This window comes from Pleurodeles waltl, chromosome 10, assembly GCF_031143425.1.
Source record: "Pleurodeles waltl isolate 20211129_DDA chromosome 10, aPleWal1.hap1.20221129, whole genome shotgun sequence".
NCBI lineage: Eukaryota > Metazoa > Chordata > Amphibia > Caudata > Salamandridae > Pleurodeles > Pleurodeles waltl.
The window spans coordinates 642,299,421-642,371,509 of NC_090449.1; positions in this window are offsets into that span (position 1 = coordinate 642,299,421).

A 72,089-nucleotide genomic window follows, 5' to 3' on the forward strand; every position below is an offset into this window, starting at 1 on the left:
GTAGCCTGGCTGTGGAATTCTGGATATGTTGTAGTTTTTTCATAACAGATAGAGATGATCCATGGTAGAGGCCATTGGCATAATCCAGTTTGGATAGTAAAAGCGAGATAGTGGCTTGCACCTTGTGTGGAAATCCGAGGTGGGTAAAGATGCGTCGTAAAGTCTTAAAGGTGATGAAGCTTGTTCGTGCTAATTTGTCCACTTGGGCATTCATAGTTAACTTGGAGTCCATGGTGATTCCTAGGTTTTTAACTTCCTTGGATAATTGAGGAGGTGGTCCGAGATCGTCAGGGCAGACGCACAGAGGGTCATAATGTTTCCAGTCACCACATATGAGTATTTCTGTTTTGGAGGTATTTAGTTTGAGATGGCTCCAGGTCATCCACTGATCAACGGCTCTGATGCAACTGAAGATTTGTGAGTTTTCAATGTTTTTGGGGCATTCTAATTTAAGTAGTATTTGTGTGTCATCTGCATAGTTGTAGCATGTGAGATGGAAATCATTGATCAGTTCTGGTAAAGACATCATGTAGATGTTGAAAAGCAAAGGTGAGATGATTGACCCTTGGGGGACCCCTGCTTTTGTGAGGTAGGGTTCAGATGAGAAGGGGGGCGAGTGGATGATATTAGATCTTTTTTGAAGATAGGAAGTAATCCAGTCGAGAGCAATCCCTTGTATGCCGGCTTTGTGGAGTCTTTGAGTTAGGGTGTCATGGTCAACCGTATCAAAGGCAGCTGAGAGGTCCAAGAGAAGTAGTGCAGCAACTCCATTTTGGTCGACTGTGTTTTTAAGATCATTCCAGATTGCTATGAGTGCCGATTCAATGCTTCTTCCTGGGCGGAATCCAGTTTGGAAGTCTGACAGTATAGAATTGTCTTTAATGACTTGTGACATCTGGGCGAATGCTGCTCTTTCTATCAATTTGCCCAGGAAAGGTCCATTTGAGATTGGTCTGTAGTTGTTGGGGTCTTTCGGGTCTAGGTTTGTTTTCTTTAATAAAGGTCGTATGTATGCCTTTTTCAGGTCTACAGGAAAAGTTCCTGAAGTTAAAGAGTTGTTGATGATTCTTCTTACAGGTGTGGCAGCAGAAGTAGATAGAAGAATGTTCTTGAAGATTTGTGGTGGGCAAGGGTCAGAAGGGCAACCAGAAGGTCTGCTTGCTTTGACCAAATCCATAAATTCATCCTGGGATATTTGTTTGAAGGACTGTAGAGGTTGGGTTGGTTTATTCTTAGAGGGTATTTTAGGAAAGGGGTTGGTGCTGATGGCTTTCTTCTGTTTCAAATAGGAGTCCAATGTGTCTGCCTTGGTTGTGTAGTGAGTTGCCAATTTGTTTGTGAAATCTTGAGTCGTGGGATGACTTCCTTCCATGCATGTAGGGTTTAGAAATTCATTGAGAATTTTGTAAAATTCCTTGGTTGTAGATTGAGCATTTTGAATTCTATCTGAGTAGTATCTTTTTTTAGCTTTTTTGATTGATGATTTGTATATTCTGTTAAGTTTGTGTAGCTGCAGTTTGTCTTGACTGTTGTTTGTTTTGAGCCAGGTCTGCTGCAACTTTCTGATTTGTTGCTTTATCTTTTTAAGTTCTGTGTTTCTCCAAGGTGTTGGTTTTCTTTTCTTGTGTTTAGTTTTTCTGAGTGGTATTAGGATATCAAAAGCTTCCTGTAGCCACTCATAAAGTTTTGGCACAGAATTAATTGTATCCAAATCTGTGTTTGCTGTTAGTTGTTTCTCTAAGTGATCCAAATTGAGTTTGCTCCATGGTCGATAGGTGTATGTATGTAAGTAGTTGTGGGGTGTGTTGATTTGTGGAGTTGTATGTTGGAACGTTATCATATGGTGGTCTGACCAAGTGATTGGTGTGATGCTATGAATAGTAACTAGTTCAGGCTTAGCAAAAATGACATCTAGGATGTGACCAGTGATGTGTGTGGGATTGTGTACAATCTGATGTAGGTTCAATGCGACTAGGCCAGTGGTGATAGCTTTTGGATGGGGCATATTGGGTTTGTCAAACCAAATGTTTAGATCCCCAAGAATGCATAGGTTGGAGTATAGTGTAATAAGGTTTGAGACTGTGTCTAGAAAAGCATCTGGGAATGTGGAGTTGTTAGGTGGAGGTCTGTAAAGGAGGAGAAAGTTACAGGTGGAAGTTGGAGTAGGGTGGCATCTGGTGAGGAGGGCTTCACAACCTTGTATGGAGATGTTGTCTGTTTTACTGAGGTCCAATGCCTGTTTGAATATAATAGCTAGTCCACCTCCTCCCTTGCCTATACGGTTTTGAGTGATGGTTTGATAGCCCGCAGGAACGGCTTCGTGCAACACTGGTGCCATGTCATCTCCCAACCAGGATTCTGTTATGAATAGTAAGTCAGGTTGTGTGTCTGTGAGCAGGTCATAGATGTGGTGCTTGTTTTTTTTAGAGTGATTGAGCATTTATGAGCTGGCAGTTTAGAAAAGGTGTGTTAGTGGTAGTGATGTTTTGTTTAGGAGAAGGGTAAGTAATATAATGTGAGCTTGAAGCAGGAGTGTTGCTAGTTGTGATAACTGTTTGAGGCTCACAATAGTCTTGCTTTTCAATATAGTGTTCCTCTTCCAACAGGTTAAGGAGGCATCTTGTTGGGTCTGTGTGTGAGGGTGGTGGACTTGGTGGCTGAGAGAGCCATGAGGAGTGTACTGTTTTTTGTAGGGTAGTTTTACTATGTAATAGACAAGGGGATGCAAGGTTGCTATGAGTGGCATGTTTTTTATTTTGTTTGCCTTTGTTTAGTGTGGATGGAGTATGGGTTAGGGGTGGTGGAGGAGCATGTGGATCATGATGTAAGGCTCTAAATTGTGCAGTGGAGGAGAGGCGAGAGAATGAAAGTTGCTGGGTTGGGGTGCTTGTGGTGTGTGTTTTTTTGAAGAGTGAGAAAGTAGGGGTGGAGATTGGATGGAATTTGTATTCTTTGTGTAGTGTCCTGAGGGCGGGAGTGGGTATGACGATAAGTGTAATGTAAGTTTGTGTTGCTTTGATGTGCTGATGTTTGTGGTCGGTATTGTTTTTGTGGAATAGTGAGAGGGGATATTGATGTAGTTGTTTTTGGTGAGCGATTTGTATGTGAGTTAGTGCTGGTGAGTGGAATTTGAGTGTTAGATGGGGTGTTGATGTGTTTTGGAGATGAATGTACGAGGTGTGTAAGAGGTGATGGGTGTTTGTCAGGGGAGTTAGTATTAGTTGAGATGACTGGAAGAGGTAATATGTGTGGTGGAGTGAAATGTGGGGATTGTATGGTTGGGTGTAATTGGTGAAGAGAGGGGAAGAGTGTTTGTAGATGGTGTGTTTGAAGGCAGGGTTTGGGCATTGTTATGATGACAGGTGGTCTGTGTGGAGCAAACAGCGGATAGTATGAGCAGTGAGTGTGTATCTGGAAGGCTGGGACTGAGAGACATGTATACTGTAGTTTTGTATTGTGTGGGTGATGGCAGGTTGTGTTAGTGGGAGTGGACAGAGTAGTGTTTGCTGTGAGAAGGCAGGTGTTTGACTGTTGTAGTTGTGGGGGATATGTGTATATGTGTTTTACATAGGGTATTGTGTTGGGTGATGGGGCAATGCAATCTGTCTGTGGTCAGTTTGTGAAGCATGAGTTGGATGCCTTTGTAGAATATGTGTTTGCATGTTGAGGGATGTGTAGGGGCTGAAACCATTCCTGGTCCACAGAGAATTGGGCAGCATTTCTGGCCCTAGTCCCTACCTGTTCCACACAGGCCCAAACAGGCAGCTGCCCTTCTCCTCTCTGCCCTTTGCCTCGACGCCCGGGCTGAGACACCCTTAGTCCTATGCTTAAATAGCCCTACTGGCCAATAAGAAGCTGGTCCTAACCATAGCCAATCCAATTTCAAGGCCTGATTAAACCAACTAATGGGAGACCCAGCCCTAATCACCAAACATAGCCCTATTCCTGACCACCAATCATAGCCCCAGCCCTAAAACCAGCAACCAATCAGAATCCCAGCCCTATCCACCAATCACAGCCCTAGAACAAACAGCCAATCAGAATCCCAGCCCTATCCACCAATCACAGCCCTAGAACCAACAGCCAATCAGAATCTCAGCCCTAGAACCAACAGCCAATCAGATTCCAGCCCTATCCACCAATCATAACCGCAGCCCTGGAGCCAACAACCAATGAAAGACCATCTCCCAACAACCTATCACAACAACATATGCAACAACCAATAGGAACTGATATAAGGAGCAAGTTGACTGAAGTCCAATCCCTGTGGTCAGGGGGAAAGGCAACTGCTGCTCTATTCAGAATCTCCTTGGATACAGACAGGCTGAATCCACACTTCCAAGCTAGCAGAGTCTACTTTCCAGGTAAGGGAGAGATTGTTTAAGAAACATACACTGCAATAGTGCTGGGCGCGCACTCTAAAATCAGGCTTTTCTAAAGGCAAAAATACAGGGGGGCAGACAGTGTTTAAGCACAATTTAAATCACAGAAACAGATTAAAAAGTCCCCTAAAAACACACACTGCAAGATGTATGTAGCTTTTTTACTTAGAAGAGAAAAAAAAGGAGGGGGGGTGCCACAAACTAGCAAGACAATTCACACAGTCGCGAAAAACCCCCCCAAAAAAAACACCACTTTAAAAGAGGCCAGGCTGCCTGAAACACAGAGAGTCCACAGTAAAACAGACACAGGTAGCTGAAACAAACACTTTTTAACAAATAATACTATTTACCCAGAAAAATCTCAGGGCTCCTTACCTAGGTCTTTTTGCAATCCTTGAACACTGGGCTGTATCAGGACACAGGGGAGATGCACAGAGGCTCACAAAATGGAGGTGGCTGTCTTGGGCTTCCCTCCACAAACTTAAGGGGCCAGAGCAGGTGGGGGGCGGGTCTCGGGTGCAGCAGGGACTCAGGGAGCCAATCAGCTAAGTCCAGTCCCTGTGGTCAGGGGGAAAGGCAACTGCTGCTCTATTCAGAATCTCCTTGGATACAAACAGGCTGAATCCACACTTCCAAGCTAGCAGAGTCTACTTTCCAGGTAAGGGAGAGATTGTTTAAGAAACATACACTGCAATAGTGCTGGGCGCGCACTCTAAAATCAGGCTTTTTCAAAGACAAAAATACAGGGGGGCAGACAGTTTTTAAGCACAATTTAAATCACAGAAACAGATTAAAACAGTCTCCTAAAAACACAATCTGCAAGATGTATGTAGCCTTTTTACTTAGAAGAGAAAAAAAGGGGGAGGAGTGGGGTGTGCCACAAACTAGCAAGACAATTCACACAGTCACGGCAAAAACAAATAAAAAAAAAACACCCTTTAAAAGAGGCCAGGCTGCCTGAAACACAGAGAGTCCACAGTAAAACAGACACAGGTAGCTGAAACAAACACTTTTGAACAAATAATACTATTTACCCAGAAAAATCTCAGGGCTCCTTACCTAGGTCTTTTTGCAATCCTTGAACACTGGGCTGTATCAGGACACAGGGGAGATGCACAGAGGCTCACAAAATGGAGGTGGCTGTCTTGGGCTTCCCTCCACAAACTTAAGGGGCCAGAGCAGGTGGAACCTCTCGTTCTCCCACCTTTAAAAGGGGCGGGGAAACCATGAGTTTTGTGGGTTAGGTGAACCACCAGTTTATGGTACTTTACCTGCTTAATCAAATTTTAAATGAGGCTTATATCATACTCAGGGACGCAGACACAAGATCAACTTGTGTTACTTCTTCATCTGTGTGATATGAGCAGCATTTCAAGTTACTGTTTTGAATTGATAATAGTCGGAGGAGAACAGCATTCAATGAAAAATGCAGACCCATACCTCACACCATCCCACAATAGCAGCTTCACTCATGATCGTGCCAATCCTGCCTCTCAAAAGAAACTATCTCTCAACCAATTGGAAATGCCTACAAAATCTAATTTATACATGAACAGGTACACTTTGACGCTGAATTGATGTGAAACCTCCATCAACATATATATATATATATTTAATTTGTTTTTTTGGCATTTTAGAAATACTAACATTGATACACTAACATGGGGACGGGGAGAGAAGGGGCACAGTATGGGGGCAATGAGGGGGAGAAAACTGGGCTGATTGTAGAAGCCGTCTCACTTTTTGCCCCCATTTGTAACTAGTACTGTTTTTTTTTATCTCTGATGGTGCCCTAAACACTGCTAACCAGTACCAAACCCTGTTCTTTGACTGAAATGAAATATGCAAACTATGCATAATTAGCTGTGACAACCTACCTATGAGTCCCTAGTATGTTGTAGGACATGTAGGTTTAGGGACCCCAGTATAGTTAGTACACCCATAGGTGCACAGCTGGGGTGTCCAGTGTTATTTTACTGGCTGGCTGCTTTTAACTTAAAGTTAACCCCAAATTAAACTTTGGAATTAAAAGCACTTCCAACATCCTATAGTACCTAATTTCTACATGTAAGTTACCCCTAAGATCTGCCATAAATGCCCCAAGGGTTGGGAGCGGTTGAAGTATAAGAAGGAACTTTATAAAATATGTTTTATAAGCCCTAGTGAGGGAAAAACAGCCAAAGTAATTTCCCCATCTTAGTGCATTAGCTCCATTAGCTAACATTGGGAGACTTTATTTAAAATAATAAGGTCTCATTTCCACTAGAAAAGAGGTAGATCAGTGAAGTTTGGTATCAAATTAAAAGTTGTAATAAATCCAAGAACTTGCCAAAGTTGGATTTATTATAACTAGTACGGACAAAGGGTTTCAGAACTCTCTGAAAGTTACCAAAATCAGCCCTCTGATGCAGTCTCTGTCAGTTTGTGCAAAGCTGCCTTAAAGAGGTGTGAAGAGGCCTGGCCTGAAACAAAGGAAGCATCTGGTGGGAGGAGAACTGCTGCAGCAGATGACAGAGCAGGATGGGGGAGAGTGGCCAAACTGGTTTTCAAAGGAGGGAAAGCCACCTGGGACAGAAACTGAACCTCTAACATTTCCTATTCCCCCAGCCAGATAGGAGCTCCAATAATTAGATTGGGAGACAGTCTCAAAGGGATGTTTTAGGGAAACTTGGGCACACCAGTGGGGGGCTCAGCCAAATGTAACCCTCAAGGAGAGATCCTCCATGTTGAAGTTTTAAAGAATGTTTCTTTCCGGAATTGATTTTGACTCAGTTTACAAGAAGCGGTCACCCCAAGTGTGACATCCTGCACCCCATTGGTCAGTGGTGCCCCACTCTTTTCCAACCGAGGAGCAAGGATAAATAGGACAGAGCTGTCCAACAATTCAGATTCCTGCTGGAAGAAGGACTGCCCTGCTGAACCCCTGGTCTGCACCTGAAGAATTGCACTCACAAGGACTGCACGAGCTGCACAATTTGGGCTTTACCAAGAAAAGGACTTTGACTTCATTCTGCAACTCCAAATGTGGACTCCCTGTAAGCTACAGGTACAAAGGTGTTGACCAGAGTTCTCTGCATCAAGTCCTGCAAGAAGAGCTCAGCTGACCAGTGTCCAGTGGCCTTTTGAGGATTCTGACCAGGTGCATTCTGAAAATTGTAGTACCAACTCCCTAGGAGCAAGTCAGAGTTTCTGGAACCTTGGATCAAGTTTGAGGACCCAGAAAGGACCTGTGGAAGAAGATCCAGAATTTTGGAGGTGTTTGGAGAAAGTGTTACATTGTGGGTGGCCTGAATTCAGGACTTTGGCGGTCATTCTGACCCTGGCGGTAATGACCGCCAGGGCCGTGGTCCGCGGGAGCACCGCCAACAGGCTGGCGGTGCTCCTTTGGGCATTCTGACCACGGCGGTACAGCCGCGGCCAGAAACAGAAAGTCGGCGGTCTCCCGCCAGCTTTCCGCTGCCCAGGGGAATCCTCCATGGCGGCGCAGCTTGCTGCGCCGCCATGGGGATTCCGACCCCCATACCGCCATCCTGTTCCTGGCGGTTTCGGCCGCCAGGAACAGGATGGCGGTATGGGGTGTCGTGGGGCCCCTGGGGGCCCCTGCAGTGCCCATGCCAATGGCATGGGCACTGCAGTGCCTGCATTGGCATGCCATTGGCATGGGCACTGCAGGGGCCCCCGTAAGAGGGCCCCACTTAGAATTTCAGTGTCTGCATAGCAGACACTGAAATTCGCGACGGGTGCTACTGCACCCGTCGCACCCCTTCCACTCCGCCGGCTCCATTTGGAGCCGGCTTCCTCGTGGAAGGGTGTTTCCCGCTGGGCTGGCGGGCGGCCTTTTGGCGGTCGCCCGCCAGCCCAGTGGGAAACCAAGAATGACCGCCGCGGTCTTTTGACCGCGGTACGGTCTTCTGGCGGTGCCCGCTTGTCGGGCGGCTCCCGCCGCCCGCCAAGCTCAGAATCACCCCCTTTGTCCCTGTTCAGTGTGACCTTTTTTAACCGCTTAAGAGCTATTTGCTTCTATGCCCTAGTTTTAATTTTAATCTTTAAAAAATCATATCTCTGGTTCCTTACATTGGATTTTTAGTGTGTTAGTGTCATTCTAAAGATAAAAACATATGTCCTATGTTGAAAATTTGGTGTTGAATTTATATTGCGTGTTGTGTTTTATTTATTTGTTGATATTAAGGCCCATATTTATACTTTTTGACGCAAAACTGCGCCAACGCAGTTTTGCGTCAAAAAAATTAGCGCCGGCTAACGCCATTCTGAAGCGCCATGCGGGCGCTGTATTTATTGAATGACGTTAGCCGGCGTTAGCCGCCGGCGCCGTCTGGTGTGCGTTAAAAAAAACTACGTACACCAGGCAGCGCCGGCGTAGGGGGATATGGAGCTTGGGCGTCAAGAAATGGGGCAAGTCAGGTTGAGGCAATTTTTTCGCCTCAACCCGATTTGCGCCATTTGTTTTCACTCCCAACCCCCATAGAAATGACTCCTGTCTTAGCAAAGACAGGAGTCATGCCCCCTTGCCCAATGGCCATGCCCAGGGGACTTCTGTCCCCTGGGCATGGTCATTGGGCATAGTGGCATGTAGGGGGGCACACATCAGGCCCCCCTATGCCACATAAAAAATAAAAAATAAACACTTACCTGAACTTACCTTAATGTCCCTGGGATGGGTCCCTCCAGCCTTGGGTGTCCTCCTGGGGTGGGCATGGGTGACAGGGGGTGTCCCTGGGGGCATGGGGGGGGGCACCTCTGGGCTCCTTCAGAGCCCACAGGTCCCTTAACGCCTGCCTTTTGCAGGCGCTAGAAAACGGCGCAAAAGCAGCCGTACGTCATTTTTTTTGACCCGCCCACTCCCGGGCGTGATTTTTGCCCGGGAGTATAAATCCCACGCACATGCCTCGGAGTCGATTTTTTAGACGGGAACGCCTACCTTGCATATAATTAACGCAAAGTAGTTGTCCACGCTAAAAAATGACGCTAACTCCATGGACTTTGGCGCTAGACGTGTCTAACGCCAAAGTATAAATATGGAGTTAGTTTTGCGTCGAAATTGCGTCCAAAAAAACGACGCAATTTCGGCGCAAACGGAGTATAAATATTCCCCTAAATGCTTTACACACCTGCTACCAAGGGTTGAACACGTATTCATTTATTGAGACTTTGACTGGACATAATGGGGGATTGTGGCATATTGCTAAGTGTAGGTACCTACCTGCCCTTACCAATAACCCACTTTCCAACAAGGAGGAATAAATACATCAAAATGACCCACCAGTAAGAGAATACCTTCACTGATATAGACCACAGACTAATCAATGGGTGGTAAATGAAGGACATGATTGATTCTAGCTTGTAGACACTCCTACATCAGGGGCTTAGGGGGGCAAGTGAAGACAGGGCATCAGGGGAGATTGTTTGATTATCTAGAGGAAGGAAGGAGTCGGCACCCTGGGGGTGGCTCCCTGCAGTGGGCTGATGGGATGAGTCTGCCTTAAGTATGTTCATAATAATGGTTCCCAGATGTCTTGGGGGTGACAGCAGGGAGGCATGAGCTCCCATTATATAAAGGTTTTGATCTTGGCAGTAGGTTGTGTCTCACAGCCAATCCCCCACTGTGGGAGTTGGACATCTTCCCCATTGGATGGCCACACAGTGCTTGGCTAGAAGTAAGAGCATCACAGTAAGGTGGTGGACTCCAGGGTGAACCTCCATAGCATAGGCCAAGAGTTTAACCAGATGGACCGGGTGGAGTGGCCTGTGATGAGTCGAAGATCAGAGAAAACCCTAGACCAGTAGACAACTATGCGTGGGCATTCCCAGCTATGATGTAGAAAGGAAGGCCGAGAGGCAGTGCAACACAAACAGCGATCATCTTTCACCAAGCCCATGGGATGGAGCTGTAACTGGGTGCGGTACAGCAGCGGAGGAATTTGAAGTGGATGAGGCACAATCTGTAGTTTGGAGAGAGTGTGGATATTTGGTCACAACAATATGAACATTCGGTGTCAGTGATAGGGGGTTGGTGTCCTCTGCCCAAGCAGTCGGGCAGCCGGGCAGCAGCAGGAGCTGTATACTACATAATGGTATAGAGACAAAGTGATGGGTTGTTTAATGTGTGTTCACAGGTGTGCAGTGTAGGGTGGGAGCGGGCAGTGAGTTGTGTAGTGCACAACACATGGCTCAGAGCTGGTGGTAAAGAAAGATCTCAAGTGCCTTGGGAGGGAAGAGCTCGGAGGATGCAAATAGAGGTAATAAGTGGTCATCAGGATTTAGATCTGCGAAAGAGTTAAGGCCTCATACGCAATGGTGCAATGGTAGCAGTAGAATATTAGATGTGAGGGGAATAGAGGGCGCACATAGGCAGGGAATTTGGGCACGTTGCCTCAAGCCATTCTATGCTCATTGCACACTCTTCACTGTATTAATCTCAGTCCTTGCTGGGTTGTAAGGTCTGTATATAGTCACTGTGAGGAGGCACAGAGCCAAACGATCTGACTCAACACCAGTGTGTGGTTGGAATTGCATGGGATAGAACCAATAGTGAATGAAACAGGAAGAGGTGCAGAGACCATAAAGGGACAGGTCAGGCGCGTACAGCCACCCCTGTTGAAAGGGTAGAGTAAGCATCTCCCATGCAATCTTTGGTTGCTTGCAGGCCAAGATCAGGGATACAAGGTTAGAGCAGATGTGCCAAAGTGAATGTGCTGTGAAGGGGACCGGTATGTTCATGAAAAGTTAGAAGCCAGATAAATACCCCAGTCTGGAATCGACCAGGTGGCCAACAGGGTGCAAAAGCACCCAAAGTGAAGGCATTGGGTCCCCACAGTAGTTTATCAATGCAATAGTTCAAGGCAGCCACATGAACAAGAGGGCCATCTAGGACAGCAGGCAGGCCATCCGGAAAAGCATGCTTAGTGACAACATTGCAGGGGGGGACAAATTGCTTCAGAGAATGTTTAGGTGCATCGGTGGTGGCAGGTGAGTTTAGTCATTGTCGCTAAGCTGGTTATTGTTGTGATGTTGAAAGGATGACGTGGGTGTTGTTGCTTTTGCAGTGATGTGTGTAGCAAATTTTACGGCAGCTTTGGCATCTGTAAAGTAGTGAGGTTTCCCCTCATGGCAGGGTACCGAAGTGCGTATGGAATGGCAACTTTTTGAAGGAGACGTTTAACAGGTAGAAATCCGTGGCACACCGCGTGCACCACCGTTGTGAAATCTCGGTATGAGGAGATCTCCAACAATATTTACAGCGCAGATGTAACTGAGACACACATTGACCTGTATATGCCAGGTGAAGGAGGCTGCCTTTCACAATCCACATACATCAAGACCAGCACCTCGCATCAATTTGGAAATACCTCTAATAATCTGCTAGTAAACTCTAAAAACATATTCCATAAAAAATAATGCCACCTGTGTTGCATTGAGGACTCTTCTTACCCACCCTTATCTTCTCTATGACTGGACGTTATGATACTGAGGGACCTGAATGGTTACGAAAGTAAACCAACAACATTCAATACAGATGAAAACACATATTTCTATATTAATGTTCCAAGCACGACAGGGTTATGCCATAAACAGGAAGATGTGCCTATAAACTGAATTTCAGGAAACGTGCTTTAAATCGGGGGTTCCTAACTTGTGGTGCAGGGACCCCTGCGGGGCTGCAACACCTACTCACGTGTCCGTGACTGCTTAAAACATACAATATTAGCAGATTGATAAAGTGTATATTCATAAAGAAATAACGTGTGTATTTCTTTGATTAAATCTTCTGTTCGAAATTGTGTGTATTGTTTTGTACTTCATATCATCAACATTATTTAGGCCAGGGTCGAATAAGGATTCAATGGAGGTTCCTCTATCCCAGTAATAATTAAGTGTGATTCACAGAAGACTAAAGGTTAAGAACCACTGTCTTAGAGAAATAGGTATATGCTTCAGTATGCAGACGAACATCTATAAACTCTCATAAAACGTTTCGAGTGGTTGTCTTCAAGGAACGCACTGTTGAGTTAAAAAAAGATAATATGTAAAACATGACACATTAATCTGCTCAAGGGGAAAGAGCAACAGGCCTCCCTGTAATTAGGCCTGCTGTCTCTTTCCCCTTGTAACTGTAATCAGTAATTTATGGAAGGGAGTGGAGGAACTTCGGGGGTTAATGTGGTTGCAGTTTGTGCTCCAACAGAATAGTATCTTCTAGGTGGGACTGCACTTGATCCTCCAGTTAGTATCTTCAAAGGTGGGTTTGAAGTCTCTCAATATTTCAATGTTAAAAGAGTTAAGGTATGGTCGTCGGGGGTCATGTATTGTTCGGCCATAACAAATGTCAGTGGGGTAATGCTTAATCCAGGAGAGGGTTCAAGTAGCAGGTTTTGGGACTTAGCCCGGGTGACTTTTGAGTATGAGAAAAGATGTTTGTTTTCCACACTTCTCCTCTTGACAGTTGTTACTAGATGCTGCCTGCCTGGTTAAGTGTTTCAATTACTAAATTAATCAATTGATGAAAAATGAGGAGAAATGTACAACACACAAATGGAGGCGGGGTTTTCTGAAACATTCAAAATCACTAAAATGTCCAAATAATAAAACAACCACATTCGTGAGAAACAATGCTAGTAAATCTTTTATTCCAGAAATGTCATTTGTTATTTCAGAGTGACTCCAAAGATCATGGAAAAGAGGATGTACAATATCTACAAGACTAGCACTAGCAAAACCAAAAGGTCTAGCTGAAAATGAAAATTACTTTTCATTTTAGGTCTGATGCTAGCCTAGGCTTTTTGATTTGACTAAAATAATATGTATAATATACTTCCCTAAATGGGCTTTCAGGCACCCCTCTTCACCTGCGCGGGTGTTGTTGTGTCATTCCCATTTTGCTGCTGCCCACTACAGTATACAGCATGGGGCAGTGGGGCAGCCTACTTAAGCCTCTGGTTAATGTCACTTTAAGTGACTGCCTAGAGTTCTTTCCCAAGGTGCAGTTCCACACACAAGAAGCTCCCTTTAGTCTCAGTGTTTCCTGATGTGGTAGAAATACGTATTTGAAGTGACCAGAGGGCACATTCCACCTTTATAAGTTCATATCTAAATATAATGCTGTTATAAATTCCTTTTGAAGTGGACTTCAGCCATTTCACAGCAAAATCTAATTTATATATGAACAGGTACACTTTGTGATTCTGGACTTGGTTTCGCCGATGGTTATTTGATAAACCATGCCCAGGACAGGAATAAAATCAAACGTTATGATATTTATTTTTCAACACACTTGTAACAGTTTTATTTAAACATAGGTTTGGTGTAATCTGGGTTTTAGTAGGCAATAATTTATACAGTGAATCACGTTTCCTTCTTTCTTTCCATATTTCTTTCATTCTTTCCTTCTTTTTTTCTTAATTACCTTCTTTTTTCCTTCTTTCTTGTATCCTTCATTCCTTTTTTGTTTATTTTTTCTTTCATTCTTTCCTTGCTCTTTCTTTTTTGCCTTCACGTTGCTGTCCTTTCTTTTTGTCTATCAATCTTTCTTATTCTTATTCTTTTTTAGCATTCTTCTCTTTTTTCTTTCCTGCCTTCAGCCCTTCTTTCATTCTTTCTTCCCTTTCGTCTTTTTGGTCTACTTTTCTTTCCTTCTTTCTTCTCTTCTTTCTTTATTTTGCCTTCTTTCCTTATTTCTTTCTTTCTTTTCTTTCTTTTTTACTTTCATTCTGCTTTTATTCTTCCCTTTTCATTGTTGCACCCTGGCTTCTTTCCTTCTTTCTTTTATTCCCTTTTCTGTCCTTTTTTCTGTTTTGCTTTCATTCCTTCTACCTTTCTTTCTCATTGCATTCATTCTTTCCTACATTTACCTTCTTTCCTTCTATCTTTTTTTAATATATTTTCTGCTTTCTTTTTTTGCCTTTTTTATTCTTTCTTTCTTTTTGTTTTTGTCTTCTTACTCTCTTTCATATTCCCTTCTTTCTTTCTTTCTTTCTTGCTCATCTACTTTCTTCCTTCCCTTGTTTTTTGGAATTTTTTCTACTTTCTTTCTTTTTTGCCTTCTTTTCTTTTTCCTTCTTTTTCTTTTTACCTTTTTCTTTTTTCATTCTTTCTTTCTATTTTGACTTCTTCCTTTCATTCTTTCCTTCATAATTGGTCTTTCTGTTTTTCCCTTTTTGCTATAGCCTTTTTTCTTTCTTTCTTTCTTTTTCCCTTTTTCCCTTTTTTCTTTTCTTTTCTTCTTTCTTTCTTTATTGCCCTCTTTCCTCCTTACGTTCCTTCTTTCTTTTTTGCTGTATTTCTTTATTTCTTTTCTTCTGTTTTATGTTATTTACTTTCTTCTTTCTTTCTTCTTTCTTTTAGCCTTCTTTCCTTCTTCCTTTCTCTCCTCCTTTTGCATTCCTTCCTTTTTTGCCCTCTTTCCTTCCTATTTTGCCCATATTCTTCCCTTATTATATTTTTTCCTCTCCTCCCTTTCCTTTTTTCTCAAAGGCTAGGCTAGCAGCCAATGCCAGACCAATGGATTTTTAGGTCTGTGTTAGCCAAGCCCGTTTAATTATGCTGAAATAATGTATAACATTGTTACGTATTTAGGTTTTGGCCAGACTTCATCCATTAGTCTGTGATTGTGTAATTCATATTTTTCTTCCAACCACTCCAGCCTGAATTGAGGGGCAATGTTAGCCCACTTCAGCCATTCACTGACTTCACAATGAGTTACCGCATGCTGCCCTTTCACACGGAGCGTATCTAAACACAAGATAGTTCCCTTCAGTGGACCAGGATAATGCATACTTCTTTGAGACCAGAAAATCACTTTTGCCTTCAGCTATTGTTTCCTTTTTAGATTTAATTGGGGCCTGGCAGCTTCCCCCAAACAATAAAGTTTTGCAAAAACCATGAAAGATGAATTTCCAAAAGGCTGGCAGCCAGTGTCAGACCTATTGGCTTTACCATTGCTAGTTTGATTATTGATTTTTTTGCCTATGTGGATGTTGTATTGTGGCTGAATAAATGAGTCAACAGGTGGATAAAGTAATATTTTTGTCAATTGCACTCAATCTCTCCTTGTCCCTGCACACTACAACCCGTCCTTGCACTCATGCATGTATCAGTTCTCCCACTGATTCACTCAGTATTGTATAAACCCATTCACTTATTCACAGTACTACACACAAACACACAAATTAATGAAGCTACATTTCCCAGTTACTAGTGAGGCATTAGTCTAGGCAATGTTGTTCCAATCAAACAATAATGGTAATTCTACATTAGGACCATTTGTTCCACAATTGTGTGGTTTCAGGTTCACATTGACCCATTGTTAGGATCACGTCTTCCACCAGAGAGACCCCTTTTCACTTCAGTTAGAAGATGCATTATTGAGCATATAACAAGTGATGAATTGCTATTTCATCGAATGCAAATTTCTGCCATTTGCTTTTATTCTGTAAATCTTTAATGAATATATGTGATAAGCAAGATCAATCAAAAATCAAAATCAAAAACACTTTAAGTTTAGAAATAGCTCCAGGAATGTCATAAATGTCATGACTATTTTCCTTCCTAATTTTAATATTTTATCTATTTTAATCACTTGTTTTTAGGCTCCTTTCTTTTAGTTTTAGGTTCTTAAACATATAATGGACAGGTTCCATTTTAGCTACAATCTCAATTTTAGTTAGCTTGTCTAGCTTATTTACCTTTGGCCCAAAAGATGCATGTCATTATGACATAAAGGTTATAATGTCTGACTCCACTTTAAGTAGGTCCTGGCTTCATTTTCTGTATTTCTGCCGAATCATTAACATTTCTGCCTTTGAGGCAGATGTTCTTCATGCTAATCTTTTCAAGAACTGTGAGTATCGCACTGCCGCTTCTGGAAAGCCCTGATTTCTGCCACATCCATGTTGGCAGCTGTAAAAATGAGACAGGCAACCATGAGTGTCATCATTGTGTGATGCATGTACAGATGACAATCTAACACTCTGCCTCGATTTGCACATGCAGTCCAAATCAGAGTCCAGATAATACAATGTCCCTGATGAATGAATGGCAACGCGGCCTACTCATCATGTCTTATACACCACAGCAAAGCAGAACAAGAGTTGGACCAAATAAAGTGATCTATGTATTGATGTAGTGCAATGTGTCACGAAGCAAAGGCAGCAACTACCTCACATGGGTCAGGCCAACTAATCTTTATCTTCAGAGTCAACTTCAAAGCACACAAGACCAGTGACTTGTAGATGTAATTGGCAGGATGGTATGCAGTTGCTAATCATAAGGGGTCAGTGTTGTTTGGGACACATGCATGCTTGAATTAGATGATTGTCATCTACAATGTGACCATCACATCCACCTACATATATGTTGTTGCCCTACCCCCGTGCCTCAGAGGGGATGGGCATGCAATATAGCATCACAACTGTCGAGGACAACCACAAAGGCATGTCCACTTGTACATGGATTAAGTGAGTGGAACACATGTGAGGAGTACTGCCCCCTAGGAATAAGGTATTCATAGGTCATTCACATCTACATTCATGTATCCAATTGTGGACAACCATCAACACCTGATCTGCCAACACAATTCCAAAAATACCCACATTTATGCCAACGCACGTATGGCCTTGACCTGCATGCAAGGCTATTACATACCACATAAGTGTCATGTAAATGGAGTACAACTTATGGGGCTACATGCTGGGGACAGTTACCCATACAGTCCCACATGTACAATACAATACAGGGATGCACAATTTTGTGTGGAAAACTGATGCATCACCTTGTTGTGAGAATGAAGATATGACCCAATGCCAATATACTGACACTGGAGCACTTCATGTGGCTAGTAATCACCTTGTTCACACGCTGCTGCGTCTTGTGCAGCACAAGACTCCCAAGAGTCCACTTCCTTATTGCTACCTGGCAATGGCACCCCAAGAATGATGTATAATATTGGGACTGTCTCAGCATTTCCATGTCACCTACATGTGAGTCAGCATCACCATGCTCTGTGTCTCATGGTGTTAGACCTGCTGCAACACACATTGCACACTCCTTCCACGCTACATACTGCTTGGGAGGGTGTCAGATTGACTATGTGGCCTAATGTAATTGTAAATGGTTCATCTTCCAAGTGGTAATTCCAGGGCAGGCCATGTCATTGTGGGCTTTGACATTGGTCCCTTGTAGCTTTAGAGTGGCAGCTAATGTTTCTGGCAGCCGTCATTTGTCCAGAGATGTGTATCCCATTGTGTCAGGGTGTACAACGTAACTACCAGTGTCACACCTCAGTGTCATCCTGCCCATGTGTCAATGTAGTGGTGTATGTTTTGTGTGTTCCACAGGGTTGTTGTGCTGTGTGTATATTGCTAGGTTTATGGACTTACCGTCAAGGAGGCAATTGCCATATTGTCAGTCCTGGAAGTGCTGATTGATCGTGCTGTGGTGGAATATGAATGGATCATGGATACTCCCAGGATACTTGGCCAAGATGTTAGTGAACAATCCCTGGTGGTCAACTATGGCCTGCACATTGATGAAATGCGTGTTCTGTCTGTTCCAGAATAGGTGCTCTGTTGCTGCAGGTGGTACTATCCGAACATGGGTGCAGTCAATTGCACCGAGCACATGCGGGAAGCCATGGATTTGGTAGATGCCCTGTTTTATCTCCTGCTGCTTCTGCTCGGTGTTAGGGAAGCTGATGTGGTGGGTTGTGAGGGAGATTATGGCATCTAACACCTTGGGCAGGAAGACTGAGAATGAGGGCTGTGATACCCCAGCGACCAGGGCACCTATTGTCTGGAAGGAGCCACTTGCCAACATATGCTGGACAGCTAGCAGCTTGGTCACCGGTGGTATGTTGTGTGGTGTCTGCAGGTTAGCTGTTAGCTGTGGCTCAATATGGCGCAGCAGCCACTTGTCTGGCTTTCCAGTTCAGTTGATACCTCTGGATGATGTCTTGTTCCCTGAGGCTAGGGATGGTTGTCCTGTTCCTGAAGACCCTCTCCTGCCTTCTGCGTCGCCTTTGTGCGCCGCGTACAGATGGTGGTGGCTGCTGCTGTTGGTCCTGTGCTCGCCATCATCCTCAAAGCTGCATCAGTAGCACCTCCATGTTGTCCTGTTTGTTTGTGATGTTGCTCGCATGTGTTTTCCATAAGTAGTGGTATGATTGCCTCATTTTAATGCCTGCCCTGACCCAGGCATTACATTTTGACACAAATTGAGTTTAGTGTCATTTTTTGGGTCCGCCTTACACTCATGCGTCAATTTTTCACCATGTTGGATAAATATGGCGCTAGGGTGTTTGAGTCATTTTTTGGACAGGAACGCCTACCTTGCATCTCATTGACGCAAGGCCGTTTCACGCATCCTTAAAATGACGTTAACTCCATATTTTTTCCGCTAGGCGGGTATAACGTCAAAATATAAAAATGGAGGTTTGCGCTGGATTTGAGCAAAAAAAATGACGCAAATCCGGTGCAAACAGAGTATAAATATGGGCCCTGATGTGGCATCAGCCTGGAAAAAGGGCCCTGTTATCTCAATTTCAAGATCAAACAAAGAACAATAATCAAAATAGTGTCATCTGAATTGTCATGCTTTTACCTTTTATGTTGAAAAAAAATGTGTCTTAGACTAGCATCTTGATGCTCATTGGTTATACCACACATTCCTATGGAGACATTTAAATTCAATCCTAGATAAGATACAATATAAAAGGACTTCACTACATGTCAGGAGAGAAACTTCACCTAGGTCACAGACGTCTATCCAGATGAGCACAGCATCTCATTCCATCTTGACTGAAGAAGCCTTCCACAAGACTCTCCAAGCCTCTGTGAAGTATTCCATTCTGCCTTCATGAATTGATGACAGGATTGTGTTTTCACACAGGTGCAATTTCCTAGCTCTTTAACATGTGCCCTAAATAGCTGACAAGCTATTCCAAACAGACAACAAACCCTATAGTCCAGGTAAGCGCATCACCTCTGAAACTTGGGCTTATTACTTATTAATCTGCTAGAACTACCATAGCGCTTAGAGATAGCACAGTGAGGGTGTAAAGGCTATAAATTGTGATGTTATGATTTTTCCCTACTTTCAGTGCTATTGAAAAGCTTAGTGGATATTTATTATCTTCTCTAATGTTTCCAACATTATGTGCACTAGATACTGCCAATTTAAAATAACTCTTTTAAAATAAATATGTTGAAAAGCATATTTTGATTTTAGATAACTTCAGTGTGTAAATCATTAATGAACAATCATTTGGATTACCACTGTTCCCTGTTAGTAACCCAAAAGCATTAACACCACTTAAATTATGTATTGGGGGGGCAGTTCTGCAGGGCTACAATAACCTCTTTCACATTCCGTGCAGATGCATTGAACTTAAGTTCACTCGTACCACCAGTGAGTGTGAAAAATAACATTTAAGCAACAGACCTGCAGTACATTTATACGTTAACTTCCAAAGGGCGGTTTTGGGCAATACTGGCGCTCTCCTTATACTTATGTAATTAGAAACCTAGTTTACTCAGACGGTGCTAAAGCTAAGAAAACCCCCCATACAAACTTAGCTATGATAACCATAAATGAAGTTATCCATGCAATCAAATATACCAAGCACACATCGCAATTTTAGAGTCAATAACAAGTAGTATGATAAAATTGTACACAAGTCCTCCTATTAATCAAAGTCCCATATTTAACTTGAGTTGTCTTTTATTTCTCTTAATCAGTTCCAATCCAAAGATGCTCCAATTTAAGTCAAAATTTGCTTCAATTCCAGTCAACACTTGTTTCGTCTGGGGAATACCCCTCGACTGCCTCAGGACTTTCTGTTTTGTTCCTAACGTCAGTTTCATATTTTCTGACCGTCGTTATTATTGATTGCGCTATGGCATGTAATAGTGCCAATCTCTGTATCTGATGCTATATATTGATAGTGAACCTTCCTTTCGTCTAGGATGCCCCTATACGGTCTAATTAGAGAGTGTATCCTGCAATATTAAGTTATAACTAATAAAAATCCACATTTCTTTATGAAAATTATCATAACCTGTCTTACAAAAAGTATGCCGTACTACCACATAGCTGTCCTTTATTCCATTAGCTCCGCATGTACGCTGAGCACTAGCGAAGAGAGTCCATTCTCCCTCTCTTTGTTTAAATGTCTTACTTCATTGAACAAAGAGAGCGGACTAGCTTCACTCCATATTCAAGCGTTTCATACACAAACATCGAATCTGTTCCCTTAATAACTACTCCTTTCGTCGTAAGCAGAAAAGGAGTTATTGCCACAATATATCACTTAAAGTATATTCCACCCTTTCAATTGGGCATTTTGGGCCAGATGTATCAAAAAACGAAATTGCATTTCTTAAATAGCAAATTTTAAGAAATCGCTATTTAAGAAATGCAAAATGGTATGTATGATGTTTGCGATTCGGTAATAGCGATTTCTTAAAATTCGCAAATGCTATTACCGAATCGCAAATAGAGAATCCAACTCCATTTGCACCTGGCCCATAGGTGCAAATGGAGTTGGATTCTCTATTTGCGATTCGGTAATAGCATTTGCGAATTTTAAGAAATCGCTATTACCGAATCGCAAACATCATACATACCATTTTGCATTTCCTAAATTGCGATTTCCACTTAGGAATTAGCTATTTAGGAAATGCAAGGCCCCCTCTGCTGCACCCCAAAAATATTTTTACAGACATGTGAAGCACACACATGCCTTAGGGGTATGTGTGCGCTACATGTCAATTTTAAAAATGCATTTAAAATGCATTTTTAAAATTTGCACATGGTTACCACCAAACTTTTGTTGGTGGTAATTGCATTTCTTAAATGTCCAATTCGCATTTAGGAAACGCTTGATACATGTGCTTAAGAAATCGCAAATAAGGATTCCTTATTTGCGATTTCCTATTTAGAGAATCACAATTTGCGATTCTCTAAATGGGGGTCGCAATTTTAAGGAATCGCTATTTTAGCGATTCCTTAAAATTGCACTGCGAATGCCTTTCATACATTCTGAAAGGCATTTTTGCATTCGCAAACGGCCGATTTTTGCGATTCGCACCATTTGAAAATGCAAAATCACTTGATACATCTGGCCCTACGTATCTAAACCTCAAAACTGTTTCCTTAATTTACTTCTCCTTTTGCCATAGTCAGAAAGAGGAGTTATTCCCATTTTCATAACAATTGGAGTATACTGTCCCCGAAATATATACATTATTTTAAAACAATGATTATTCTTGCGTTTATAACTAGTTTTATGATTATCCTAATAAATTACCATATTAATCATTCTTAATCATTTAAATCCCAAAGTTCAAATGAAATCTAAAATAAAATATCTATATTGTCAGAGCCCCTGAATTCTTCATACCCTAACATAATTATCTCAAGAACAAATTATTAACTAATACCATACAATTCCCAATCCAACTCCATTTCTATCTTTCCTTCCAAAAATATTCTAATTCGTAATCTGAATTTAATCCAAATTCCATGCTCCTAAACGCATAATCCATATGGATTCCTTTCTTCTTAATGCTAATTCCCTATTGCCTCCTCGCGTTTTTTTTTCTATGTGCTCAAATCCAAAAAACTTAAAATCTTTATGAACACCCTGTGCTGAACATGACCTCATATGCAAGGCAGTAGGATAACGCTTGTCATACAGTCTTATGGCTCTCCAATATCACATTTTCAAACCAGCGTATAAATAAAAAATGTTGTATTGCAATTTATATATGTCTGAATGGTATCTCTCCTATTGTCCAATCCCTGAAAATCCTTCTTGGCTTGCCATGCCCATCTACACATTGCACAGCCATCACATTTGAAAAAACCTTTATTATGAGTATCCAACCAATTAGGTTTCGCCTTATCATTCAAATATCTTGGACTAAGAATATTATTGAGCGTTAATCCTCTTCGATATCATACCTCTGGTGTATTATTTATCTACTTTCTTAGATCTTGATCCTGTAATAAAACACCCCAATGTTTTTTCATACTTTTCAGTAATAGGGCAGAGTTATTAGTATAATCCAGAACTATTCTTAGTGTATCCACTTCTTTCTTTCTTTCTTTCTCCCCTTGTTGTTTTCTGAGGTTGCAATGGATCCCCTTCTGTGCCGCGGACGTAATGGTTACGTCCCGCGGCACAGTGCTCCTGTGCCGAGGACGTAACCATTATGTCCTCGGCACGGAGCCCGGAGGGAGCGCAAGTGCTCCCTCCAGCGGGTCACCCCCACCCCCCCCCCCCAAGGTGGGGATGGAAGGGGAAGACCTTCCCCTTCCACCCCCACCCCCCCGTAAAGACGTCAGCGCACAATCGCGCGCTTACCTCATTACCCACTGCCGGTCGCACTGGAAGCTATTTGCTTCCAGTGCGATCACAAGAGAAACAGGTAAGTTTCTCCTCCGGCGGGTGGGGCGTTTGGGCCAAAGAGGCACCAGGGGAAAGGAAAGGCTTTTCCTTTCCCCCGGTGTCTCTTTGAGCATTCCTGCTGCCTGATCGCATCGCGATCGGGCAGCAGGAATGCCCACTAGACGCCAGGGTTGTTTTTTTTAAATTGTGATTGCAATGTTTGTGTGCGGGAGCGGCCCCTTGGGCAAGGGTCGCTCCCTTTTGGGGGAAGGTTTATGTTGCCCATTTTTGCCCCCCTTGGGGGCAGACCGGCCTATTATTTTTAGGCCGATCTGCCCCCAACGGGGGCAGAATCCACTAGACGCCAGGGATTTTTTTTTTTACTATTTTGAAAATGTTTGTATTTGGGAGCGTCCCCTTGGGCAAGGGGCCTTCCCTTTTGGGGGCATGTTTATTGTGGCCATTTCTGGCCCCTTGGGGGCAGATCGGCCAAATATGTGGCAGAAGCCACTTAGACACCAGGGATAGTGTGTGTGTGTGGTTTGTTTTTTGTTTGGGGGTGGGCCCTTGGGGACACACTACTAAAGGTATTTTCTGCCCTCCTTGGGGCAGATAGGCCTATTTCTTAGTAGGCACATCTGCCCCTTTGGCAGAATCCACTTAGGCACCAATTTCTAAATGCTTGATGGTGGGATGTTTGTCAACTGACGAAGTATTTGCATTCGTGATAATTGTTTTCCTCCGTTTTGTTCTAGTTCAAAGCTTTTGATTTCTTTGCTGTGGCTCCTTGCGGTTTTGGTGGTGGTTGACCTGTGGTTTGCATAGTTGCATGTTTTAGGTAAGTAAAAACAATTTACTCCAAAGGAGTATTGTTGCCATGCATGAATGACATGTTTGTAGGTGGTGTACTAAATACAGGTTTGTGTGAAATTGTCCTTAGATTTGTTCACAATGATATTTGTGTTGTCTTATTTATAATTTGTTTTTCTTTCTTTCTTTTTAGTGGGATATCATTGGTGATTACTGTGTCTGTGCAGAGTAGTTGCTGGTGATTCAAGCTTTTTCAGGCAAGTGAGCGGTATAGTTTTTGAGTTTATAACTCTTACTAATAAAGCTACACTTTATTACTCATCTTACACAGTGCTGGTTGTTGGTGGTGCATTTGTCCAGTTAATTTTAGTAGGAAAGATCATGTCTAGCCGCAGGATGACCGCTCAGCAGGTGGTTGGTATGCTTTTTGAGTCATTGTCTGATCATGATTATGAGACGGACTCTGCATCTGAGGCAGAGGAGGAAGTGAGGGATTCTGGCAGTGAAGTTTCTGTCGGAGAGGAATCTTCTGATGAGGAAGCCACACTCAGTGCAGATGAAGGGCCTGTTTCAGAGGAGGACACTGATGTGCCATTAGTGCAGCAACCTGGGGCTGAAAGGTTTCCCGTTAGAAGACCTAAACTCTGGGTTGCCCCAAACATGGAGCAGCCAGAGTTGCCTGCCTTTACTGGTCTCCGGTGGTGTAGAGTCAATACTGAGAACTTTTTGCCTGTCAATTTCTTTGAGTTATTTGAGTTTGATGTGTTTTTGGAAGAGATTGTTGAGCAGACTAATTTGTATGCGGAGCAGTATTTGAGGGACAACGCTGCTGGACTTAGGCAGCACTCTAGAGCTGCCCAGTGGATTCCCACAAATTTGGAGGAGATGAAAAGGTTTTTAGGTTTAACTCTTTTGATGGGGTTGATAAGGAAGCCGTCACTGGCTTCTTATTGGTCTACTAGTCCCTTGATGGCAACAGCTATATTTCCTGCAACAATGAGTCGTAATCGGTATTTGCTTCTTCTTAGGATGCTGCATTTTATTGACAATGCATTAGCCTTGCCACGAGATCACCCTGATTCTGACCATCTTTTTAAGATTAGGCCTGTCCTTGATCATTTCGTAGATCGTTTTTCAGAGGTCTTTGTTCCAGGCAAAGAAATAGCTGTGGACGAGTCTTTGGTCCTCTTCAAGCGTTGTTTGCTTTTTAGGCAGTACGTTCCTAGCAAGAGGGCACGATGTGGAATTAAATTGTATATGCTGTCTGAAAGTAGTACAGGATATGTGTATAATTTCCGTGTCTACACTGGTAGGGATTCCAGTATTAACCCCCCTGGTTGTCCTCCCACTTTTGGAGTTACTGAGAAAATTGTGTGGGAACTTGGCAGACGACTGTTCAACAAAGGTCACCATTTGTATGTAGTTAACTTTTACACTGGAGTGCAGTTGTTCAAGGAATTGTTTAGAGTGGACACTGTTGCTTGTGGCACAGTTCGTTGTAACCGGAAAGGCTATCCAAGGGAGCTTGTCTGTAAAAAACTTGAGAGGGGACAGTGCAGTGCAGTGCCTTGCGGAATGATGAGCTGCTAGCTTTGATGTTTTCAGACAGGATGGATGTCTACATGCTAAGTGCCATCCATGATGATAGTACTTCCCCCGTGAATGTTTGGGGTCAGGTTGCTGAAGTGCGCAATCCTGTGTGCATTTTAGATTATAATAAGAACATGGGAGGTGTAGATAGAGTTGATCAGAGGTTGGAACCTTATACTGCTATTCGTAAGTGTTACGTTTGGTATAAGAAGTTAGCAATTCACCTCTTCCACTTAGCAACTTTTAATGCGTTTATTGTGTTTAAGGATAGGTCTCCAGAGTCAAAGATGACATTTGTGAAATTTCAGGAGTCAGTGATAGAGAGCCTTATTGTGGTGGAACAGGCCAGAGTTCCTAGAGAAGCAGTGGTGGAGGATGTGGCTAGATTGAAAGATCGCCACTTTGCTGAGCACATTCCTCCCACACCCAAAAAAGACTTTCCAGCTAAGAAATGTAGAGTGTGTTTTCGAAGAGGTATCCGGAGGGAGACTCAAATGTACTGCTCAGATTGTCCTTCAAAGCCTGGGCTGTGTGTGGGTGGTTGTTTTAAGAATTACCACACCCAGAAATATTACTGGGAACAACCATGAGTGTAAACTCATATCTGTTTTGTATTTCCATGTGTTCATTTTCATGGTTAGTATTTCTGTCATGTACTTAGAGCTTTTGTGTTTGTAGTTTTGTAATTATTTCTAATCAGTTAGGGGTTTCTTTGTTTAAAAAAAAGTGATGCCATTGTTTGTGGAGTGGGGCTTGGCTGAGGGTGTACATAGTGTACATATTGACTTGCTGTTGGCTACTGCAACACACTGCCAGACAAACACCAGTCCACACACTCCCCTCAGCTGGTGTGATTGTTGTATCAGGCATGTGGGCGTATGTAAGTGATGGGCCCTTGAGTGGCGCTGTCTGTCGATGTGAGTGTTGTAATGTGCTGGGCCCGTGGCTGGTGGTGTGAATGGTCTTGTGCATGTCATGTATGAAAGGTGTGTGAATGGACTGTAAAGCGGTTGGTGCCTTGCCGTGGCTTTACAGCTCACGAGCTGTGAGTCATTGGTTCAGTTTTTTGGCCTTTCAGTTATTAACAGTGCATTTCATTTTTATGAAATCTCTTGTTAATAACATTTGATCCACTGAACCATCACTCACCCTCGTGCCAAATCCAACCAGTATGTGTGGTAAAAATGACAAAACCTGCTCCGCTGTAATCAGGGGTCGCAGCACACCTGTGACACACTAGGTGCCTCGGGTGGGACCCCGATGATGAAGCATGCCACCAACTTGGTTGGTGGGTGAGGGGTCTTTTTCACATAACCTAAGTGCGTTTCTTTTCACAATTTTAGTGTTTGGCACATCACAGACGTATGTGGACACATCAAAATTACATATTACAAAACTACCAGTGTTTGGGGGGAGGGGGCACCTATGTTTTTGGTCGCGGGTGCGGCCTTCATCTAGGGAAACCTACCAAACCCAGACATTTTTTAAAACTTTTAAAACTAGACACCCCAAGGAGTCCAGGGAGGTGTGGCTTGCGTGGATCCCCCAACATTTTCTTACCCAGACTCCTCTGCAAACCTCAAAATTTGCTTAAAAAAAGCATATTTTCCTGACTTTCGTTTGTACGATCACCGCTCCAGCACAAAATTCCTACTCCCCAGCGTTTCCCTCAGTCTCCCAAGTAAAATGACACATCACTTGTGTGGGTCCCCAAAGCAGAGTCAGCCTAAAGATGTGTAAAAGAAGAATATGTCCTTATCAACTCGCTGTGCTATCCCCTCTATCTCTACAAGTATTTGGCCTTATTCTGTTGCAGGGACCTGGCCCACCCACACAAGTGAGGTATCATTTTTATCGGGAGACTTGGGGGAACACTGGGTGGAAGGAAATTTGTGGCTCCTCTCAGATTCCAGAACTTTCTGTCACCGAAATGTGAGGAAAATGTGTTTTTTTAGCCAAATTTTGAGGTTTGCAAAGGATTCGGGGTAACAGAACCTGGTCAGGGCCCCACAAGTCACCCCATCGTGGATTCCCCTAGGTCTCTAGTTTTAAAAAATACACAGGTTTGGTAGGTTTCCCTAGGTGCCGGATGAGCAAGAGGCCAATATCTGCAGGTAGGCATTTTGCAAAAAACACCTCTGTTTTCTGTCAAAAAATGGGATGTGTCCACGTTGTGTTGCGCTAGGCCTACCCACACAAGTGAGGTACCATTTTTATCGGGAGACTTGGGGGAACATAGAATAGCAAAACAAGTGTTATTGCCCCTTGTCTTTCTCTACATTTTTTCCTTCCAAATATAAGAGAGTGTGTAAAAAAGACGCCTATTTGAGAAATGCCCTGTAATTCACATGCTAGTATGGGCACCCCGGAAATCAGAGATGTGCAAATAACCACTGCTCCTCAACACCTTATCTGGTGCCCATTTTGGAAATACAAAGGTTTTCTTGATAGCTATTTTTTACTCTTTATATTTCAGCAAATGAATTGCTGTATGCCAGGTATAGAATGAAAACCCACTGCAGGGTGCGGCTCATTTATTGGTTCTGGGTACCTAGAGTTCTTGATGAACATACAAGTCCTATATATCCCCGCAACCTGAAGAGTCTAGCAGACGTAACAGTATATTGTTTTCAAAAATTTGACATTGCAGGAAAAAGTTACAGAGTAAAACGTAGAGAAAAATTGCAGTTTTTTTCACCTTAATTTCAATTTACTTTTTCCAGTTGTTATTTTCTGTAGGAAACCCTTGTAGGATCTACTAAAATTACCCCTTGCTGAATTCAGGATTTTGTCTACTTTTTAGAAATGTTTCGGTTTCTGGGATCCAGCATTGGTTTCATGCCCATTTCTGTCACTGACTGGAAGGAGGCTGAAAGCACAAAAAATCGTAAAAATGGGGTATGTCCCAGTAAAATGCCAAAATTGTGTTGAAAAATTGGGTTTCCTGATTCAAGTCTGCCTGTTCCTGCAAGCTGGGAAGCTGGTGATTTTAGCACCGCAAACCCTTTGTTGATGCCATTTTCAGGGAAAAAAACACAAGCCTTCTTCTGCAGCCCCTTTTTCCCATTTTTTTTAAAACAAATGACATTTTCACTGTATTTTGGCTAATTTCTTGGTCTCCTTCTGGGGAACCCACAAAGTCTGGGTACCTCTAGAATCCCTAGGATGTTGGAAAAACAGGACACAAATTTGGCGTGGGTAGCTTATGTGAACAAAAAGTTATGAGGGCCTAAGCGCGAACTGCCCCAAATAGCCAAAAAAAAGGCTCGGCACCGGAGGGGGAAAAGGCCCGGCAGCAAAAGGGTTAAATGAGCTAGATATCCTAGAGGACATCTGAGAAGTCAATGCTAGTAGGACTCTATCTATAAGTGAATTTCATGTTAACCTCATTGCTATTCAAATAATCACAAAATTCCTTTAAATTCTCCACATCTCCAGTCCATATCATAAAAAAGTAATCTATGTATCTGACAATATAGATATTTTATTTTAAATTTCCTATAAACTTTGGGATTTAAATGATTAACAATGATTGATATAGTAATTTATTAGGATAATCATAAGACTAGTTACAAACGCAAGAATAAGCATTGTTTTAAAATAATGTATATATTTCGGGGACAGTATACTCCAAATGTTTTTAAAATGGGAATAACTCCTCTTTCTGACTATGGCAGAAGGAGAAGTAAATTAAGGAACCAGGTTTGAGGTTTGGGTACAAAATGCCCAATTTAACAAGTGGAATATACTTTGAGTGATATAATGTGGCAATATCTCCTTTTCTGCTTAAGGCGAAAGGAGTAATTATTAAGGGAACAGATTTGATGTTTGTGGATGAAACGCTCGAATATGGAGAGGAGCTAGTCCGCTCTCTATGTTCAATGAAGTAAGACATTTAAACGAAGAAAGGGAGAATGGACACTCTTTGCTAGTGCTCAGCGTACACGCGGAGCTAACGGAGTGAAGGATAGGTACGTGGTAGTACGGCATACTTTTTGTAAGATGGGTTATCATAATTTTCGTTAAGAAATGTGGATTTTTATTAGTTATAATTTAATATTGCAGGATACACTCTCTAATTAGACTGTATAGGGGCATCCTAGACGAAAGGAAGGTTCACTATCAATATGTAGCATCAGATACGGAGATTGGCACTTTTACATGCCATAGTGCGATATAATAACGACGGTCAGAATATATGAAATTGACGTTAGGAACAAAATAGAAAGTCCTGAGGAAGTCGAGGGGTATTCCCCAGACGAAACACGTGTTGACTGGAATTGAAGCAAATTTTGACTGAAATTGGAGCATCTTTGAATTGGAACTGATTAAGAGAAATAAAGGACAACTCAAGTTAAATATGGGACTTTGATTAATAGGAGGACTTGTGTATAATTTTATCAGACTACTTGTTAATCATTCTAAAATTGCGACGAGTGCTTGGTATATTTGACTGCTGTACATTAAGGTCTATTTTCAACTGGTCTGTCTCCTGATAAAATGATGAGGGGGCACTTTGGCTTAATAGCAGGTTTAAAAAACAAATAGGATATGCCTTGGTGCTTCTCCTTGTGAATTATGTTTGTTTTATTTAAATGAAGAGAAGTGACATTTGCTTCAGAATGTTGGTCTAAAGTTATGGAAATACTGATTAAGTAACTCGTAGTTATGCTAAGGCATCCATTTCCTTTAAATAACATCTGAAAGCCTTTTTGTGCTATTTCCTATCATTCTTATACTTCACTTCCTGTAATCTAAAAGTTCTCTTGTAATTATGACACTGTAATTTGAATTTACTCAGTTAAAGATATAAGATACATTTAATGTAAATCAAGCCAAGTGTTATCTGTTTCTTTTCTGCATCCATGTCCCCGTTTCATCTTGTAGCACTTCCTGCAAAGAAAGTGTTCTGCTATCACTCTCTGTTTATCAGATGGAAAATTATTTTGAAGTTTAGAAATGACAAGTCACTCATATCATTTGTTAAATATTTGAAGATGTTTTTCAGGAAGCTAGAGTGATGCAAACCATTACTACACGTCACTCTTAACTCAGTTAAATTGCTTGAATTATATTTTACAATAGTGAGGTCCATTGAGCTATTACTGTATTTCCCCTATGAGTCAAACACACGTCCTTGCTGTTCCCTGCTGCAGTTTCTTAGGCAATTAGTAGAGGCCCCAGAGGCACTCTGCGTTAAAACTAACACCACTGCCACCTCAATTTAATGCTACCAGAGAACTATGAACAGAGCAGACCTATTTAAAAGTCTTAAACTTCACTACCCCTTCATTTAAAGCAACGCAGTTCAATGGGAGGGAACATACTCAACACATACATTTGAAGACTCACTTTTGCTAGTATTCTAATTTTCTTTTTATTACTTTGGGCAAAGTAAATATGCCAATCCTCAGTTGTGATGGTGATGGTGGATAGCATGGCTCTGGGTGCAACTCCTGTTTGTTCTGGAAGAAGCAGTTGAAAGTTAAGGAGACTTAAAATGTAAAAGACGTATACGTATTACCAATCACTGCACGTAGAAAGTGCCTTAATGTCTTTTGTAGGGGTATGAGAAATTCATGTAATTTGCTTTTACGTAATTAGTCAAAATTTCACTGGCAGTTGACAGTATATGTTGGTATTACATTTATCCTCGTGTCCATATTGGATGCCAGGGCACATTTTGCACTAGAAGCGTTATAATCAGCAGCCACTCGTGTTGTAGTCTTTTGCATTATTCCATTGCCTTCATGCTAAATTTTTCTGACATGCTTAATTATGCAATGTGGTGTAATAACTTATTTTCGGGAATTCTGTGTAACAAGGATAATGCAAAATTAATGAGATTACATTAAGGCCCATATTTATACTTTTTGACGCAAAACTGCGCCAACGCAGTTTTGCGTCAAAACAATTAGCGCCGGCTAAACGCCATTCTGAAGCGCCATGCAGGCGCCGTATTTATTGAATGACGTTATCTGGCGTTAGCCGCCGGCGCTGTCTGGTGCGCGTTAAAAAAAACGACGTACACCAGGCAGCGCCGGCGTAGGGGGAAAATGGCGTATGGGCTTCCACAAATGGTGCAAGTCAGGCTGAGGCAAAAAAATCGCCACAACCCGATTTGCGCCATTTTTTTACGACGCCCATCCCCCATTGAAATGACTCCTGTCTTAGCAAAGACAGGAGTCATGCCCCCTTGCCCAATGGCCATGCCCAGGGGACTTCTGTCCCCTGGGCATGGTCATTGGGCATAGTGGCATGTAGGGGGGCACAAATCAGGCCCCCCTATGCCACAATATTTTTTTTAAAAAAATACTTACCTGGACTTACCTTAATGTCCCTGGGGTGGGTCCCTCCATCCTTGGGTGTCCTCCTGGGGTGGGCAAGGGTGGCAGGGGGTGTACCTGGGGGCAGGGGAGGGCACCTCTGGGCTCATTCTGAGCCCACAGGTCCCTTAACGCCTGCCCTGACCCAGGCGCTAAAATCGGCGCTAATGCGGGTTTTTTAGACCCGCCCACTCCCGGGCGTAATTTTTGCCCGGGAGTATAAATGCGACGCATATGCATCGCAGTCATTTTTTAAGACAGGAACGCCTACCTTGCATATCATTAACGCAACGAAGGTGTTCACGCAAAAAAATGACGCTAACTCCATGAACTTTGGCGCTAGACGCGTCTAACGCCAAAGTATAAATATGGAGTTAGTTTTGCGTCGAATTTGCGTCGAAAAAAACGACGCAAATTCGGCGCAAACGGAGTATAAATATGCCCCTAAATTACGGTGTTTTAACGCAGATTTTTCCCGGGCTTGTTCTTGATTTCGAGAGCTCATGAGCTCTTGTTCAATAAAGAGCTCTTCTGCTTCTTTTCATGTTGCAAGCGGAAGTCATAGAGGGGCTGCTGTATGAAATGAAGATACAGTCTTGCTAGAGTCTTCAGTGGATGAGGCTCTGTGCCCAGAACACAGGTTCTATATAAACAGCAGCTGCAAGCACAGCATGGAACACCTGCTCCAGGAGAGGAGCAAATTTAAAAGAGCAGGATTTCATGTCTTACAAACAGGAACCAGGGTAGAGAATGTATTAAAGCACATTGGTTCCCAGGGATGCACTGCAAAAGTTGCATTGCATACTTGAATCACATAGTTCCAAACAATCCTTTGTATAATCCTTCTGCTTTCAAGAAGGTAAACACATTTCCTCCTAAAAGAATGTTATTGCATTGACATTCATGAACCAATCATATCCGTGAGGAGCATTGCATTGGAAAAATGTAGAAAAACAAGACTTTTATAGAGCAAATCGAGATGAACATATCATTCAGAAAGCGAAATAAAGAAATCATAAGTTCTTATGGCAAAGTCAAAAAACGGTGTGCAGATAAAATAGGGTAGAAAATACATAGGCGAAACGGATTAACAAGGGTGCTCATCACAATTGTTGTCTGATAATCAGTAAGTCAGTTGTAGATTTGGTCCAGTGGTATAGAAGTCTATGTCCTCACCATACTGATAGAAAATATATGTCTACAGGTCTCATCTAAAAAGGAAAAAGCATCAGTCAAACACCATATGGATCAGGTACAAAGTGTTAAGTATACTTGAAAAATGTCAAAAAGAGCACAATGCTGTGTCAAGAGAAGGATGAGCTGTCATTTAAAGTCCGGGAACCTGATAGCTAATGATATAATACATAAATCAAAAGTCACAGTCACCGAACTACAGCAAACACTGTGAGTTCTACTTTGACTGTCCACATTTGCGGCCTCATCACAAGTTTGGGGATCCGTGGACCTCCATGGCAGCAGTGGTGGTCCAACCGCCATCAGCTTTGTGGTTGTACCACTGTACAGGTGGGCCTATGGAACAAAGACCGCTGCAGTCCCACCGGCATTGCCAGGCAACACAGACTGCAGAGGTCACGAGGCAGCACAAACAGGCCGGGGGAGCCTGTGTTTCTGACAGACACATTATGAGGTTGCACACCACCAATGTGACTGTGGCAGTCCAACCACCACATTTCAGCAGGTGGAAATGGAGAGTATAACGGGAGCAACTAACTTGCAGGCAGCCTTACACGTCCAGTGCTGCCATGGAGCCCATCACACATGTCCTGCCACTGCTTCTGGTCATCGAAAGATGCAAAAACAACAAGTGATGGACGGAATGCTGAACATTGTCAAACATTCACCCCCAGTACAGTGATCTGGGCCTAAATCCATCGTTTTTTTGCTGCCCATGCCATTCCAGTTTGGACCCAGCCATATGCAAATCAGTCTTGACCCTGTTCCCCATGGGAACAGTCCAGCCCGAACTGCTAGGCCAGGTCTTCCCTGGACTGGAAACAAGCATCCTGGGACCGGTTTCGGGGTTTCACCCCTCATCAGCCAGGCTAGCTTGAATACAGTGGCATGGGAAGCAGGGGACCCACATCTGGGCATACCCTTCCCACTTAGGGCGACAAATGCAAAAACAACAAGTGATGGACGGAATGCTGAACATTGTCAAACATTCACCCCCAGTACAGTGATCTGGGCCTAAATCCATCGTTTTTTTGCTGCCCATGCCATTCCAGTTTGGACCCAGCCATATGCAAATCAGTCTTGACCCTGTTCCCCATGGGAACAGTCCAGCCCGAACTGCTAGGCCAAGTCTTCCCTGGACTGGAAACAAGCATCCTGGGACCGGTTTCGGGGTTTCACCCCTCATCAGCCAGGCTAGCTTGAATACAGTGGCATGGGAAGCAGGGGACCCACGTCTGGGCATACCCTTCCCACTTAGGGCGACAAATGCAAAAACAACAAGTGATGGACGGAATGCTGAACATTGTCAAACATTCACCCCCAGTACAGTGATCTGGGCCTAAATCCATCGTTTTTTTGCTGCCCATGCCATTCCAGTTTGGACCCAGCCATATGCAAATCAGTCTTGACCCTGTTCCCCATGGGAACAGTCCAGCCCGAACTGCTAGGCCAGGTCTTCCCTGGACTGGAAACAAGCATCCTGGGACCGGTTTCGGGGTTTCACCCCTCATCAGCCAGGCTAGCTTGAATCCAGTGGCATGGGAAGCACGGGACCCACGTCTGGGCATACCCTACCCTTCCTACTTAGGGCGACAAATGCAAAAACAACAAGTAATGGACGGAATGCTGAACATTGACAAACATTCACCCCCAGTACAGTGATCTGGGCCTAAATCCATCGTTTTTTTGCTGCCCATGCCATTCCAGTTTGGACCCAGCCATATGCAAATCAGTCTTGACCCTGTTCCCCATGGGAACAGTCCAGCCCGAACTGCTAGGCCAGGTCTTCCCTGGACTGGAAACAAGCATCCTGGGACCGGTATCGGGGTTTCACCCCTCATCAGCCAGGCTAGCTTGAATCCAGTGGCATGGGAAGACGGGACCCACGTCTGGGCATACCCTTGCCACTTAGGGCGACAAATGCAAAAACAACAAGTGATGGCCGGAATGCTGAACATTGTCAAACATTCACCCCAGTACAGTGAGCTGGGCCTAAATCCACCGTTTTTTTGCTGCCCATGCCATTCCAGTTTGGACCCAGCCATATGCAAATCAGTCTTGACCCTGTTCCCCATGGGAACAGTCCAGCCCGAACTGCTAGGCCAGGTCTTCCCTGGACTGGAAACAAGCATCCTGGGACTGGTTTCAGGGTTTCACCCCTCATCAGCCACGCTAGCTTGAATCCAGTGGCATGGGAAGCACGGGACCCACGTCTGGGCATACCCTTCCCACTTAGGGCGACAAATGCAAAAACAACAAGTGATGGACGGAATGCTGAACATTGTCAAACATTCATCCCCAGTACAGTGATCTGGGCCTAAATCCATCGTTTTTTTGCTCACCATGCCACCCCAGTCTGGACCCAGCCATATGCAAATCAGTCTTGACCCTGTTCCTCATGGGAACAGTCCAGACCGAACTGCCAAGCCGAAACAAGCATCCTGGGACCGGTTTCGGGGTTTCACCCCTCATCAGCCAGGCTAGCTTGAATCCAGTGGCATGGGAAGCACAGGACCCACGTCTGGGCATACCCTTCCCACTTAGGGCAACAAAGCAAAAACAACAAGTGATGGACGGAATGCTAAACATTGTCAAACATTCACCCCCAGTACAGTGATCTGGGCCTAAATCCATCGTTTTGTTGCTGCCCATGCCATTCCAGTTTGGACCCAGCCATATGCAAATCAGTCTTGACACTGTTCCCCATGGGAACAGTCCAGCCCGAACTGCTAGGCCAGGACTTCCCTGGCCTGAAAACAAGCATCCTGGGACCGGTTTCGGGGTTTCACCCCTCAGCAGCCAGGCTAGCTTGAATCCAGTGGCAGGGGAAGCACGGGACCCACGTCTGGGCATACCCTTCCCACTTAGGATGACAAATGCAAAAACAACAAGTGATGGACGGAATGCTGAACATTGTCAAACATTCACCCCCAGTACAGTGATCTGGGCCTAAATCCATCGTTTTGTTGCTGCCCATGCCATTCCAGTTTGGACCCAGCCATATGCAAATCAGTCTTGACCCTGTTCCCCATGGGAACAGTCCAGCCCAAACTGCTAGGCCAGGTCTTCCCTGGACTGGAAACAAGCATCCTGGGACCGGTTTAGGGGTTTCACCCCTTATCAGCCAGGCTAGCTTGAATCCAGTGGCATGGGAAGCACGGGACCCACGTCTGGGCATACCCTTCCCACTTAGGGCGACAAATGCAAAAACAACAAGTGATGGACGGAATGCTGAACATTGTCAAACATTCACCCCCAGTACAGTGATCTGGGCCTAAATCCATCGTTTCTAAGCTTGTTTCCGGTCCAGTGAGGACCTGGCTTGGCAGTTCAGACTGCACTGTTCCCATGAGGAACAGGGTCAAGACTGATTTGCATATAGCTGGGTCCAGACTGGGGTGGCATGGTGAGCAAAAGAACGATGGATTAAACCCAGATCTATGACTGGGGGTGAGTGTTTGACAATGTTCAGCATTCCGTCCATCACTTGTTGTTTTTGCTTTGTCGCCGTAAGTGGGAAGGGTATGCCCAGACGTGGGTCCCGTGCTTCCCATGCCAATGGATTCAAGCTAGCCTGGCTGATAAGGGGTGAAACCCTGAAACCGGTCCCAGGATGCTTGTTTCCGGTCTAGTGAGGCCCTGGCTTGGCAGTTCAGTCTGGACTGTTCCCATGAGGAACAGGGTCAAGACTGATTTGCATATGGCTGGGTGCAGACTGGGTTGGCATGGTGAGCAAAAGAACAATGGATTAAACCCAGATCTATGACTGGGGTTGAGTGTTTGACAATGTTCAGCATTCCGTCCATCACTTGTTGTTTTTGTTTGGTCGCCCTAAGTGGGAAGGGTATGCCCAGACGTGGGTCCCGTGCTTCCCATGCCACTGGATTCAAGCTAGCCTGGCTGATGAGGGGTGAAACCCCGAAACCGGTCCCAGGATGCTTGTTTCCGGTCCAGTGAGGACTGGGCTTGGCAGTTCGGTCTGGACTGTTCCCATGAGGAACAGGGTCAAGACTGATTTGCATATGGCTGGGTCCAGACTGGGGTGGCATGGTGAGCAAAAGAACGATGGATTAAACCCAGATCTATGACTGGGGTGAGTGTTTGACAATGTTCAGCATTCCGTCCATCACTTGTTGTTTTTGCTTTGTCGCCCTAAGTGGGAAGGGTATGCCCAGACGTGGGTCCCGTGCTTCCCATGCCACTGGATTCAAGCTAGCCTGGCTGATGTGGGGTGAAACCCCGAAACCGGTCCCAGGATGCTTGTTTCCGGTCCAGTGAGGACCTGGCTTGGCAGTTCGGTCTGGACTGTTCCCATGAGGAACAGGGTCAAGACTGATTTGCATATGGCTGGGTCCAGACTGGGGTGGTATGGTGAGCAAAAGAACGATGGATTAAACCCAGATCTATGACTGGGGTGAGTGTTTGACAATGTTCAGCATTCCGTCCATCACTTGTTGTTTTTGCTTTGTCGCCCTAAGTGGGAAGGGTATGCCCAGACGTGGGTCCCCTGCTTCCCGTGCCACTGTATTCAATCTAGCCTGGCTGATGAGGGGTGAAACCCCGAAACCGGTCCCAGGATGCTTGTTTCCGGTCCAGTGAGGACCTGGCTTGGCAGTTCGGTCTGGACTGTTCCCATGAGGAACAGGGTCAAGACTGATTTGCATATGGCTGGGTCCAGACTGGGGTGGCATGGTGAGCAAAAGAACGATGGATTAAACCCAGATCTATGACTGGGGGTGAGTGTTTGACAATGTTCAGCATTCCGTCCATCACTTGTTGTTTTTGCTTTGTCGCCCTAAGTGGGAAGGGTATGCCCAGACGTGGGTCCTGTGCTTCCCATGCCACTGGATTCAAGCTAGCCTGGCTGATGAGGGGTGAAACCCAGAAACCGGTCCAAGGATGCTTGTTTCGGCTTGGCAGTTCGGCTGGACTGTTCCCATGAGGAACAGGGTCAAGACTGATTTGCATATGGCTGGGTCCAGACTGGGGTGGCATGGTGAGCAAAAGAATGATGGATTAAACCCAGATCTATGACTGGGGGTGAGTGTTTGACAATGTTCAGCATTCCGTCCATCACTTGTTGTTTTTGCTTTGTCGCCCTAAGTGGGAAGGGTATGCCCAGATGTGGGTCCCGTGCTTCCCATGCCACTGGATTCAAGCTAGCCTGGCTGATGATGGGTGAAACCCCGAAACCGGTCCCAGGATGCTTGTTTCCGGTCCAGTGAGGACCTGGCTTGGCAGTTCGGTCTGGACTGTTCCCATGAGGAACAGGGTCAAGACTGATTTGCATATGGCTGGGTCCAGACTGGGGTGGCATGGTGAGCAAAAGAACGATGGATTAAACCCAGATCTATGACTGGGGGTGAGTGTTTGACAATGTTCAGCATTCCGTCCATCACTTGTTGTTTTTGTCTGGTCATCGAAGGAGCCTAAAATCCATGCTGCTGTGGATGCAACTGACCGTAAGTACCCGCACCTACCTATGTCATTACCCTCAACAACCAATCATCGCACTGTCAGTCACATGATTTGAAGTCACGCTATGAGCACCAAGTACACTTGACATTGTGTACATAGTCTGAGCCGTTCACCCAGAAGGACACATTGACAGCCATCAAACGCCTCCCTTTGACTGGTCACACACACTTCACTGCAACTCTACACAAAAAAAACAAGTCTGCACATCTTAGGCTCAGGGACAGTGAAGTGTACACAACATTGGTGGTCATTACAACCCTGGCGGACGGTGATAAAGCGGCGGTAAGACCGCCAATAGTCCGGCAGAATTTTTTTTGCTATTACGACCGTGGCGGAAACCACCAACAAAGACTGCTACTTTAACACTCCGACCGCCACGGCGGTGCAAACAAACAGCATGGCGGTCACCGCCAACAGACAGGTGGAGGACAATGTTCCGCCCACACTATTATGACAGGCCAATCCTTTTCCGGGGTGGATTCACCGTGGATAAAAACACGGCGGAAACAGGAATTCCGAAGGAAAAACGCTCACCTCTACACACCCCACGAGGAACGAGGACACCATGGAGCTGGAACTCCAAATTCTACCTGCAATAGTCTTCCTGCTCCTCTACCAGGATCACGAACGCCGGCGGCGAAGACCACGGTGAGTACTGCACCTACGACACAGGGGAGGGGGTGAGGTGAAAGAGAGTGACACTCACACGCAGCACGCAACACCCCCACCCACTACAACACACACACTAATGCATATCAATACATCACAGTTACACCCCCCAAACCCCCCAGAAGAATGCAAAGACAATAGAAAATGAGTGTAACCATTGTAATATATTAAAAACAAGTAGGCAGAAATATATATATATATATATACCATGTACAAAATATATACCAAGCATAGTAGTCCAGGTAGTTCTCCAATAAAGTCCGTGGAACAATGGGACCACACGGTATGGGCGAGGCCCACACAAGATCCCCGACTATGACAGAGAGAACACTGCAGGGGCATCAGAGAGCAAGTTAACAGACACCTGCGGGGGAGGGAAAGGGGAGGCACCTCAGCCGGTTGAGTGCACGACGCCAAATCCACAATGGGGCCACATGTCCACTGTTCAATCCTGGGGAGTGCAAAACCACAGTCTCTCAAGTCTCTACAGTGGGTGGGTTGCCCACTGTTCCATCCTGGGGAGTGCAAAGCCACAGTCTCTCAAGTCTCTACAGTGGGTGGGTTGCCCACTGTTCCATCCTGGGGAGTGCAAAGCCACAGTCTCTCAAGTCTCTACAGTGGGTGGTTTGCCCACTGTTCCATCCTGGGGAGTGCAAAGCCACAGTCTCTCAAGTCTCTACAGTGGGTGGTTTGCCCACTGTTCCATCCTGGGGAGTGCAAAGCCACAGTCTCTCAAGTCTCTACAGTGGGTGGGTTGCCCACTGTTCCATCCTGGGGAGTGCAAAGCCACAGTCTCTCAAGTGGATGACAGTCTCCACTGGTTCTGGAGGGGGCCTTGTGCCCAGAGTGCTTCATCCTGCTAAGGGCAGAGGTAGTGGATGGATCTCTCCACTGGTTCTGGAGGGGGCATGTGGCCAGAGTGCTTCATCCTGCTAAGGACAGAGGTAGTGGGTGGATCTCTCCACTGGTTTTGGAGGGGGCATGGTGCCCAGAGTGCTTCATCCTGCTAAGGACAGAGGTAGTGGATGACATTCGCCACTGGTTCTGGAGGGGGCATGGTGCCCATAGTGCTTCGTTCACCCCGTGACGGACTCAGTAGCGTCAGTGCCCTTGCTGCTCATGGGCCAGCGGTGCTTGAGACGGCGGTGCCCTGTTCAGCGGTGCTTGAGACGGGTGCCCTGTTCAGCGGTGCTTGAGACGGCAGTGCCCTGTTCAGCAGTGCTTGAGGCGGCGGTCTCCATTGCAGGGACTCTGCTGCTGGCAGTCCTTCATGGCCCAGCAGAGCTTTTGCTGGTGGTCTTTCAAGGCCCAGCGGGGCTTTTGCTGGCGGTCCTTCATGGCCCAGCAGGGCTTTTACTGGCGGTCCTTCATGGCCCAGCGGGGCTTGTGCTGGCGGTCCTGTCCTGGGCAGGTGGGCTTGTGCTGGCATTCCTGTCCTGGGCAGCTGGGCTTGTGCTGGTGGTCCTGTCTTGGGCAGGTGGGCTTGTGCTGGCGGTCCCGTCCTTGGCAGGTGGGCTGGTGCTGGCGATCCTGTTCTGGGCAGCTGGGCTTGTGCTGGCGGTGGCCTCCTGGGCAGCTGGGCTTGTGCTGGCGGTCCTGTCCTGGGCAGCTGGGCTGGTGCTGGCGATGGCCTCCTGGGCAGCTGGGCTTGTGCTGGCGGTCCAGTCCTTGGCAGGTGGGCTTGTGCTGGCCTTGGCCTCCTGGGCAGCTGGGCTTGTGCTGGCGGTGGCCTCCTGGGCAGCTGGGCTTGTGCTGGCTGTGGCCTCCAGGGCAGCGGGGCTTGTGCTGGTGGTCCTGTCCTGGGCAGGTGGGCTTGTACTGGTGGTCCTGTCCTGGGCAGCTGGGCTGGTGCTGGAGGTGGCCTCCTGGGCAGTGGGGATGATGGCGGTGGCCTTCTGGGCAGCGGGGATGATGGCGGTCTTCTCCGCTGTGCTGCTCTTCCCAGACTTGCTGGGTTTCCTGTGCCCCTTCCCCACCTTGGAAGGTGTCACAGCTGACTCCACACTCCCACCGGGACCCATGGGAGCGACTTTGGTGGCTGGAGTCTTCCCCCTCTCTTGCCGGGCACTGGCCAACTTCTGATGCTTCACAGGTGGGGGACTGTCTGTGCTGTTGCTCCGTGCCACACTGGCTGCCCTGGTGGCCGGTGCACTCCAGATTCCGGTGACTACAGGCACCACTGGTCCCGGAGATGTTGTGGCTGAGGTGCTAGTTCGGGACCTAGAAGACGGACGGGGTGGGGGAGGTGTGGAAAAGAGGTCAAGGTTGGACAGGAAAAGTTTTTGGGACATACTGGGACGGGTAGCTGGAGAGGGTTTGGGAGTGGAGGAAGAGGTGGTGGTTGTAGGAGGTGTTCGTTTGCTGACTTTAGGTGAAGGTGCATGCGCTGGAGGCTGTCGTGAGGTGGATGGCTGTTGGGTGGGTGTGTGCCTGCGTTTGTGTATCTTCGGAGGGGGCGTCACAGACACACTGGGAGAGGACACAGGGGACGTGTATATGGTAGTGGGGGTGGTGACTGCACGTGAGCGGGGTGTGCTGGTGAGGGACATAGTGGCTGTAGAGGTTGTGCATGCAGGTGTGAGTGTAGACGAGACTGGGACGGAGGAGGGAGACAACGAGGAGGGGGACACAGTGGAGGCAGTGGATGTTGGTGTGTCTGCATGTGTGTGATGCTTGCGTGAGTGCCTGTGGGATGTGTGGTGCTTATGTTTGCCAGAGCTTCCCTTGTGTGTTGATGTGTGTGCATGCTGGTCTGTAGGTGTGCTTGGGATAGGCTGAGGTAGAGGGGATTTAGTCTGGGTGGAGGAAGTTGGAGGGGGGAGGCTAGAGACAGGGACAATGGCTGCCATCAGTGCTGAGACCAAAGTCTGAAAAGCTCGCTGAAGGGCCGCCTGACCAGAATGAATGCCCTCCAGGAATGCATTTGTTTGTTGCAACTGCCTTTCTACACCCTGGATGGCATTCAAAATGGTAGACTGCCCAACAGTGAGGGACCTGAGGAGGTCAATGGCCTCCTCACTGAGGGCAGCAGGGGTGACTGGGGTAGGGCCTGAGGTGCCTGGGGCGAAGGTGATGCCCACCCTCCTGGGTGAACGGGCACGGGGCGAAGGCCGAGGGGCTGCTGGGAGGGCGGTGCTGGAAGGGGGATTCTCCTTCTGCAGGGGGTGGGGTGCTGGTGTGGTGGTCCTGTGGCGGTGCCTCTTGTCCACTAGCGCCGGCGGAGGTGGTGGGCAGTTCATCGTCCATGCTAGTGTCAGGGGCCCCTTGGAGTGCCACAGTGTCCCTCCTGGTGTTGAGTACTTCCTTCAGCACCCCTACGATGGTGCCCAGGGTGGAGTTGATTGTTCTGAATTCCTCCCTGAAGCCCATATACTGTTCCTCCTGCATGCGCTGGGTCTCCTGAAACTTGGCCAGTACAGTTGCCATTGTCTCCTGGGAGTGGTGGTAGGCTCCCATGATGGAGGAGAGGGCCTCGTGGAGAGTGGGTTCACTTGGCCTGTCCGCCCCCTGTCGCACAGCAGCCCTCCCAGTTCCCCTGTGTTCCTGGGCCTCCGTCCCCTGGTCCGTGTGCCCACTACCACTGCCCCCAGGTCCCTGTTGTTGTTGGAGTGGTGGGTTAGCCTGGGTTCCCTGTAGTGGTGGACACACAGCTGATTGACGTGTCCTGGGGACGGAGGTATGGGCCCGCTAGGTGGGTGATGTGTTGGTGTTTCCAGAGGGGGGAAGCTCTGTAGTGGCCTGTGACTGTGTGAGGGGAATCGACTGTCCAGAGGTCCCCGATGGGCCGGGCTGGTCATCTAGATCCAGTTGGACAGAGGTGCTGTCATCACTGTGGGCCTCTTCTGTTGGTGGTGTGGACATGTGTGGACCCTCCTGTCCTGCAGGGGTATAAAATTATGTTTATTACATCTGTGCGTGTCATGGTGTGCAATGGGTGGGTGACCGTGTACCCCAGTGCTTGCATTCCTGTGTGGGACATTGTGTGATGATGGTTTAGGGGGGGTGTATGGGTATGTGCAGTGGACATGCTTTAGTGATGGGTGTCCATGCTTTGTTGTTGCATGCAGGGCTTGTGGTTAGGATGTGTGGTTTGTGATATTGGGACATTTGTGAGGAGTTGGAGTGATGGGGGTGAGGGCAAGGGTGGGGGTATGTGATAGCCTGCAGGTAGGTTGGGGGATGTATTAGTTAAGATTTGTCTTACCAGAGTCCATTCCTCCACCTACTCCTGCGAGGCCCTCAGGAGGCAGAATCGGCAAGACCTGCTCCTCCCATGTTGTTAGTTGTGGGGGAGGAGGTGGGGGTCCGCCGCCAGTCCGCTGAACCGCCAGGTGGTGTCTTGAGACTACGGAACGCACCTTCCCCCATAGGTCGTTCCACCTCTTCCTGATGTCCTCCTGATTTCTTGGGTGCTGTCCCACTGCGTTGACCCTGTCCACTATTCTTCCCCATAGCTCCATCTTCCTTGCAATGGAGGTGTGCTGCACCTGTGACCCGAATAGCTGTGGCTCTACCCGAACAATTTCCTCCACCATGACCCTGAGCTCCTCCTCCGGGAACCTGGGGTGTCTTTGCCGTGCCATGGGGTGGTGTTGGTGATGTGTGGGGTGGAGTGTGGGGTGATAAGTGGGCTGATATGTAGTGGGGTGTTGTGTGAGGTGCGTGGAAGTTCTGTGGGTGATGGTGTTGTGTGCCTGTGGATGCTATTGTTCTTGCTGGTGCTGTCTCTCTCTGGCTTTCGTTCGTGAATTGTTGTCATAAGGGTTTGTGGGTGATGTGGGTGTGGGTTTTATATTGTATTGGGTGTGTGGGAGTGGTGTGTGTACGTGTATCAGGTGTGTGTATTTCGAACTGTCCAATGTGGCTGTGTTTTGTAAATGTGTGTGTATTTTGAGCGCAGTGGTGTGTACCGCCAATGGAATACCGCGGTTGAAAGACTGCCGCGTGGATTCGTGTGTCGTGATAGTGTGGGCGTATTTCTGTTGGCGTGACGGTGGAGGTTTGGTTTTCGCCAGTTTATCACTGGCCTTTGATGTGGCGGACTTGTGTGGGTTTCTAGATTTTGGCGGATTCAAAACTGTGGGTCATAATAGCTGTGGCGGAATTCCGCGGCCATGGCGGTGTGTTGGCGGTCTTCTGCACGGCGGTAAGCGTGATTTACCGCCAATGTTGTAATGAGGGCCACTGTGTCACACAACACCAACATCACAGCCACATCGCAGCTATAAATACAACTGACACACTCACATTGCACACATGCCTTGGACTGCTGTGATATTGAACACACATATGCATAGATATGTCCTGGAACACATACACCACTCCCATTAAACAGCCCTGCACTGGACACACACATCACCAGCATTGCAACACAATGGAAGGACAATGAGATGCACAATAGACAGAGAGACAGACACAGAAAGATCACTATGATAAAATTACTTTCACAATAGGGATGGGGGCATCATGAACACTCGGGGGGGATCTGCCCTGGAACACATTACACTTTGCACATGCCCCTAAAACAACATTGGCACAGGATCTGGCTCTTAGGTATCTCAGGGCCAAACAATACTAGAGCCATATGACATGCCTATCTGCACAATGTGTAAGTGCAAGTCAAGAAAACACATACAGCTGAAACTGCATGGGACATACATCTAGATGAAGTAGGTGCAAGGTACACACATCAAAGAGGACATATGCACAGTCAAATGCAAAGGAGGCCAACACCTTCCATGTGTGAAACTCCCACACACAAGACAAATGTACAATCCGTTATCAGAGGGACAAGTCTAAAACCATTTTGCTGACATTGGACAACACAAGTTTAAATACATACCATACGAAACAGAACACAATGCACTAAAAACACAATTGCAATTACACCCACAAATTCATACAGTCAACATATACCTTTGTCTTAGGTGGCACCAGCACGGCCCAAAAGTCAGGTATTGCAAACAACAGCAAATGGAGTTGCAGGCAGGTTGAAACACACACAACTGTGGACATAGAACAGAAATATCTCAGAAATAACACAAAGGTAGAAAAGGAATTGCAGGACAAATGTGTACCCAAAAAAACAACTGTTTGGGTTTAATCTATAGCAAATTGAAAATGTCAAAGTCCATTGGCCAGTCCATCAGTCTTTAAAGTGTGCAGTACTGTATCAACACTTGACTCCTATAATGGCCAGGGAACCTCCAAAGGAAGGGGCATCAAGTGGGCAGGCAGGCACTTCAGGGATAATCCTTGGGGGGGCAAATTTGGAATGGATGGTTTCAGTTTTGGAGGGGTGGGCTCTTTCTTAGGAGGGGTGGACGTCTTGATGGGGAGGGGTATGGGTACTTGGAGGTGGGTAGGTGTTACAGGGAAGGACTTGGGGGTGGCAGGGATGGGTTGGGATGTGGGTACGGGCCTCTTGGGTTTGGGATGGGATGGAGGGAACAGGGGAAAGGGCAACCTAAAAAACAACTTTCCTTAGTAACATAGGGATGGTCATCAGAAGGGGGTGGGGATTTGGAGGTTGAGGGAGTGGTTGACTGGGTCGGTGTGGATGTCTTAGGTGTGTGCATATGTGAGGTATGCTTCTGTTTGGGTGGTGTTTGCTGCATGTGTGAGTGTAGGCATTTGCACGTCTTGGAGGGCTGGGAGGTGGAGTTTCTGATGATGTGGGAGTGGTGAATGTGTATGTCTCTGTTGGGGTGATGTCTGCAAGTATGCTTGTAGTATAGAATGTGTGTCTGTCTGTTGGGTGGTGTCTGCAGGTATGGTGGATGTGGTGTATGTCTGTGTGTCTGTTGGGATGGTATCTGTGGGTATGCTGGATGTGGTGGATGTCCATGTGTCTGCTGGGGTTGTGTGTGCGGGAATGGTAGATGTGGCAAGTGTGTCACTGCCTGTTGTGGTGGTGTCTGTGGGTATGCTGGCTGTGGTGTGTGGGCTGGTGGGGTAGTGAGGGTGTCTAGGGAGGTGATGGCTGATGTGTGTTTGGGTATCTTTTGAGTGTATGTGTGTTGGTGTGTCTTATGATGTTTGTGTTCATGTGTGCTGCTTGTGTGTGTTGAGATTGGTGTGTGCAGATCTCTCTGTGTCGGTGGCATCTTGACCCAAGGTCACGTGGCCGATGCTTCCCCACTCGGCTGTGCCCTGTCTACTTCGCTTCCCTGGGCTGATGCTGAAACTATAAAGAGAAATAGCATCAGCACATGTCCATGATCACACTTGTACATCAGCTCTGATTAGAAAACATGACCATGATGTCAAGTAGGCCACAGCAACAACTCCACCAAAGTGGCCCGCACATATTTTACCATATGCATGCATGCTATCCGAACTGTCAACAGTTGCCCACAGTTAAATCAGGATCTCAGACAAATACAATTGCATGGCTGAAGTTGTGCAATCACAGCAATCATTGAACAAGTAGAAGACTACATCACCTTAAATGCTTTGCCTCATGGAGCATACCTCAGTTACCTGTTGTCATACAGTAGTAGCCCAATGCCAGCTGCATTCCCACAGCCCCCACACAAGGTCATGCAGATAACTTTGGTCCTCATTATGAACCTGGCGGTCGGTGATAAAGTGGCAGTAATACCGCCACCAGGCTGGCGGCAATTACCTCCAAATTATGACCATGGCCGTGTTATCGCCGATAGACAGCCAATGTACCATACCGACTGCCAGGGTGGAAACAACAGCCACCAAGGTTGTAGCCGCCTACAGCCAGGAGGAACTCAATGATCCGCCCACCATATAATGACCTAGGAAACCTCTACCTTTTCCGGGGCGGTACCAACAGCAGCAAAAGCCTGGCGGAAACTGAGCTCAGAAGGGAAAGGACTCACCATTGGAGACCCAGGGAACAACCATGCCGCCATGGAGCCCAAGCTGCATGTCTTCCCCATGGTCTTCTACGTGCTGCTCCACCATGAACACCAACAATGGCAAAGACGACGACAGTGAGTACAGCCACCTAGCACACAAGTGAGGGGGGGAGGAAAACAACAGTGACACACACACGCACAACACACACCCCTCAACACCATACACAAAATCAGCTGCGTTACTAAAACATCTTTACCCTGTACCTCGGATTAATAATGCAAGGACAAAGGGGGTTATTCTAACTTTGGAGGAGTGTTAATCCGTCCCAAAAGTGATGGTAAAGTGACGGATATACCACCAGCCGTATTACGAGTTCCATAGGATATAATGGACTCGTAATACGGCTGGTGGTAAATCCGTCACTTTTCCGTCACTTTTGGGACGGATTAACCCCTCCTCCAAAGTTAGAATAACCCCCAAAATGTTTTCGAAAAAGTGAATGTAATGAGAGCAACACATCAAGATAATTAACATAGGCAAGGTAATAGATATATACATATGTACATAAAAAGGGACACAGTCCAGTCCACAATGTGCATTGTCCACATGGCCACAGGCCAAATTCCAAAGCCACACATGGCACCTGCCTCAACAGGGAGAGGACACTGAAGGGGCATCAGTTTGGAAATAGGAAGGCTCCTCAGGGGGACGGGAGATGGGGGGGCACCTCAGCTGGCAGATGGAACATGACCACTGTCTCTGGAGGGGGCAATATGCCCTATGCTTGGTCCTGAAGAGTGCAAGGCCACAGTCTCTCAAGTGGGTGACTTGCCCACATGCTCTAGAGGAGGCATTGTGCCCAGTGCTCTTGATACTGGGGAGGCTGGGGTAGGTGGGTGTCTTGCCCACTGGTTCTGGAGGGTGCCTCATGCCATGTGCTCTTGATCCTGGGGAGGCTGGGGTAGGTGGGTGTCTTGCCCACTGGTTCTGGAAGGGGCATCATGCCCTGTGCTCTTGATCCTGGGGAGGCTGGGATAGGTGGGTGTCTTATCCACTTGTTCTGGAGGGGGCATTGTGCCCTGTGCTCTTGATCCTGGGGAGGCTGGGGTAGGTGTGTGTCTTACCCACTGGTTCTGGAGAGGGCATCGTGCCCTGTGCTCTTCATACTGGGGAGGCTGGGGAAGGTGGGTGTCTTACCCACTGGTTCTGGAGGGGGCATCGTACTCTGTGTGCTCTTGATCCTGGGGAGACTGGGGTAGGTGGGTGTCTTGCCCACTGGTTCTGGAGACAGCATAATGCCCTGTGCTCTTGATCCTGGGGAGTGCAAGGTCACAGTCTCTCAGGTGGGTGTCATAGCCACAGGATTTGCAGGGGTCAGGCCACATAGCAGCCCATGGAGGCAGGATTACATACCATCCGCCGGCAGTGATGGCAGCTTAGTGGTGGTAGTGGTGCTGCTGCTGGTGGGGGGAGGCTCCTGCCCATATCCTGCAGCCTCGGACGGCTGCTCGGTGGTGGTGGTGCTGCTACCGGTGAGGGGAGGCTCTTGACCATCCCCTGCAGCCTCAGATGGCTGCTCAGTGGTGGTGATGCTGCTGCTGCTATTGCTGGTGGGGGGAGGCTCCTGCCCATCCCCTGCAGCCTCTATGGCTGCTCAGTGGTGGTGGTTGTGGTGGTGCTGCTGCTGGTGGGGGAAGTCTCCTGCCTATCCCCTGCTGCCTCGGACGGCTGCTCAGTGGTGGTGGTGCTGCTGCTTCTTCTGGTGGGGGGAAGCTCTAGCCCATCCCCTGCAGCCCCCAACGACTGCTCAATGGTGGTTGGTTGTGGGGAATCCATCACAGTTCCAGCCCCAGGCCCCTTGCTCTTCCTGCCTACTGGTGCAGGCTCTTTGCTCTTTCTGGCAGCAGGTGGGGAAGGCTTCTTAGTTTTCCTGGCAGCAGCTGGGGTAGGCTCCTCAGTCTTCCTGGCAGCAGTTGGGGCAGGCTCCTCAGTCTTCCTGACAGCAGCTGGGGCAGACTCCTTTAACTTCTTACCAGCAGCTGGGGCAGGCTCCTTGCTCCTTCCGGCAGCTGTGTCAGGCTCCTTTCCCTTGAGGCTGCCTGGTGCAGGCTCCTTCACCCTCAGGACATGTGCCCTGGATCCTTTCCAACAGCGAGTGGGTATGGTGACGACTGGGGCCATGGACTGGGTGGCTGAGGTGCTTTGCTGGGTTTTTGCCTTTCTGGCCAGATGTGCAGCACGGGGTGGGAGGGGTAGGGAAGAGGTCAATGATGGACAGGAAAAGTTTCTTAGGGACACTGAGGCAGGAAGCAGGAGAAGGTTTGGGAGTGGAGGAAGAGGGAGTGGTTGTAGGAGGTGTCTGTCTGCTGATTTTGGGTGCAGGTGCACAGGATGGATGCTGTTGTGAGGTGGATGGCTATTGGGTGTCTGAGTGCTTGCATTTGTGTACCTTGGGAGGGGGGAACAGACACAGTGGGAGAGGACACAGGGGACGTATGCATTGCTGTTGTGGAGATGTCTGCCGGTGAGGTGTGTGTTCTTCTAGGTTTGGTGGAGATGTTGGAAGTGGATGATGGTGTATTGCATGCAGGTGTGAGTGTAGACGGAACTAGGAGGGAGGTGGAGGAGGAGGAGGAAGGGGACCCAGTGGAAGTTGTGGATGTTGGTATGTCTGCATCTGGATGGTGTTTGTGTGAGTGCCTGTGGGATGTAGTGTGGTGCTTGTGTTTGTCTGAACCACTCTTGTGTGTTGTCTTGTGTGCATGCTTGTCTGCCTGTGCGCTTGAGATAGGTTGGGGTTGAGGTGAATGGGATTGGGAAGAGGAAGTTGAGGGGGGGACGGTGGAAACAGGGACAATGGCTGCCATCAGAGAGGATGCCGGAGCCTGGATTGATCTCTGTTGGGCCGCCAAGCTGGTGTGAATACCCTCCAGGAATCCATTAGTCTGTTGCATCTGGGCTGCCAGCCCCTGGATGGCATTCACAATGGTTGATTGCACTACAGAGCTGGGTCTCAGGAGATAAATAGCCTCCTCACTCAGGGCAGCAGGGCTCACTGGGGTACGGCCTGAGGTGCCTGGTGCGAAGGAGATGCCCATCCTCCTGGGTGAGCGGGCATGGGCAACTCGATGAGGGGCTGCTGGGAGGGTGGTGCTGGTACGGGGTGGCGGCTTTACCTGTAGCTGGGGTGGTCACAGAGGTGTCCGCCACCACCAGGGAGCTTCCATTGGAGGAGGTATCTGTATCAGACCTGTCCCCTCCAGTGTCTGCTGTGGTGCTCCCCTCGCCCTCCGTCCCACTGGTGCCCTTAGCGTCGGTGGACTCTGCCTCCTGGGTCCTGTGGGATGCAGCTCCCTCCATCGCCGGTGCCTCTGCTCCTCCGCCAGATGATGTTAATACACATAAGGACAGGGTGACAAAACAAAAAGGGGGGTAGATACAAAGGATAAACTTGATCAATGGCTGCACCAGCACCACCGTTGGCGTACATAGCATCCTCACACACAGGGAACAGGCCTACGCAATATGCATTGCACTACCAGTGATATTGCTGGCCACCAAGGCATGGGGAGGGGCACACACTGGCAAATTCAGCACACCTGGGACCCATGCAGCCCTGACCAGTAGTGGACGCCTTCGAGCTAGGTAGCAGGGCTATCCCCTTCAAAACCCTGTTCACCAGGGAACCTGTGCTGCAATGTCAGACCTGGCCTCTGGGCACCCTCTGACACACATCCACCACCGGGATACCACTCCACCAGGCATTAATAGTAATGATGGGCACTGTACTCACTCCCTTGTGGCTGCTGTGATGCCCTCAAGCACCCACCCATCTCTGGATAGGCCACCGCCAGTATGCGGGCCATCAGGGGGGTCAGGGTTCGACACAACATCAGCACAATTACCTCACTTCCACCTGTCCCTCCACACAGGACAGGTGGACGCCATTTCAGGGGTGGGGGCAAGCCCTGGATAATTGCTGCATCACTGTTTATATTTGGACATACTAGACAATTCACACTGACCCATTACAAATTAACAGCATGCAATGTTCTATTGTAGCTCGATTGTTCAGTTTGTGACTGGCTCCTCAATCTTTTTCCCCATAGATTGCTACCGATGGGAATGAACAGGAGATGGAGACATACCCCTGTGTACAGACCCCTGGTGGACTTGGCAACAATGGAGGACAGGCACATAATATTCACCTATAGACTTGACAGGGCCAGAATCACAGAGCTGTGTGCCTAATTGGAGCCTCACCTGATATCTGCTATCCGACACCCCACTGGGATCCTCCCTCTTGTGCAGGATCTATCTGTGCTCCCTTTCTTGGCAACTGGTTCTTTACAAGTGACAGTGGGCTTGGCAGCAGGAATGTCACAGCCAATATTCTCAATAGTGCTGACAAGAGTGTTGTCTGCCCTGATTAAACACATGTGAAGCTACATTGTATTTCCCCAGGTGGAAGATTTGCCCACAGTGAAGGACAAGTTCTATGCAATGGAACATATCCCCAACATAATGGGGCGGTTGATGGAACACATATTGCATTTGTCCCCTCCTGTCAAAATGAACAGGTGTACGGAAATTGTAAGAGTTGCCACTCTATGAATGTACAGATGGTGTGCTTGGTGGACCAGTACATCTCCCATGTCAATGCTACGTATTCTGGGTCTGTGCATGATGCCTTTGTCCTGAGGAATAGCTGCATTCCAAATGTGATGGGCCAGCTTCAGAGGCACAAGGTGTGGCTAATAGGTGAGCCCTGGTCCCCACCCAGTATATGTTTATGTATGGGTATGGTGTGGGCCATATGGGATAGTGTGATGCTAAATGTTGTCCATCAATATTTGCAGATGACTCTGGTTACCCAAACCTGTCTTGGCAGCTGACCCCTGTGAGGAATGCCAGGACAATGGCAGAAGAACGTTACAATGAAGCACATGGGCGAACAAGAAGGATTCTGGAATGGACCTTTGGCCTCCTGAAGGCCAGGTTCCGGTACCTCCATCTAACATGTGGATCCCTGCGCTACTCACCAAAGAAGGTCTGACAGATAATAGTGGCATGCTGCATGCTGCACAACCTTGCCCTGAGACACCATGTGCCTTTTCTGCAGGAGGAGGAGGCTGGAGAATCCCTTGTGGATCCAGCAGTGGACCCTGTGGACAGTGAGGATGAGGAGGCAGAGGATGAGGATGAGGACAACAGAACAGCAGTCATCAGACAGTACTTCCAATGACACACAGGTAAGACAGTGTTACTTCACATTTCATTGTAATTATTTTTTAATTTCTGTAGCACTGGCATGCTTTTATTTCCCACTTCTATGCCCACTTACTGTACCCTTTGGCAATCCTTTTTACAGATGTTGGTGCCTCACAATAGTTCCTGGTGTGATCACTGCAGCCAGCATAGGCCATTGACATGTGCTCATTTACTGTACAGTTGAATTGCATTGTTTGCACCTGGTTAAATGAATAAATATTAGAAATATTTGACATACTCCATACGTCTATTTTTTCCAAGGGTGTTTATTGAAGTGCTAAGAAAAAGAGGGGCAAGTGCAATGGGATAGGGTGATGATGGAGGAAACTCCAGGGTATTGTTCCAGTCTATTTGTAGCACAGATGCATTGTTCAAGGGGACATAGTAAGGAGAGCAATGTCAGTTCAAGGTGGACAGGGTGACTGTGTGGGACACAAGGGTGACAATTAGGATAGTCTCATTTCCTGGCGGGGATCTTGGCAAGTGTCTCTAGCTTCAATCTGGATCGCAGGGAACATTGGCGGGTGGTTCTCCTTCTGCAGGGGAGGGGTGCTGGTGGCCTGTTGGTCCTGTGGTGGGGCTTCCTGTCCACTAGCGGCAGCGGAGGTGGAAGGCAGTTCAGATGTCTGGCTAGTGGCAGGGGCCCGCGGTTGTGAGACTGCCTCTTCTATGGAGACCAGGGTGGTGTTGATGGCCTGCAAGTCCTCCCTGATCCCCTGATACTGTCCCTCGTGCAGCTGCCTGTTCTCCTGCACATTGTCCAAGATCTGGCCCATCGTGTCCTGGGAATGTTGATATGCTCCCAAAATCTCTACAAGTGCCTCCTGGAGAGTCGGTTCCCTGGGCCTTTCCTCCCCCTGGTGCACAGCAGTCCTCCCAGTTTCCCTGTTGTCCTGTGCCTCTGTCTCCTGAACGGTGTGCCCACTGCCACTGACCCTAGGTCCCTGATTGTCTTGGGTATGAGGTGTGGCCTGGGGTCTCTGTAGAGGTTTACACACTTCTGATTGACCTGTCTTGGGGACAGAGGTATGGGTATGCCGGGTGGGTGCTGTGGTGGTGTTTCCTGATGGGGGAGGCTCTGTGGTGGTGTGTGACTGGGCCAGGGTAACCTGCTGTCCAGAGGTTCCTGATGGGCCAGGTTGGTCATCCAGATCCAGAAGTCCAGAGTTACTGTCATCACTGTGGGCCTCTTCTGTGGGGGGCAGCATATTGCTGGCACCTCCTCTCCACTGACATTGGCTGGGGTACCTGTGGGGATGTAAATGCTTTGTTATTATTTCTGTGTCTGACATATTGTCATCTGTGGCTTGCCCTCTTTGGTTACATTTGACCTGCCAGTTTTCACTTGTGTACGTTGGTATGTGGTGGGATAGCTGATTCTCTCTAGTGTGCATGCTTTAGTGATATGTGTCCATGCAGGGCTGTGAGTGGTGTCCATGCATTAGTATGACATGCAGGGCTTGGCAGTGGGATGAGTAAGATGTGATGGTGGGGGTGTGGGACGTGGTGATGTGATGGGAGTGAAGGTGAGGGTGGGGTATGCGATGGCATGCAGGTAGGGGGGGTAATAGTAGTATAGAGTTGACTTACCAGAGTCCAGTCCTCCTCCTACTCTGGCCAGGCCCTCAGGATGCAGTATTGCCAAGACTTGCTCCTCCCATATTGTTGTGGGGGAGGAGGTGGGGGTCCACTGCCAGTCCTCTGCACAGCAAGTTGGTGTCTTGCTGCAATGGAACGTTCCTTCCCCAGTAGGTCGTTCCACCTCTTCCTGATGTCATCCCTGGTTCTTGGGTGCTGTCCCACAGCATTGACCCTCTCCACGATTCTCCGTCATAACTACATCTTCCTAGCTATAGATGTCTGCAGCACCCATGCTCCAAATAGCTGTGGCTCTACCCTGATTATTTCCTCCACCATGACCCTTAGCTCCTCCTGAGAATCAAGGGTGTCTTTGAGGTGCCATGGGTGTTGTGTGAGTTGTGTAGGTGAGGGTGTGTAGGGTGATGTGTCGGGGTGTGTGATGTGGGGTGCGTGGGTGGTGTATAGGTGGAGGTAGTGTGTGGCTCTGGTTTTGTCTGTGGTCATGGTGTCTGTCTCGTGCCAATGGTTTGTAATAGTAAAAGGTTGTGCGTAATGTGGATGTGTGTTTTATAGTGGTGTGGGTGGTGTGTGTATGTGTGTCAGATTGTGTGTTGTTTGAATTGTCCAAAGTGGTGTTGTTTTGTTTGAGTGTGTGAATTTTGAGCGTGGCGGTATGTACCACCAATGGTTTACCGTCATTGAATGTCTGCCGTGGTGATTTGTGGGTCATAATGTGATGGACGTTGTTCTCTTGGCGTAACGGTGTGGGTTTTGATACCACCACTTCATCACTGACCTTTGCACTGGCGAAATTATGCCTGTGGCTGAATAGTGAAGGATTGGTATGTGTGTGTCATAATATGGTGGACGGATATCTGCCGCGGTGGTGGTAAGTTGGCGGCAGTCAGCGGGCGGTAAGTGGGATTTACCACCAATGTTATAATGAGGGCCTTTGTGTCAAATACACAATCACAATCACAAAAAAATGATGCTCCCAGAGCATGCCATGTTGCTGACAATAGTACAGTAGCCTGGAGAAGGTGAGATGGAATTACTCATGCTGATGCTCCCTGAGCATGCCATGTTGCTGACAACAGTACAGTAGCCTGGAGAAGGTGACATGGAATTACTCATGCCACACTGGAAACATATCCACAATCCACACTTCACCATGTGAACTTTGTACCAGTTAAGTCATGGAGGCAGTACCAATGTTGCTCAGATATACCACACATTTGGCATGGAAATGTATAATGTAGACATCATGTGCAAAACGACAGTAAGATTAATTCCTAAAATCCACAATACAATGAATCAGAAAGTCCCATGGAAATCACCACTAATGTCTGGCATTCCTTACAATGACATACCCTGATTGCATCAACATACACCATTAGTCTTTTGTATATTGGAGTGGCCCAAGGATTTACAAGTAGTTGTAGAAGGACCTCCACATGTTGCCCAATGCGAAGCTACATCACTGTCTAAATGTCGGTTCTGCAAAGCCAAATGTCTGTGGATGAATGGTTGTATCCAACCACATGTGATTTTAACTGGAAATGTACATTGTAGCTACAATATCTAGTCATATGTCTTGTCCTTCATGCTACTGCAGTTGTACATGCCAAATGACATGCACTGAGGGGGTGAGAGTATGTGTCAGCCAATAATCAATGCACCACATGAAATTTAACCCCATTGTAAATGTCCTATTCCACACACAGGGTAACATACACATATATGTGAGGGCATACAGAAATCATCCCATAAACAGAGGTAGACCATGCATGAAACAGCAACTTACAAATGTTTTCCAAAAGAGAAAGGGACACCTGCTGACATGTAGGCACAGTGATTGTTGGCAACAATGATGACACATAAATCATGTCAATGGACATTTGCCACTTACAAAGGGAAAATATTGATCTGTAGCTGCACCCAAAGAACAATGTATGCCCTGTCACGTGTATGATGGTCATCTTCACATTACAGACAGTAGTGAGGCACCCCTACCCATCACACACTGAAGAATAGTAGCCTCTGGGTGGCTGATGCCAAAATACTCATTTGACCTGACACATGGCTAAAGACAGTGATTCATTACTTTCTTTCTTATGGCCTGTGGCACTGAGGAGTAGTGGTCTGTTGCATGGAATTGACACCCACTACAACAGCAAACAGCACTTGATTGATAAATGTACACAGCCATATGTTGTCCCTGGAGAGAAAATTGTTTGTGGATTGTACACAGTTGTGTCCTTGGTCCGTGGGCAAATAGGCTTGACACATCAATTTGCACCGCTTGACATGTCTTCACAAAGAATCACTCATCTACGGTGTTACACATGGCTCATCCCTAATCTTCAAGGGGAGATGGCAAAACCTGACACATTCACTTGGCAATGTGACCTGCAGGAATATGCCCTGTACTCACTCCCTTGTGACTGCTGTGCTGTCCTCAAATGCCCATCAAGGTCTGGGTAGGCCACCATCAGAATGTCCAATGTGCGCCCATCCACATTGGGAGGACATCCCCGGCTGGACCTCTGCAATCCTCCTGGCCCAGCATCTCAGGTCCTCCCTCCTCTTTTGACAGTGGGTGCTCCGCCGGATGTGGATCCCAGGGTCTGCACTTTCTGGGTAATAGCAGGCCATACCCCCTTCTTTTGATGGGTGTAAGCCTACATGGATGCAAAAGTCAAATCAAGGGGTTACAATCACAAGTTTTTCCTCAAATGGTTGAGTCACATGCATGTCAGAAACACCAAGCTAGAACTTTGCAATTTGTTAGCGTGAATTACACAAGCCAATAAGTATCGGGAAATGAAAATGGACATATATATTTCCACTAGCAGACTAACCCAGTACCCTGCTCAAGGTCTACACTGATTAAGCAAGCTTAGTGATATCAGGTAGCCCATGCTCCAGCAACATATACTGTGGTGTGAGCCATAATGAAACACTACACACCTATTTACCTTCTGAATGGTAAACTCTTTAGGACTGACTGGACCAACCCATTCACACTCTGTCAGGTTGACTCACTGCATACAGTCCCACAGGTAACTAATATAATACAGACTTCACCATAACACTTAAGTGGCAATCAAGGGGCTGGCATGGTGGGTACATAAAGGCGGTGATTCTAACCGCGGCGGGCGGCGGTCGCCGCCCGCCATGCGGTTACCGCCAAAGGACCGCACCGCGGTCACAAGACCGCGGCGGCCATTCTGGCTTTCCCGCTGTGCTGGCGGGCGACCGCCAAAAGGCCGCCCGCCAGCACAGCGGGAAAGACCCAGCAACGATGAAGCCGGCTCCGAATTGAGCCGGCGGAGTTGCTGGAGTGCGACGGGTGCAGTAGCACCCGTCGCGAATTTCAGTGTCTGCTAGGCAGACACTGAAATTCTTTTTGGGGCCCGCTTACGGGGGCCCCTGCAGTGCCCATGCCATTGGCATGGGCACTGCAGGGGCCCCCAGGGGCCCCGCGGCACCCCCTACCGCCATCCTGTTCCTGGCGGGAGACCCGCCAGGAACAGGATGGCGGTAGGGGGTGTCAGAATCCCCATGGCGGCGGAGCGCGCTCCGCCGCCATGGAGGATTCTCAAGGGCAGCGGGAAGTCGGCGGTACACCGCCGACTTTCCGTTTCTGGCCGCGGCTGTACCGCCGCGGTCAGAATGCCCAGCGGTGCACCGCCAGCCTGTTGGCGGTGCTACCGTGGTCATTCGCACTGGCGGTTTTTACCGCCAGGGTTAGAATGACCACCAAAGTGTCTCCCTTGTCCATGTGTAGACATGTGGCCTACCAAATGCAGACTCATGCCACTTCAGGGGGTGTGTTTTGTGGTATGTACCAGTACCACAGAACACTCCTTTGGACCTATGGGTCCATCCTACAGTGATGGCATCCAACATACAAAAGCATGCTTTGTACAGTTTCTGCTATGTGACTAAGATACTGTGTCACATATCAAGGCCCCCCAGGAATCAACAAACATTCTGCACTGTAAGTTTGTCATTTGTTCAATACACCTCCACAGGACAAATATGACCTGTGTAAAGGTGTGGGAGTACGGGAACTGTTATGACTCAAAATCACACAGTGACCATGATACAAAATTCACATATGGACTAATTTAATGATTTACCTCAGTACCCATTCGTAACATGGTCAAAGAACTAAGGAATTCAGGACAGGTTTTGCAACTAGAGCATCATATTGTCCACATGACATGATCTGCTGGTGTACAGGGAGTGGGCAAAGTTCCTCAGTTGCATAGCCATAGTGACTCTCCCACAGCCTAGACTAGGTCCTATACTGGGAGAACATTTCACAGGCCTTGGTCTCTGCAGTTTGAGCATACAGAACCTACATGACCCTCCATTTCCATTATTTTCATGCATGACAGTACATCATGTGGCCATCAGCAATTAGGTAAGTGGTGTGTGTGGCAACCTGAAGAGCAGAGTGAGTAAGGATATGGATTCCAGACAACAGTTGGGCAAGGCCAGATGTGGGTTGAAAGATCTGTGGTACTATACACCTTGTTTATAGGATCCTCAGATGACTCATACAAAATGTTTACACAGCTCATGCTGTCAAGCACGTACATGTTGTCCAACATTTACAGCCATCATAAAGAAAGAAATATCACTGGATGGCAGTAAAGTCTCCTTGCCTAGTAATCCAGCACTAGAAGGATATAGTACCCCATACACCTCACACAGCACACTGTGACTGAACTTAAATATAGTACTGGCCACCAATACCTGAACAATGTACATACCATTGATTCCACACAGACTGCAACAACAGACACCCAAGAAGATTAACCGGCACACAGAGGCACACTGTAGCCTGTGAGGAGAGAAAGGATGGTGAAGTACAAAGAAAACTGTGCATATTAGGTACTTACCTGTTTCTCTGGTGATCCATAGAAATGTCCATACAGGGGTAGGACCTCATTGACAAACCTCTCCATCTCCTCTGGAGAGAAGGCAGGGGCCCTATCACCTGCTGGACTTGGCATGATTGCTGCCAGAGGTGGCACATAGCAGCTCAGGTTGTGGAGATGTTGCTGGTAGCAGTGTCAGGAGTTAAGTGAGTGAATCTGCACAACATGGAGGTCACATCTGCCACTTATGCGGTCGTCACCGCCAGCGGACATAGCCATTAGGCCACAACTGCCACTGGCAACAATGTTAGACTATGGCTGTGTCCACCACAGTTGCAACCACCTACTGCCATGGCGACTTCCTCTGGCGGTTGCAGGCGGTTCCTAATGTCCAGGGGACCATGCCAGGCATCCTCCATTTTGGTGGCCTGACATGCTGTATTGGGCTTTTTAAACTGTTTCACACCTACAATACATGTTGTGTTGCATTACACACATCCTCATCTTGTCGTGTCATGTAGGTCCTTCTAGTTATCCACCAAGTAGTATGCTGCAGGGCACAGATGGAATTCTACAGTGGTGCACGGTCCAACGAAGCCAATGGTCATTTTGGTGGTCGGAATTTACAATCACATTTTGAGGGGCAATTGCTTTGAACATATTTGAGTTTTGGCAACATCCATGTCATAGACATGTATGAAAAGAATGGGGGTCACATGCGACTTGCATTGGGTGTTACGTCTATCCAGTCAGAAATGCTTTGTCACATGATAGTATTGGCATGCATAATGTATGTTGCTGTGGCCACACTGACTAATGTTACAAATCATGTCTTGACACACATAGGTACCCTGGAAGAGGGAGAATGTGACAACCTTCTGTCCACCGTCCACTGCCAGACCTTCAGACCATAGCAGAATGCCATATCATAATGTACTACCATCTGAATAGGCAAACAATAGTGAATTTATGCCATCAGTTGGAGCCAGATCTGGTACCAGCTATTAGTTATCCAACCAGCAAACCTCCCATTATACAAGTCATGCAAGTTTTGCACTTCCTGACCACAGGGTCCTTTCAACATACAATGGCCCTATCTGCTGGTATGTTCCAACCTATGTTCAGTCTGGCATAGAAGGGTTTCGTCTCAGCAATGATGAAACACATTGAGAGCTATATCAGGTTCCCCGATGTGAGGATTTAGCCCATGTGAAGGCTGACTTCTTTGATTTTGGACACATCCCATATGTGGTGGGGGCAATTAGTGGCACATATGTTGGCATGGTGCAACCACAAGCCACTGAACAAGTCTATTGCACCCAAAAGAGTTTCCATTCCATCAACGTGCAAGTTGTCTGGCAGATCTCTACATATCAGATGGGTGTGTCCGTTATTTGGGTTCAGCCCATGATTTCTTCATGATGTGGAACAGCACCATACCCGAGCTGATGTCACAACTACACCCAGAGAGGGCCTGGCTGGTTGGTAAGTCACATGTGTCCTGATTGTGTACGAGCAATGTCAGGTGCTACAATCATGAAGTCAGTGACTCATTGTTGCACTTCTGTCCCATTCCTTGACAGGAGTCTCTGCAAATCCAAACCATCCTTGGTTGTTGATGACGGTGAGGAATCCAATTACATCAGGGGAAGTCTGCTTCAATGAGGCCCATGGAAAAATGTGGCAGCCGGTGGAGTGGCCTGAAGGCCAGATTCCGCTGTCTTGACCGTATTGGTGGAACCCTCCTCTACTCATCCGGGAAAGTGTGTTGGATCACAGTGGCATGCTGCATGCTCCACAACATCATCCTGTGGAGGAATGTCCCTTACATCCCAGAATAGGGGGAGCCTATATTGCCACCGGGTGAGACTCCTGAAATGCAACCTAAGGATGACAGAGGTGAAAAGGAAGGTGCTGACATGCAGGGAGATCTCATCAACAGCTAGTTTTCATGAGTGTAAGTATGTCATTTGATGCAATAACAGTGATTGTACAATGAACTGTATCTGTGAGAATGTGCAGGTTGAGTGTTTTTGAAACAGCTGGGGAGCTGATACTCTGCAATATTCAGCCAAAGGCTGCTTAATAAGATAGCTTTTGACACATTCCCACCTTGATGGTGTTCCTTTGTTTGTGTCAGTTTCCTTGCAATGAACTGTGTTTTCTTGTTTGCTTGCTATGTGACTTGTGTCACAGGTATGGTTTCAAGCATATACTTATTGTTCTGTCTTTGTACAGCTACCTTCACCATGCCATCTTCAAGTGGGCATTTCAGAGTTGTGTCATTGGCAGGTATCTGATGCTGTTCTGGCATACAAAGTGGACATGGATTTTTCCAGGAAATGTAGGTTGCACAGTAGGGATGTATGAGACCTGTACCAAGAGAGTTTGCACAGTTTTTGGGTGGGGTACACAAGCGCATATTGCACTTGTTTTGTGCTGTGCAGTGGGCCAAATGCATCATTTGTGTCATCATGTGGCCATAAGATGTGTAGTTCTAGCTTTTGACCAAATCATTTTACCTTCACATTGGCTAAACACTCTTTTTTCTCTGACTTGTATGTAGCTGTAGATGTGTTATATATTTGCAGGTGACAGTGCCTGTGCCACAACACTGACATATGTTTGTGTCATACCATCAGATGCATTGTAACTGGATTATGATGGGCATGTAATCGGGGACTGTTGTACTGACATCTGTCTGTAACTTGGATTATGTAATGTTGGATTACTTTGGTGTGGTATGTGATAAGGCTCAAGCTACTGACATCAACCACTTTAATGTTGGCCTATTCTACAGTACAATGTCTGACAAAGCTTATGCTACCATGGTCTGGAGGACTGTACCTTGAAATATGTACTTTGACATATTGACACCTATGTGCTGCACACTGGAATAAAATTTTTGGTTTGATCAGACACTTGTACTAATGTTTTTGCGTGTAATGGTTGTAATCCTGAGCTTGGCACTGTGTACCTGTAACAAATCATTGCTTGCACAAGTAGCTTGTGTCTTCATCATATGGTTCACATGGTCTCACATCTCAAATGAGCAAAAAGTTGAAAATTAAGCAAGCAGCCAATGAGTTTGTGATGGGTGAATTTATTAAAATGCTAATGAAGAAAACAAATTTGGGACATGAAGAAACAAAAATGTAAAGTGAAGCAGTCAGTCATGATGAATGAAATCATTGGAGTAGATGTCTCACCATTTGGAGTCCAAAGTCTAGAATACTCCTCCCGTTGGAACTGGTAGGTGGTTGAGGATCAGTCAACAGAGTGAAAGTATGGCACACAAAGGAGGTCCTTTAGGAAGACATCACTTGCTGGCAGTGGTGGTTGTCTTGCTGTCCGCACCTTCTGGATTCTTTGCTGGGCATCCCTGCATGTGTGGTTGGGGGGATCTGCTGCTACAGAGGCAGGGGTGTCTGGGTCTGGCTCTTCACCTGGCGGGCTTCCCTTATGATAGCTGGCACCAATGTAGATGTGCCTGGTGAGGAAGAGCCAAAGGAAGGATTAGACTGTTGTTGGAAAGCACTGCCCAGGGTCATGTGAATGTCCATCAACACCCCTGTTAGTGAGGCCATGTTGGTGTTGCGGCTTCCCTATGTTCCTGCATGTTTCTGTGTATGTCCATCTGTAGCTGCTTGATTTCCTGGAGTTTGTTTAGCACCTGGTCCATCACACCTTGGAACTCCTGAAAGACCCCCAAGTCGGACTGAAGGTGTTGTGGCCAAGATCAGCCCCAGTGGCCTCTGACTGCTGGCCCACAGTATCCCTCCCATGCACTCTCCTCCAACGGGCCTGTGCCCTTGCCATAGGGTGACCTCTCCAACTTGTTCCTGGACACTCATTGTCAGAAGTCTAGCGCTGCAACTCAGGATCGAGGCCTGGGGGGCACAAGATGGTAGACACTGTGCTAGGTACAATTGTTGGGGGACGAATGGTTGCCTGTGATCTTGAGGCAACTGGGCTGGGAGGTGTTGATGTGGTCACAGTGAGACTGACTGCTGGTGTCTGTCCAGGCGGCCCAGATGGGCCAGAACCGTCCTCCACATCCAGATATCCAGGAGGGTCTTCTTCACTGAGGGCTTCATCCTGGGGGATAGTGGCAGTCTGTTCTGTGGCCTCTCTGTGCCCCATGGCTGTTCAACCTGTTGATATAAAACGTTCAAAGTTACTGGTTGTATTGTGACATCTGCCTCCAACAATTTGATTTTACAATAAGCAGTGACCTTGTACAAAGTTACGTTGCTGTTAATCCTATTGTGGCAAGTACACATTGTATTGGTCATATTGACATGCAGTTTGTGAAGCATGCCAATTCCTTTTAAGTCAAGCAGATGCTGGCATGTGCAGATCATGAGCACTTGGGTGGATGGCATGAGAACGCCATCTTGTCACCAGTGAAGTCAAAACAGTGGCTAGGCAAGATATGGCTTTGCCCATTAGGAGGCCTAGTTGAGTGTGATGCAGGCAAACCCAGGACTTCGTTGTATATGTGACTAGAGTCATCATGTATACAGTGCAGTGTGAATGTGTCTGCTGCCCATGTCAATCTTGTGAGGCATCTCAAGGCTTTATGAATAATTGTTATTCACACTGGGTAATGTATCATCCCTGTCCTCCAATATTTCATCTTGGATTAGCAACTCAAGATGGATCTATGTTGCGAGATACATCTGTGATTTGGGCATGATCTGTGCTTGATCTCTCCCTGGTGAGTATACTTCATTTGAGAATTGACAAACAGATGTGTTGTATCATGTGACTACTGCACTGGTGTCTGGAGTTACAGAATCAGTGCCGCCTGGGAGTTGCAGTCATGTAACTCTCTTTACCACATACACTTGACAAATGTTATCCTCCCAGATGAGTAAACTTCATTTGGAAGTTCACAAACAGGGGTATTTGGCAGCTGATCACTGGGCTGGTGGTTGGAAATACAGACACAGGTATTTCTGGTAGTTGCTGTCAGGTCACTCCCTCTACTTCCCACGATTTGACAAATGTTATCCTCCCAGGTGAGTACACTTCAATTGAGAGTTAACAATCAGGGGTATATGAGCAAGTGACCACTGGTCTGGTGTTTGGAGTCGGATAAACAGGGACTATTGTTCTTTGCAGTCAGATCACTCCCTCTGCTTCTCACCACTTGACAAATGGTATCCTGCAAGGTGAGTAAAGTTCATTTGGGAGTTCACAAACAGGGGTATTTAGCAGGTGATCACTGGGCTGGTGGTTGGAATTACAGAAACAGGGCTTTCTTGTAGCTGCATTTAGGTCACTCCCTCTACTTTCCACCACTTGACAAACGCCATCCTCCCAGGTGAGTATACTTCAATTGAGAGTTAACAATCAAGGGTATATGAGCAAATGACCACTGGTATGGTGTTTGGAGTTAGACAACAGGGGCTATTGTGCTTTGCAGTCAGATCACTCCCTCTACTTTTCATCACTTGACAAATGGTATCCTCCAGGGTGAGTACGTTTTATTTGAGAGTTATCCAACGGGCTATATGGGCGGGTGGGCACTGGGCTGGTGGTTAGAGTTACTGAAGCAGTGCCTCCCAGGAGTTTCAGTCATGTCACTCCCTCTGCTGCCCACCACTTTACAAATGTTATCTTCCCAGGTGAGTATACTTCAGTTGAGAGTTACCAAACAGGGAAATATGGGCAAGTGACTACTGGGCTGGTATTTGAAGTCAGACAAACAGTGCCTCCTGGGATTTGCTGTCAGATCACTCCCCCTTCTTCCCTCCACTTGACAAATGTCATCCTCCCATGTGAGTAAACCTCATTTGGGAGTTCACTACAAAATGGATGTTGGCAAGCGGACACTGTGCTGGTGGTACGAGTTTGAGTTAAAGGGCCTACTGGCTTTACCTTCAGGTCACTCCCTCTTTTTCCCACAACATGACAAATGGTAACCTCCCAGGTGGGTAAACTTCATTTGTGAGTTCACTAACAGATGGATGTTGGCAAGTGAACACTGTGCTGGTGGTTGGAGGTAGAGTTATATGGCCTATTGGGCTTTGCATTCAGATCACTTCCTCTACTTCCTAACGCTTAACACATTTTATCCTCCCAGGTGAGTAAACTTCATTTGAAAGTTCACTAACAGTGTGATTTTGGCAAGTGAATGCTGTGCTGGTGTTTAGAGTTACAGACACAAGGCCTCCTGGCCTTAGCAGTCATGTCAGTCCCTAAACTAGAAAGACTATAAATGTTATCTCTCCAGGTGAGTACACTTTGAGAGTTACCAAGCAACAGTGTTTGGAGAAGAGAACACAGGACTGGTGAGTGGAGTAACAGTAAGAGATCCTCCTGGCCTTAGCAGTCATGACAGTCCCTGTGCTATACATGCTATACAAATGCTGTCTCCCCAGGTTAATACACTTCATTTGGGAGTTACCAAACAGGGTCATATGGGCGGGTGGCCACTTGGCTGGTGGTTGGAGTTACTGAAACAGTGCCTCCTGGGAGTTTCAGTCATGTCACTCCCTACACTTCCCACCACTTGACAAATGTTATCCTTCCAGGTGAGTAAACTTCAGTTGAGAGTTACCAAAGAGGGAAATATGGGCAAGTGACCACTGGACTGGTATTTGGAGTCAGACAAACAGTGCCTCCTGGGATTTGCAGTCAGACCGCTCCCTCTACTTTCCTCCACTTGACTAATGTTATCCTCCCATGTGAATAAACTTCATTTGAGCGTTCACTACAAAATGGTTGTTGGCAAGTGAAACTTTTGCTGGTAGTTGGAGTTGGAGTTACAGGTTCTATTGGGCTTTGCATTCAAGTCACTTCCTCTACCTTCCACCACTTGACAAATGTTATCCTCCCAAGTGAGTAAACTTCATTTGAGAGTTCACTAACAGATGGATGTTGGTAAGTGAACACTGTGCTGGTGGTTGGAAGTAGATTTACAGGGCCCTTTGGGCTTTGCATTCAGGTCCCTCCCTCTACTTCCCACCAGTTGACAAATGTTATCCTCTCAGGTGAGTAAACTTCTTGTGGGAGTTCACTAACAGATGGACGTTGGTAGGTGAATATTGTGCTGGTGGTTGAAGTTTGAGTTACAGGGCCTTTTGGGCTTTGCATTCGGGTCACTTTCTCTACCTTCCACCACTTGACAAAGTTATCCTCCCAGGTGAGTAAACTTCAGTTAGGAGATCACTAACAGATGGATGTTGGCAAGGGAACACTGAACTGGTGGTTGGAGTTAGAGTTATATGGCTTAGTGGGCTTTGCATTCAGATCACTCCCTCTACTTCGCACCACTTGGAAAATGTTATCATCCCAGGTGAGTGAAATTCATTTGGGAGTTCACTAACAGTTGGATTTTAGCAAGTGAATGCTCTGCTGGTGTTTGGAGTTACAGACACTAAAACTCCTGGCCTTAGCAGTCGTGTCAGTCCCTGTGCTACACAGACTGAACAAATGTTATCCCCACAGGTTGGTACACTATCATTCAGAGTTACAAAGCAATGGTATTTGGAGAAGAGGACAAAGGGCTGGTGAGTGGAGTAGCATTAACAGAGCCTCCTGGCCTTAGCAGTCATGTCAATCCCTGTATTACACACGCTATACAAATGCTATCTCCCCAGGTGAGTTCACTTCATTTGAGAGTTACCAAACAGGTGTATTTGGGCAAGTCACCACTGTGCTGGTGTTTGAAGTTACAGAAATAGTGCCTCCTAGGAGTTGGAGTCAGGGTAGTCCCTTTACTACACACACTATATACATGGTATCCTCCCAGTTGAGTACACTTTAATTGAGAGATAACAAACAGGAGTATTTGGAGAAGAGTACACTGACCTGGTGTTTGGAGTAATGGAAACAGTGCCTCATGGGAGTTGTAGTCATGCCCTTCCCTGTACTGCAAACACTATACAAATGTTATTTCCCCTGGTGAGTTCACTTCAATTGTGAGTTGCCAAATAGGGGTCTTTGGACAAGTGAACACTAGGTTGGTGAGTGGAGTAACAGTAAAAGCAGCAAAAGGTGAGCTGTGGGCAAGCATGACATGGCATTTTGGTGAAATTTGTAGTGTTGTGACTTACCAGACTACACTCCCCCAGGTATTCCTGTCAAGCCCTCAGGATACAGGATGACCAAGACCTTCTGCTCCCATGGGTAGAGATGTAATTGGGCACTGGGAAAGCCACCGCCTGTCTTCTTGGCCTGCTGCTGGTGTCTGTAGATCAGTGTAGAGACTTTGCCCCTGAGGTCGTTCCACCTCTTCCTCTTGTCTTTCCTTGTGCGCAGGGTGGTGCCTACAGCACTGATTCTGTCAACTATCCTTTCCCATATTTCAGTTTTCCTACTGAGAGGAGTGTGCTAGACAACTGTGATCCAAACAATTGTGGCTGTACTCTTATGATTTCATCTACCCTGACTCTTAACTCATCTTCTGAAAAACAGGGATTTTTTGATCGTGACTCGGTGGAAAAAAACTACGGGTGACAGTGACTCACTAAACAGGGGAAGTGTAAATAGGTGTGAATGGACAAAAATGGGTGCAGGTTGTTCCATGAGATGGTAAAAAAAGGTGTGCTTAATCTATGGAGTGTTTGTGAAAAAAGTCACTCTGGCTTCTGTGTCTTGCTGTGTAAATGCAAAGGATTGTGGTCTGTGAAGGGGTGTGTTATATAGTGTCCTTTGCAGTGTGTCCACTGTGGCAATGTGTGTCAGCTGTTTGGTTTCCAAATTCATCCAATGTGCAGTTGTCTCTTGCTTTGCTGACCATGAACTACTGTGGTTCAGACGGCCACTGGATGACTGCCATGGGGGATCGCTCCGGCGACTCAGTGTTTGTAATAAGCTCAGTGTTTAGTCGTGATGCAGTCGGACCTGGAGTACAAACCGCCTATTTCCAGGCTGTCGCGCCGCTGGTGGTCTGCCAGTTTTGCTTAGGGGTCAGCAGTCCAGCCTGTATAACTTGCAATAGTGTGGTCTGAAAGACCACCAAAATGGCAGTATTTTTGGGACCGCCAACATGGCAATCTGGCAGTCTGACCACCAAACTAGTAATGAGGCCCATATACTTATCTGTGACTGTTGACAGGTTCAGTAGATCTCTATGTGTTCCTGTTGTTTGGGGTATGTACACCAAACCACATGAAATACAGCAGGACCTGCCTTCTCCATCCACGTTTAGACTAACCAGCCTTACAGAAAATATTTTTGTAAGGTGAATATATATTTTAGCCTTGTATGATTGAAGTATAGAATGCAGTTTATAAAGTGAATACTCTGGAACAATTTTGTTGCCATATTTGCCATCCTGGGCAAAGCTTGCCTAATTTCTTTGGTAGAAAAAAGGTAAGATTAGACATTATGGGCCTGATTCTAAGCTTGGCGGCGCGGGAACCACCAGAAGACCGTTCCGCGGTCAAAAGACCGCGGCGGTCATTCTGGATTTCCCACTGGGCTGGCGGGCGACCGCCAAAAGTCCGCCCGCCAGCCCAGTGGGAAACACCCTTCCCACGAGGAAGCCGGCTCCGAATGGAGCCGACGGAGTGGGAAGGTGCGACGGGTGCAGTTGCACCCGTCGCGAATTTCAGTGTCTGCAAAGCAGACACTGAAATTCTTTGTGGGGCCCTCTTACGGGGGCCCCACGACACCCCATACCGCCATCCTGTTCCTGGCGGGCGACCCGCCAGGAACAGGATGGCGGTATGGGGTGTCAGAATCCCCATGGCGGCGCAGCAAGCTGCGCCGCCATGGCGGATTCCCATGGGCAGCGGAAAGTCGGCGGTACACCACCGGCTTTCCGCTTCTGGCCGCGGCTGTACCGCCGCGGTCAGAATGCCCGGCGGAGCACCGCCAGCCTGTTGGCGGTGCTACCGCCAACCACCGCCCTGGCGGTATTTACCGCCAGGGTCAGAATGACCCCCTATGGTACAAAATGCCAGCTTCTGCACTATTTATTTAGTTCCAAATACATCCTCAAGTCCATTTTTGCTTTGAGGACTCATGGCGCTAAAAAAATGCAAAATCATGCTTGGCATGAACAACAGATGCTCACATTCAAATCTATTACATTCTTACCCTTCTCTCCTGATAAGATTGTTACTAAAACACAGTCTCAATTATGCAGTGTGCTGTAATGGTGAAATTTTAGGCATTTTAGGTAAGAACTGAAACATGAAATGCTGGAAATTATGCATCTTACGCCAGCATAAATGCAATTTCACTAGAATCAATTGTTTTGAAATATGTTATGTTACATGAATTCCTGTGGTGCACATGTCACTTGAGAGGGTATCCTGGCACCTGGACTACAGGTTGCTGCCCTGACTGGAGCCTTGTGGAATAACCAGGTTTTCATTTTTTTGTTGAAATCTAGGACTGAGCTGATGGTTCTGATGTCCAGGTGAAGGATGTCTCTACAGCGGTGGCTGATCATTTTAGGAGGGAGGGGAGCAGGCGGGACGCACATACACACTCACACTCACACTCATTCATTCACACATGCACACACATGCACATCCATTCACAACAGTCATTATCAAACATTCAAACATGCACCCACACTCCATTCATTTAAAAACACACACACTTACCTTCAGCTCAGCCTCTAAGGTCCTAGGAGGGTTGGGACTGCTCCCTTCCGGTGGAGGGTCAGTGAGACTGCTGACCCCAACCCACTCTATGACAAGGTGTCACTGATTGACAATCGCCCTGGGCGCTTCAGGGCTTAAACCTGAAGCGCCCAGGTCAGAGTCAATGGGTAAAGCTTCCCTCATCACCGAGGGAGAGGGCCTAGACGCAACTCTGCTGAGCAGAGGAGGTCACGCCATAGGAGCTGTGACCTCTTCAGCCCAGCAAAGTTCAGCGCAGGCAGCCAGGAACCTGCGCAAATCATGCATGTATAGCTCCTGGCTGCCTGATATGAAAATGAAGAGTGTCTGTCAGGCTGACCTCTGCTCAGCCTAACAGGCACTCTTCATGGGGGGCAAAAGGTGTGGGGGCATGACCCCTCAGCCCAAAGGACAGGCTGCAGCTGTCTCTCAATTATCCCAATTAATTTGCCCATCAAGAGTAAGTCGTTCATCAGCATATAACAAGATAGATTGAACCAATGCTTCAGAAGCTTCTAAAAGGGGTTTTATGGAAGAGCCACCGTAAGTGTAATTAAACATATTTAGACCACCATTTGCTGCTGAGGCCCAACATTTGCCTGGTCTATATAGTGGTTCCAATTTAGATTATTTTGAAATGGAGGGCATACATGTTTGTATAATGTGACCTCGTCCACTCTACAATCCCCAATAGTCGAAGAAAATGCCTTGGCGTTGGCTCCATATATCAACATTTCCACCTACAATTCAAAGCTAGGAATACATTTGCAGGGTTGTGAGTAGTGTTCTGTGCAGCACTTTCGGTACGCACTTAAAGTTCAGTTGGAAGGTCCAATATTAGCTGAAATGCCCTTCTATAGGTCTGGTTTGACAGAGAAGTTATCTGCAAGATGGTTACAAATGTCTTAATATGTATTCAGAGTAATCTTTGACTACACCATAGAGGAGTGTTACTCTCTCATCTCCTGCTTTTTTGGCTGTTTGGTTTATCATTCTGTCCCATATGGAGTGCTTGCATTGCAATGCATGATGGACTATATTACATTCAAAAGTGCACCTTACATTAAATTACTTATCCCATAAATGCAATGTATACATAAAGCATTACTTTTTGTTATTTTCTGAGAAGCAGGCTTCTTTTAAATGTTTTTATAATTACATTTGCACAACACTGACTATAATATGGACATCCTATTATTTTCCCCCTTTCTAGATTGGGAATCCTGAGCCCAAAATAACCACTATCAAAGTCACTCAATAACAAAAGCAAAGATCTTGTAGGATTTTTGGGGCAGCCATCTTGGCATCAGCCTGCCCACTGCACTCCATTTCTACATCTTTCTTTCTTTTCTCTCCCTCCCTTAAACCTCTTCGACTTTCCCCCTTCCTTTTTTAGGTCAAGCATTCAACATTTTGTATACTTTTTAAATATACTTATACTGTGAGTTCAAGTGATTTCATTTGTTGGTTCCACTGTCATTCAAAAATCCTTGCTTGCCTAGTTCTGCCTCTTTGTCGTTCTTTTTTGTCTTTGGGAGCAGCACAAAGTACTGTAGAATTACGCTATGTCCTGCTTATCTCTTCGGTAAGGGACTTTTTTTTTAGTATTTGCCTGTTCGTCTTACACTGTGGGTGTGTGTTAAGTCCCTCCTCCCCACCAGCTCCCTCTGTAAACATAAACCAGCAGCAGAGGGGGGCTTTTCCAGGGCCAGCTTGCCCACGCTCTCTTTCTTTTATTTTCAGTCTTTGTCTTCCTCTTTCCTATGCGCTTCCGGTGTGCTGTTGATATTGTTCCCCCTTTGGCTCCGAAGATTGCTTCCTGCTTCTCCTGGGGGCAGCCGGCGCCTCTCGGGGGGACAGGGAGCCCATGTACTGGGATTGCGCGAGCCAGTGTGACAGGAGGAACTGCACCGGGGCCTGCGGGCGGCAGTGGAAGGAGCGGCAGCCCTTCTACGTAAGTCTGATGGGTGAGCGGGGCTAGGGTCCAGGGTCCAGGTGTAAGATCTCCCATTTGCATAGCTTGCTTTGGGCTATAGCGTTAGTCTCTTTTCTGCGTTGTAGCATAGAACAAGCCAACAGCATTTGAGAAGCAAATTAAATTCTTCATGTATTGTTTCAACCGCATGTCTATACAAGAAACTGTGAAGTGGCACACTTAATTACTCACATGATATTCCTTTCTGTGCAGTTTTACGTATAACTTAGCAAATGGATTTAGACTGCCACACTGACCTTGAGGGATGTCAGTCTATTTCGAAGTGCTGGTGACACCAGCAGATTGGAGGAAGCTTGCAGTTTACGGATTGGCCAGGTTTATAATTCTGTGGCAGCACCGCAGGCAATGATTAATAAATTTGAAATTTCACGGCAGCCAAAACACAAGAACACCATAATACATATACTTCCATTGGCTAAAAGTGCAATAAAGGACCACGTCATTCCTACAGGGTTTCCATACATCTTCCCATTACCCTTTTTCTTTGTTGCATGGCAGCTAATTGTCTTCTACTTTATTTGATGTTGTATGTTTGTGTGCTTAGGGCAAAGAGAGCGTATCAGTCAGGTGGCTGCATGATTCGTGTGCCAATTTGTGAGGGTAATTGCCAGCGCAGGGATGGAATATCAATGGCTCTACCAGGATCCTTTGGGGGTTCACAGCAAGCTCCTATCCTAGCTGCCCATTTAATCGCTTGGGATGACTCCAGGCTCACTTGCTTAATCCTTCGAAAGGTACTCTGATTGTCTTACTTCAGGGGATATCAGTGTGAGTAATCCCCTCTCTCATCTCTCCCATCCATGGCAGAATGGCATCAGTGCAAGCATTCCTATAGTCATTCCTTTGCATCAGCACTGCCAACCAAAGTACGCCTGGCCATTTTAAATATATGATTAGCTTCTGGGCACCCATTTAAAATACTTCCTAGTTTGGGTAGCATAACGTGGTTCTACTTTTTTTTATCTGTCCTAATTAAAGTGTTGCTAATATTTCTTCCTGTGATGTCCACATAAGAACAATTTTTTCCCAACTATTTCTCCCAGCTGGATTGAAATGGAACACTGAGCGATTGCCAGTG